This window comes from Panicum virgatum, chromosome 5N (assembly GCF_016808335.1).
Source record: "Panicum virgatum strain AP13 chromosome 5N, P.virgatum_v5, whole genome shotgun sequence".
In the NCBI taxonomy this organism is placed as follows: Eukaryota; Viridiplantae; Streptophyta; class Magnoliopsida; order Poales; family Poaceae; genus Panicum; species Panicum virgatum.
The window spans coordinates 3,345,550-3,406,497 of NC_053149.1; the positions used below are offsets into that span (position 1 = coordinate 3,345,550).

General features: G+C 48.5%; 3 protein-coding genes and 1 pseudogene across 4 annotated transcripts; 1 reads left to right on the forward strand and 3 right to left on the reverse strand.

Annotated features, from left to right (window-relative positions):
- Nucleotides 1-11,964: 11,964 nt before the first annotated feature.
- LOC120672620 (serine/threonine/tyrosine-protein kinase HT1-like) lies at nucleotides 11,965-16,485 on the forward strand. The gene is made up of 4 exons (XM_039953121.1): nucleotides 11,965-12,522; nucleotides 13,547-14,892; nucleotides 15,338-15,793; nucleotides 15,885-16,485. The coding sequence occupies exons 2-4, from the start codon at nucleotides 13,870-13,872 to the stop codon at nucleotides 16,125-16,127; spliced, it is 1,722 nt and encodes a 573-aa protein (XP_039809055.1). The 5' UTR covers nucleotides 11,965-12,522; nucleotides 13,547-13,869; the 3' UTR covers nucleotides 16,128-16,485.
- A 734-nt stretch (nucleotides 16,486-17,219) lies between these two features.
- On the reverse strand, nucleotides 17,220-19,859 carry LOC120672621 (beta-glucuronosyltransferase GlcAT14B-like). Its single transcript, XM_039953122.1, has 4 exons — nucleotides 19,502-19,859; nucleotides 18,415-19,426; nucleotides 18,131-18,206; nucleotides 17,220-18,052 (listed from the first exon to the last, which is right to left on the reverse strand). The coding sequence occupies exons 2-4, from the start codon at nucleotides 19,169-19,171 to the stop codon at nucleotides 17,395-17,397; spliced, it is 1,491 nt and encodes a 496-aa protein (XP_039809056.1). The 5' UTR covers nucleotides 19,172-19,426; nucleotides 19,502-19,859; the 3' UTR covers nucleotides 17,220-17,394.
- Nucleotides 19,860-32,077: 12,218 nt separating this feature from the next.
- On the reverse strand, nucleotides 32,078-37,417 carry LOC120673129 (annotated as a pseudogene). The gene is made up of 8 exons (XR_005674512.1): nucleotides 36,824-37,417; nucleotides 35,642-35,926; nucleotides 35,118-35,435; nucleotides 34,806-35,033; nucleotides 34,305-34,405; nucleotides 33,473-33,584; nucleotides 32,895-33,332; nucleotides 32,078-32,663 (listed from the first exon to the last, which is right to left on the reverse strand). The product of XR_005674512.1 is annotated as a probable serine/threonine-protein kinase At1g54610 (transcript).
- A 3,866-nt stretch (nucleotides 37,418-41,283) lies between these two features.
- On the reverse strand, nucleotides 41,284-43,767 carry LOC120672951 (zinc finger MYM-type protein 1-like). The gene is made up of 2 exons (XM_039953590.1): nucleotides 43,206-43,767; nucleotides 41,284-43,079 (listed from the first exon to the last, which is right to left on the reverse strand). The coding sequence occupies exons 1-2, from the start codon at nucleotides 43,765-43,767 to the stop codon at nucleotides 41,284-41,286; spliced, it is 2,358 nt and encodes a 785-aa protein (XP_039809524.1).
- Between the last annotated feature and the right edge of the window lie 17,181 nt (nucleotides 43,768-60,948).

Here is a 60,948-nt window from a genome sequence, read left to right on the forward strand (position 1 = left end):
CCATGCATGGTACTCAGCCCCCCAAGACGGAGACGCCAAGGTTGGTGGCTCCAGTGCTACCGCTCAGGGCGGTGGCAAGAAGAAGAAGAACAAGAACCGGGGTCGCGGGGAACCGCATTCTGGCGGACCAGTCGTTGCAGCGACAGCGCCAGCGGCGGCGCCGGCTGCGGCGGCAGCAGCTGGGGGCCAGAATGCACATGGCAAACGTCCTCGCCCGCAAGGTGGAAGCGGAGGTTCATGCCCAGTGCATCCCACCGCTCGCCACAGCGCCGCTGACTGCCGCGAGATCCAGAAGCTCGCGAAGCGAGTCAGTGGGCGGCGTGAGCAGTCCTCCAAGGACGGTTCACCCCCTCCTCGCCAGCGGGCCGGCAAGGAGAAGGCCTCCGACAGCGGAGCCGCGGCCGGGGAGAAGGAGCTGGGGTACCAATCCCCCGCTCGAGAGCTGAAGGGCGTCTACCACGACGACGACTCCGATTCCGACAATGGCGACCGCCGCAAGAAGCTGTACGTAATGTATGGCGGAAGCTGGGAGCTTGTCTCCCGGCAGGACGTGAAGACCCTTCGCCGGGAGGTCCTTTCGGTGAAGTCGGGGGTTCCGAAGGCGGCGCCGCACCAGAGGTGGATGAACACCACCATCTCTTTCGGGCCATCCGACTGCCCGGAGAATATGGCCGGAGCTGGTGTACTACCTCTAGTCACCGCTCCTGTCATATCCAACGTGAGGCTCTATCACGTGCTAATTGACGGTGGGGCTGGCCTCAATGTCATCAGCTATGCAGCGTTCAAGCAGCTGCAGATCCCGGAGTCCAAGCTGACTCCCTCTCGCCCATTCTCCGGAGTGGGCCCACACCCGGTGTTCCCTCTGGGGAGCATCACATTGCCGGTCACGTTCGGGACCGAGGAGAACTTCCGCACAGAGAGCGTTCTGTTCGATGTTGCGGAGGTGAACCTTCCGTTCAACGCCATCATTGGCCGACCAGCTCTCTACCGCTTCATGGCCATTGCTCATTACGGGTATTTGGTCTTGAAGATGCCATCCCCTGCTGGAGTCCTCACCGTGCAGGGCGACCGCACCGCTGCCGTCGCTGTAGTTGAGAGACTGCATACTCTGGCGGCAGAGGCTGCACGTTCCGAGGAGGATCCGTCCACCTCGCAACCCAAGGCGCCTACAAAGGCTCCCAAGGTCCAACCGTCCGATCCGGACCATGTTCCCATGAAGACGGTGCAGATTGGAGCAGACTCCACCAGGACCAGCCGCATCGCGGGGAACCTGGAGGAGAAATAGGAAGACGCGCTCATCGCTTTCCTCCGGGCAAATGTCAACGTGTTCGCCTGGGAACCGTCACAGATGCCCGGGATCCCCAGGGAAGTGATCGAGCACAATTTGAGGATCTACCCCGATGCCATGCCGGTGCGCCAAAAGCCTCGGAAGCAGTCTGTGAAGTGGCAGAACTTCATCCGCGAAGAAGTCCACAAGCTCCTACACGCCGGCTTCATCGAGGAGGTCCACCACCCCGAGTGGTTGGCCAATCCGGTCGTCGTCCCAAAGGCCAACGGGAAGCTTCGGATGTGCATCGACTACACCAGCCTCAACAAGGCATGTCCAAGAGACCCCTATCCTCTTCCGCGTATCGATCAGATCGTGGACTCCACCTCCGGGTGTGACCTTTTGTCTTTCCTAGATGCATACTCTGGTTTCCACCAGATTCAGATGTCTACAGAGGATAGGAAGCATACTGCCTTTGTAACAGTAGATGGGCTTTATTGCTACATTGTCATGCCGTATGGTCTAAGGAATGCCCTACCCACGTTTGTACGAGCTATGAACAAAACCTTCTGTAATCTAATTAGAGATATTGTTGAGGTTTATGTCGATGAAATTGTGGTCAAGACTAAGGTAGGGTCAACACTAGTGGAGGACCTGTCCCTCGTCTTCGACCGGCTCCGCGCCACGCGCACGAAGCTGAACCCAGAGAAGTGCATCTTTGGCGTTTCAGCAGGGAAGCTGCTGGGTTTCCTGGTCTCACATCGAGGCATCGAGGCAAACCCAGCCAAGATCAAGGCGATCGAGGCAATGAGGCCTCCTGGCCGCATCAAGGACGTCCAGAAGCTTACTGGATCTCTCACTGCTCTTAGCCGCTTCATATCGAGGCTGGCCGAGAGGGCCCTTCCCTTCTTCAAGCTATTGAGGAGGTCCGGTCCATTTTCTTGGACCGAAGAGGCTGAACAGGCCTTCCAGGAGCTGAAGCAGCACCTCACCTCGCTGCCAGTATTGGTGGCTCCAGAATCCGGTGAGCCGTTGTTTCTGTATCTTGCTACGTCTGCGGAGGCAGTCAGCATGGTGTTGGTCGCTGAAAGGACGGAGCAAGCTCGCCAGGGGAACACCAAGGTCCTCCTGGCCAAGGATGGTGAGCCGGACCCCGGACACGGGGGCCCGTCAGCCTCACCCCAGCTTGAAGGTCCGGACCCCGCACAAGCGGGTCCGGAGAAGCCTCATCCCAGTGGGAACTCAGAACCGCTGGGGGCCCAAGGGCCTGATGTGGTGGACAAGGGCGAGCCGGACCCGGTAACTAGGGTCCGGACCGTCCAAAAGCCAGTCTACTACGTCAGCGAAGTCCTCCACGAGGCAAAGGCCAGGTATCTTGAGACGCATAAGCTTATCTATGCAATACTTATTGCGTCCAGAAAACTGCGCCACTACTTTCAAGCACACCGGGTTGTTGTAGTGACCTCATACCCGTTAAGAGCGATCCTGCACAACTCCAACACCACAGGCAATATCGCCAAGTGGGCAGCAGAGCTGGCAGAGTTCCAACTGGACTTCCAGCCACGCCTTGCAATCAAGAGCCAGATCCTGGCTGATTTCATAGCAGAATGGACTCCTTCCCCAAGCAATTCTGGGGGTCCGGTCGTCAACGCTGGACCCCCGGAGCCGGAAATCAGGACACCAGTTTTCATCGAGCCTCACTGGACACTCTTCTTTGACGGGTCCGCCCGCGAGAAGTGGGCCGGAGCTGGTGTGGTCCTCATCGACCCAAACGGAGATCAACTGAAATACATGGTGCACCTTGAGTTCAAGGCCACCAACAACATGGCAGAGTACGAAGCTCTGATCTTTGGCCTGACGCAAGCCCTCTCATTGGGGGTCCGGCAGCTTCTGGTGAAGGGGGACTCCCAGTTAATCATCAAGCAGGTCCGAGGGGATTGCAACTGCAACAATCCCCAGCTTGCGGCATACCTCATACACGTGAGGAAGCTCGAGAAGGACTTCGACGCCTTGGAACTGCAACACGTTCCCCACGAGCAAAACTCAGCAGCAGATGATCTCTCTACGAGAGCATCTACCTGGGCATACGTGCCTGAGGGTGTCTTTGAAAGACGGCTGTTGAGACCTACCGCCCAGACCGCCGAGCTGGGTGAAGGGGATCAAGCTAGCACCTCGAAGCCAGCGGTCCCGGCAGCATTGCACCTATGGTGCCCGACCTGGGCTGTGTGCTCTGTTGAGGATCCTGGTGACCTCACAGAGCCACCCCCACCTACTCTGGGAGCTCCCGATGCATGGATCTCCGAGATCCGGGACTACCTGAAAGATAACATCCTCCCTGATGATGATGTGTCCGCTGAGCGCATAGTTCGATTGGCTAAACGCTACGCGGTGGTAGAAGGGGATCTCTACCGCTGTGGTGCCAACGGTGTCCTCATGCGGTGCATTTCCCAGGGAGAGGGCCGTGAATTGCTCGCGGAGATCCATGGAGGCGAGTGCGGAAGTCATTCCTCCTCTCGCACGCTTGTTGGCAAGGCCTTTCGGCATGGCTTCTACTGGCCAACAGCACTCCAGGATGCGGCTGAGCTGGTAAGGTCCTGCAAAGCATGCCAATTCCATGCAAAGCAAATACACACCCTGGCTCAAGCTCTGCAGATGATTCCGCCCTCATGGCCATTCGTTGTGTGGGGTGTGGATATCCTGGGGCTATTCCCTCGGGCTGTCGGCGGGTGCCGGTTCCTCTATGTCGCCATTGACAAGTTTACCAAGTGGCCGGAGGTTACCCCCGTGATGAATATCACTAAGAAATCAGCAGTCGCATTCCTCAGGTCCATTGTGTGCAGATTTGGCGTCCCAAACCGCATCATCGCGGACAACGGGACCCAATTCAAAAGCAGACTCTTCCAAGAGTACTGTGAGGACATCGGCATCCAGCTATGCTTTGCGTCCGTTGCACATCCCCGCAGCAATGGACAGGTTGAGAGAGCGAATGCAGAGATCCTCAGGGGACTCAAGACCCGCACCTACAACTGTTTGAAGAAGCATGGTGCCAAATGGGTTGACGAGCTTCCGTGCGTACTATGGGGCAACCGGACCACACCCAGCTGAGCCACCGGGGAGACTCCGTTCTTCCTGATCTACGGGGCTGAAGCACGCCTTCCCCCGGAAATTCACCTGGGCTCACCATGGGTCCAGGCCTTTGATGAATCCATGCAGGAGCAGCTGCGGTGTGACGCCGTGGACTTCGTTGACGAGCGAAGGTGGCGAGCAGCAATCCGAAATGCACGCTACAACCAGGCGCTCCGGCGCTATCATCAACGGTTCGTGCACAGTAGGGAGCTCCGGGCTGGCGACCTCGTCCTCAGACGGATCCTGAGCCGAGCAGGGCTGCACAAACTTTCCCCCAACTGGGAGGGGCCCTTCAGGGTTACAGAGGTATGCCGGCCCGGATGCGTTCGCCTCGCCACAGAAGATGGAGTGCCGTTGCCCAACCTATGGAACATAGAGCATCTGCGTAAGTTTTACACCTAGGCAGAGCAGGGAAATAAACTTTTCCTTTGTAATAAGATAGAGTTAGCGTGCGGCCCAGAGCGGTTGGGGGCCACCCTCGTAAACCCGACCTCTGGCATCCATCGCACTGCCGGCTAACGCGCGGCCCAGAGCGGTAGAGGTCCGACCTCGTAAACCCGGCCTCTAGCATCCATCGCGCAAGCCATGTACATCAAGATTGCAAAGGAAAGATTTCCTCCTAGTTCTGTCTTTGTGTCAAGGTTAAATTACGCATTTCAATTCTCGGAGACTTCGTTTTTCTAACCCCCGCGGGGACCTCTACTTTTGTTGCTACAACTAAGATCTGCATTGAGCTGCTGGACTGCCGTACAGATCCGGACCCTCTTGTTGCTGGAGAGGAGTCCGGACCCCTAGGGACCTACTCTGGAGAGTGAGTGCTTGTTTCCCGGGGTGGTCCGGAGCCCTGTGTAGCCGCTTAGCTGGTTTCGTACCCAAAAGCCTACACACTCCACCACCCTGTAACGAGTGCTCTAGTACCTGGAGCCGGGTAATTAGGGGCCCGGACCTCGTTCCAGCTCAACAATTGGTTTCCTAAGTTCAACACGGCATGTCCAGCCCTATATCTCAAAGGATCGAGTACAACAAAGCGACCTCACCCACTGCTGCGAAAGGTTTGCGACGATGAAGCCAGGTCCGGAAAGATCGTGCTGTTTCCTGGAGTAGTCCGGAGCCCTGTGTAGTGCCTTAGCCTGGTTCCGTACCCTAAGCCTACTCACTCCACCACTCTGTAACAAGCACTGAACTACCTGGACCTGCGCATCTAGAGCCCTGGACCTGGTACCAGCCTGGGATTGGTCAGGAATGAGCCCCGCGGGTCTGCTACTAAGCTATTACTTTGAAGTGGTACACAGGTTAAAGCCTGGTTGATGGTAGTCAGTCTCAAACCATTGAGCCTACCTACCAGGGGGTCCGAGTATCCGCTTCAAAGCTTTCATGCAGGATAAGATCCAATCTCGATGGTAGACAGACTCATAACAACTGAGTCTCTCTCCCAGGGGGCCCGGGGCATCCGTTTTGTCAAATAGCTAAGTTGCAATATCATTGCTACTGAACAAACGAACTTGATTCTTCTCTCTGCAGTCCTGTATGCTACACAGTGAATAAGGCGCTTGCTCGTCTTACAGGCTATGCAGCCCAATGCCAAGGAGGTCCAGAGTATCTTCTACGGCTCACGTGGCAGACAGGTCCAATCAATTGAACCTATCCGCCAGGGGGCCAGGGCGCCGGGGTGCTGCATACCGCAAATCAACAACAGACAAACAGCTAAGTTGAAGTTTCCTCTATTTCAAAAATTTCAGCTAGTACAAAGTTTGTTACATAATGCAAAAAGGAAAAAGATACAATGCCCAGCTCAAGGGTCTGCAGGCTCTCGCTTGAAGTAGGCGGCGACGAAGTCAACGACCTCCTGCACGCTGTCCCGAGCGGCGGCCTCCGTCTCCGCTACAGGGCCATCGACCACGGGCGCCAACGAGATGGTCGGGTCGTGGCTTCGGAGGTAGGTCAGAATGTGCTCCGCCACTAGCCGGATCAGCTCGCGGCCCTCGGTTTCGAGCTGTCCAGCAAGGACTGGCCCCAGGCGCTGGAGCCTATCCGAAGCAGAATTCAGCACCGGGAGGGCGTCAGCTATCGAAGCTGGCGGCTCCACCACCTGGATCGGGCTCAGTCCAAGTGGCACCAGCGCCAGGCACGCTTCGGTCGCCCAGTCAGCGATCCGCTGGGCCTCCACGCGCTGGTCCTCCTGGTGCTTCCGGACCGCCTCCCGGACCGCCTCTTGCACCCGGGTGTCCAGGGCCGCCTTGGCCACCTCCACCTCGCGGGACCTCTCCTCGAGCTCGGCCTTCCTCTTCTCCGACCACTCTTTCAGCTTCTTGAGGGAGTCCCGCTGACGCCCAAGTTCCTTCTCTATGCCGGTGGCGTGGGCCTCCCGCTTGGCGAGGGATTTCCGGCCCTCCTCCAGATCCGCCTTGTCGACAGTCAGCTTGCTGGCTCTCTCCTGTAGTTGCTCGCGCCATCCCTGCAGAGTCGCAGAGAAGACGTCGAGCTCCTACCTCCGGACCCCGAGCTCCTGCCTCGCTGCGAGTCTCCAGCTCGGACTGTTGAGCCACGAGGTTAGCCTCGAGGTCGGACCGCTGAGCAGCGAAGCCAACAACCTCCAGGGTGAAATCTTGCTCCCGCTGCGCCAGGGATTTCTCTCGGTTCGACACTGCGAACTCCCGGTCAAACACCTTCCTAAGGTTGGCTCGGTAGGCCTCTTGGTCCGCGTTGAGCTTTGACCGAGTTTCTGCAGCGCGGGAGGCTTCAGCCTTCGTGTGCGCTTCCAAGCGGGTGTGCCAGTCGGAGAGGCACTGGCGCTCGCTCTCCAGAGCAGACCACTCCCGCCGGAAGGCCGCCTCGACGGAGGAGGTTGCCTCCTCGATCGACCGCCGAACCTGGAACAGCACCTGGGGAAAGGGAGTCGCATCCTCCTCCGGGAGTTGGAGCTGCAGGAGCCGCCTGCCAAAGACCACCTCCAACTCCTCCTCTGCAACAGGACCGGAGCTGGAGGTGGGGGCTTCCGCTGCAGCACTTGTCTCCGGCGCCTCCGCAGTCGACGTGTCGGGTGCGGCTGTGCCCAGTTCCGACGCCTCCGCAGCCGCCGCGTCGGGTGCGGCTGTGCCTAGCTCCGACGCCTCCGCTGCCGCCGCTTCGGGCGCGGCCGTGCCCAGCTCCGGCACCTCCGCCGCCGCCGCGTCGGGTGCGGCTGTGCCCAGTACCGGCGCCTCCGCTGCCGATACGTCAGGTGCGGTTGCGCCCAGCACCGGCGCCTCCGCCGCCGCGTCGGGTGCGGCTGCGCCCAGCACTGACGCCTCCGCCGCCGCAGCATCAGGGGTAGCGGCGCCCAAAGCCGGCATCTCGGCCGCTGCGGCGTCGGGTGCGGCAGCACCCAGCACCGGCGCTTTCACCGCCGCCTTGTCGAGTGCGGCTGCGTTCAGTGCCGACGCCTCCGCCATCGTCACGTCGGGCGCGGCTGCACCCAGCACCGGCGCCCCTGCCGCCGCAGCGCAGTACGCTGCTGAGTCTGAAAATGACACGCCTGTCAGCATCACGTCACACACCAATGGGCGGGCATAGGTCGCTGTACCTGAGGGTCCCGCACCCGCTGTCACCGTTGCTGTCAACGCCGAGGCCGCGGCCGCCTGGGCACCAGCCGACGAGCCGGCGATGGTAGAAGAACCGCTGGGGCGAGGAGCCCTGGTAACAAAGCGGAGAAGCCTTCAGGAAAAAAGCAGAGCACTGGCGCAAGGGAAGAGAGCAGGATAACACTAACCTAGAAGTACCGGGTACCCAGCGTCCTCGGAGCCCCGGCCTCTTCTCCCGCGGCTGCTGCTGTTGCTGCTGCTGCCCCTGCAGCTGCGATGTAGGCGCGACCTGGGCTTGCTCCTGCTGCTACTGTCCCTGTGGCTGCGGCACGGGCGCGACCCGGGGTTGCACTTGTTGCTGCTGTTGCCGCCCTCGTGCCTGCTGCCGCTGCTCTTGCGGCTGCTGCTGCTGTTGCTGCTGGCGGGAGGAATTCCTCGGCGGCGATGGTGGTGGTGCAGTCGCCCCAGAGGACGCGTGAGGGCCGGCAGCCCGGGAGCTACCCTGGCCCACGCCCTCAGAAGACCTCTGGCGCTTCGCGGCGGACTCCGAGACCAGGGTCCCGTCGCCCCTGAGTAGCCTGCGCCGGCCTGCGTCTCCCGACGATACACCGGAGCTGCTCTGTGCCCGGCTGGAACCGGATGCGGCCGCGCTGCTAGCCGCGGCCTGCTTTCCCTTCGTGGTGGCCCCGGATCCCGCAGCGCTCAGTGTAGCTTGATCCCCGGACACGCCAGGGATCCGGAGCCCACGGTCCGGGTCGCCTCCGGTCTGGCGTGGGGCCAGGCCCCCGTCGTCCAGAGTTGGCAGGGTAGCCATCACCGCCACCCTCGCTGGGTCCTCGCAGAGGGGGACTATGCTCTGCGGGAGGATCAGGTTCTCCGGGATGAAGGCGTCCCCCGTCACATTCCGCACCAGGACCTCCAAGGCCTCCTGAGTCAGGTCGCTCCCCTCTCCGCGGTGGGTCCTGCTGCAGTCATTGAGGCCAGTGAAGCTCCAAGCAGGGCGCGGCCGCTGCTTCAGGGGGGCGATCCGGCGCTTCACGAAGTCTCCGAGCACGTGCCACGAGGTGAGGCCGCTCTCCGCCAGCGACCTGATCTTGTCCAGCACGGAGTCGAACTCCGGCTGTAGTGATGGCTTGGCTCTCCAGGATGCTTTGTCGGAGGCGGGCCCCTCGGTCGGCAGGGCGAGGTGCTCGTTGGCTTCAGTGGTGGCGATCACCCAATCCCTGCGCCACTCCTCGCACCTTCCGCCAGCAAGACCGGGAATGTAAGGAGTCGGCAGGTCGCTCCTTATCTGGAAGTAGTACCCCCACTTCGTCCTTGCTCCTTCCGGACCTCACCAGAATGAGAAGTAGCGGAAGAGGATGACGCAGGGGCGCACTCCCACGAACATCTCGCATAAGTGCACGAAGATGGACGTCAGGAGGAGGGAGTGGGGCGTCAGATGCTGAAGTTGGAGGCCGAAGTCCTCCAGCAGCAGCAGCAGCAGCAGGAACGAAGAAATCGGCAGTCCCATGCCGGCGGAGATGTGCGAGGTGAATAGCACGAACTCCCCGGCACGGAGGTTGCCAAGGGGAACCGAGCCTGCTCGCACCCCCCAGCCGGTCTCCTGAGCACTCCACCCAAGCAGGCGGCGCACTGTGTTCAACTCTCCCTCGGTCAGGAAGCGGCGGGGATGAACAAGGGATGCCATCTCTTGGTGGAGTGAGGAGCAGCCTGCGTAGGGGAGAGAAGGGCAAGGAAAGCTCGAAGGCAAAGGGGCGCAAAGGCTGGAGGAAGAAGACGAATGCGGGAAAGTAACCGCGGAATGCGGTACGCCCCGTTATAAAGCCTGACTCAACCGGCGCGCCCCGGAACCGTCGCCGGAACTCAAGCGACGCCCGCGCCTGGTGTTAACCGCCCAGTCCATGACATGGGGGCCCAGGCCCACCTGGCGGGGTGAGCGGGTAACCAACAAGGGTGCGAAAAGACGGGATCTGAACCGTCGCCCGCGCGCGCGGGGAGCGAGGCGGAAGCTGAGCTGACGTGCGCGTATTAAGCGCTGGCGTGGCCGGGCTTTTCGGGAACTGCGCCGGTGGTAAATGATCCGTTTACTCCAGCCGCAACAATGCCGAACGTCGCGCGCGTGACTAGGTGAACCACTGTGCGTGGGCCCATAGTCAGTAAGCCGTTGCGATGTGATGAGGCAGCAACCAACCCGATGGGTGGTCAAGCCAGTCTAGACCCCTGCAGTAAGAAGCTTCAAACTGTATGGAGCCAAATCGCAAAAGTGGCCCCACCTGCGGGTTCGTACCTCCCCCAAGGCGGGCCCGGGGGCCACTGTCGGTACCCTGAAGCAGGGATACCCACTCTTACTGCGACAAGGCAGGACCCGCGTAGTTATCCGTAACTGCGTGGAAAGGACGGAGTAGCCAGGCCCCTCTGGCCAGGCTCTTTCCTCACCAGGCCAACGGCCCCGGACCCGTTCCCCGCCTGGGGATGGGTCCGGAGACACCACGTGCCTCTAAGCAAGGGAAGATCTGAGCTGACAGCCGAGACCCCGGACCCCATAGGGGTCCGGGACCTCCTGCGCCCGGCCGGACCCCCCTTTTACCGCGTAGGGGTCCGGAGCCGCCACGTAGCCCGGGGGAACGGGCTCGCGCGCGAGCCCTCCCGCTCGAAGACTCGCGCGTCTACCGCATTTAATGCAGATGTACAATGCGTGCTCTGCCGCTGCAGCACACGAGACAGCCTTTGTCAGGCCTCGCTGTACACCGCGTATTACCAAGGAGCACAGTGCAGCCACCTGTGCCGCGGCCGCGCAGAGCACGCCTGCAGCATTAAATGGATACGATAGCACGGTGCTTTTCCATCATGCCGCCTATGCCGCAAGCTACACCGCCCGCTTAACCAACGAGGCAGGCGATGTCACTAGCTACATCAGGCACCGTCCCGACAAGACAGCGCCAGGACATGATGGACGAAGAGCTCCGGGAGCAGGCAGGGGAATCCAGAGAGAGATCTCCTTTGTCTGCGACGCCGTAATATATGAATAGTATGTTATTTTATATTACAACGTTGGACCCACCTGTCGGGGACCCAACAGCTGTGTACGCGCCCCCTTGAGATATAAAAGGGAGGCGCTCGCTGTGCACAGGACATCTCCAGACAGACACAAACTCTAGCAACTCTCCCACTCTCGTGGGAAGGCAATACAATACACAGTGGATGTAGGGTATTACGCTCCGGCGGCCCGAACCACTCTAAATCTTGCGGTGTTCATCGTGTTCTTGAGAGAGATCAATCTAAGATTAGCTAACCCCCGAGTACACACCCTCAGGGCTAGGGCGGGTGCCTTCCTCCACCCGACTGTGGTTTGCAGCACCACGACAACTACCAATAACCTCCTCGGTATACATCATCGTATACAAGTTATCATCGTCATTGCTGATGTATTCTTTGGCTCACATTTTGGGGGTGCATATATATTCGGGAAAGTATTCGTAGAAGGGTCTGGTCATAATTCTTAGAGAATATTTGAACTAAAATTCGTATTTGCAATAAATTGTACCACCTTCCAAAAGTTGATCGCTAATTTAGAGTATTTGACCAATCCTATCGTGTCTCTGTCATGCCGTTCAAATCATGTTTAGCAAGAAAATGCTTTGATCAGCACAAAGAGATTACACAATATTGGTGCCCTTATGGAAAAGCTGTTAACTTCAATTAAAAACCCAAACAAAACAAGATGGTAGAAGAGACAACACCAAAGCGTGATGCACTAAATCCTTTTTTGCCATGTAGAATCCCCTACCTGGCACCAATAATAGACGCAAAGAATGTCGAAAAGGAGAGGTCACGAGGACTTAAAAAACCCTAACCACTTTTTATGCGAAAAAAAAGCTTGACATTCCCCAATCCTGCAGTCCCTCTCTCGCCACCCCCCTGCCCCACACTCCACCACAAACTGCCCCCCTCGCTTGGCTGCTGCCTCTGCAGTTTGCAGTGGGGCCATTGACTCCTCTTCAATCTCTTCCCATTGCACCCACAAAAAAACCTCGCATTTACATCAATAACCTCACCTCCAGTCTTTCCATATCTACAAACAGACCCAAAACTATCCATATTTGTATAGACAGGCCTATTAGGAGAAGAAGATCTGCGGCTCTCTGAATTTTTGCGGGAATTTTGCAGTGCGCGCCGCCCTCGCGTAATCTCTTCCTCGTCTCTTCCCCTTCTTCCTCTTCAGAGACGAGCCCCTGCGCCTCCCAGTATTGTCAACGAAGCCCTCCAAGGAAGGCGTCGCAGATCGGCAGAACAGAGGGAAGCTTGGCCCAGGAGGAGGAGCAGGGAAGTTGGGGAGGGAGACCGTACGGCGGCGCGGGGGGAGGGAGCGACGTATCCCACCGGCACGAGGCCGCGTTACAGGGTGTGCAGTACGCACGGGCCCTTTTGTGGTGCGCGCCCTCAATGCGCTCTTGATTGGCTTCTGTTTCGGTTGCTGGACGCCTACCTGGACCTGGAGCGGCAGAGGGGTGGGAGCTGGCATTTGATCCGGTTTTCCGAGGCTTTATCCGCCGCAATCCCTGGAAGGTTAGTTTGTTCCTGCTCCGATCTTTGTGGCCGCAAAGACTTTTATTTGTTTGTAGGGGGATCTTCTTCCAGAACTAATTTTTTTATGTATGTAGTCTGGAGGTTTCCCTTCTCCAGGTGTTCAAACTTCAGTGTTCTACATGCCGGTTTTATTGGGTTTTAGATCGATTTTCATCTGAGAAGGCAAGTTCTTTAGAGGCGGATTTGCTGTTCGTGTGGGAACTTTTTTTGTTGGCTATTGTTAAAGTTTCCACTTTTACGCTCTGGATTGGTTTCCTTGGGGCAATCGCGTTTACACGCCTCGGTTTTCGATGGCATTGATGCTTAGCTCCGTTCGATGTTTGCATTTGCTCCCCAAGGATTGTGCTTTCGATTAGTATATTTTCTTTCCCGGATTGAAACATTTTCGAGTTGCCTGTTGGATTTACTGTGAGACGTGTTTGCCTCATGGTTATGGTTTTAGAAAAGTCACAATCCTTTTCACTGTCTCTCTTTTTTTTTTGGGAAAGAAGACAAGTCGCGATCTCATAATTGAGTCTTTTTTGGATAAGAGGTTGTTCTTCGTTTGTGCATTTGTGTTTTACTCAAGGATTCCCGCAAGAATTGCTCACTGTTTGATGTGTCGTCCCATGGAAAGTCACTAACCTGACAATGATAGATCTGTACGCCGTCTGGCGAGTGGTCAATCGTAGACTAAACGAACTGTTGTTCAGATGTCTTGCTTGATCCGGTCAGCCTATGAATTATCCTATGATCTTGCAGCTTCTCATGGTTCAACGCATGCATTTGTCAAAAACCGTGCGTTTGCACCCCGTTTCATACCTTTTTTTTTCCAATGCCTTTAGACAGAGTCAAGTCCTTCGTTTTGAATTATACATGTGTATTATTTGAATCTAATATTGGATTCTTGCTTTGCCTCTGTTCATTGAACTGGACATTTTCTATTGCAATAATTGCCAATATAATAGTTGCTGTTGCTCAACCAATTCAGTTACAATTGTGCCTCCCTCTTGCTTTATTTTAGGATTCTTGAGAAGCCCTGTATATGACGTCCTGATTCTCCAACAAGCTCTGCAAGATCTAGGATCCATTTCTCTGTACTTGGCAAGCTCTGGGCCCTTTTAGATTGCCCGTCTGATACACAACTTGCTGCAAGAATTCGACTGCAAATGGGCCAAGGAACTGCGGCGGCGATTCCTGGTTTAAGGACTTCTGTTGGTGTTTCGGGCGACAGATTCCTTTTCTCCTCAAAGTTCCACTTCAACATGTGGTTTCTATGTTTCCAGACTGCCAAAGTTGGAATCTGATTTCTTGTGGCAGTGCTTCTTGTCTTCCTTATTTTCCGTTATGGAGGAGCAGAACTCATGGCTTAGGAGGACCAAGTTCTCGCACACTGTCTACACAAGAGTGGATCCTCGAAGGGTACCTATTGCCCCGGTTGGCAAGGATGTGGTGGTACCTTTCGCTCCGCTTGGCAAGGATGTTGAGCGGAAATTGCAGAAATTTGTGAGTATGGGGAAGTCCATGTCGATGCCTGTTGATCGGGATGCCGAAGATACAGGGACTGCACTCAAGCACTGTGCTAGCTTGCCTCTGGTCCGATCCTCGCTTCAGCTTGATAGGGACAAGGCCAATAAGCCGAAGAAGGCGAGTTTGGAGATTCCTTCAAGCCCTCCAATGAACTTAGAGAATTGCAGGGGTCCAAGAGCAAGGAGCCTGGTCAAGAGCCCAAGTTCGATGATGCTCCTCAGCTACTTGAACAAAGCTCCCTCAAACCAAGTCTCTAGTCCGCAAAAGGCTTATGGACCTCAGCACAAACAGAGATCAAAGTCCCCCCTTCCTTGTATTGCGCCTTCTGAAGTGTTCAGGGAAGCAAAGTCTAGCAGCCAGAGGTTTGCGAGCCCGCCTCCACAGCGAAGAGGATCTGAAAAGAGTATATATGGAAAATCATTTGCTAGGCAGGTGTCTGATATGGGTCAGAGTCCTGATTTGTGCTCAACTCCAATGGTATCTGGTAAGCACAAGTCTCAAAAGGATAATTCTTGGGCAAGGAAATACAGTGGTGGAAGGAGGGTTAGTGCAGTTAACCCTGCTATTGATCGGAGGGCCCAGATGGTTAGAATGAATCAGGCGGTGCAAACGACAGTTGATTGGACCCTCGATCCCTCCAAGCTGCTCGTTGGGCACAGGTTTGCTAGCGGGGCATATAGCCGGCTGTACAGGGGGTTCTATGATGATAAACCAGTTGCAATTAAATTTATCCGACAACCTGATGATGACGACAATGGGAAGATGGCTGCAAAACTTGAGAAGCAGTATAACAGTGAGATAAATTCACTATCTCACCTTTACCACAAGAATGTGATCAAGGTAACAATTAACATGATTATGTACAAGCAGCCTTTTGTCTTAAGTCTCGACTTAAATCTCCTAATACATATAGTGCAAGTGCATGTGTGTGTGTGTGTGTTGGTTGGTTGTACTTTTCATTCTTATATGACCATTTTAATTTGATCTGACCAGTTTAGATTAGTGCTGCTGATAATGACTTGTCAGTGTGTTCCCACTATTTCAGAAACAACTTAAACTGATTTTACTACTCTTAGGGACATTAGAACTGATCATATTTGGTGTATACTGTCATATTGTGCTAGTATACTTTAGTGCTCAGAATATTTGTTAGTAGGTTATCTTGTAAGTATGGTCGATTGTTTCCAATGAGTTGAGTGTACGAATTACACCTTTCACATGCATGCATTGTTGATTTGCTTTGTTATGCAACCTCCCTTATCTGATCAATTTTCTGCTAATGCAGCTTGTGGCAGCCTATAAATGCCCACCAGTTTTTTATATTATTACCGAGTTCCTTCCGGGAGGCTCCTTAAGGTCATACCTGAATAGCACAGAGAACCACCCCATCCCTGTGGAGAAAATCATATCCATTGCTCTTGATGTTGCCTGTGGTTTGGAGTACATACACTCTCAAGGGATTGTTCACCGCGACATTAAGCCTGAGAACATACTCTTTGATGAGAACTTTTGTGTGAAGATTGCTGATTTTGGTATCGCCTGTGAGGAGACTTTATGTGATGTGCTAGTGGAGGACGAGGGCACTTACAGGTGGATGGCTCCTGAGATGATCAAGCAAAAGGCATACAACGGAAAGGTTGATGTCTACAGCTTTGGGTTGCTCCTGTGGGAAATGGTGTCTGGAAGAATTCCTTACGAGAACCTGACCCCTTTCCAGGTGGCTTATGCCGTAGCCAATAGGGTAATGATTCTTTCCTGCTTTGAGTACAAAAACTAGAGAGGATTTCTTTGCACAATGACTATACATTTCTCACATAATTGTTTTTTTCCAGAACTTGAGGCCAACAATTCCTCCAGAATGCCCATCGGCTCTCAGATCCCTGATTGAGCAGTGCTGCGCATTGCAGCCTAACAAGAGGCCCGATTTCTGGCAGATTGTGAAAGTCTTGGAACAGTTCCATTCCATTCTCTCTCAGGGCGGCTCCCTTGACATACCGAAGAGCGGCACCTGCCAGGATCCCAAGAAGCGTCTCCTGCACTGGATTCAGAAACTGAGACCAGCGCAGAGCACCTGAGTACTCAAGCTCTTGTAGCATCTTTGCAGCCGTAGTTTTATCTGGTTGGGTATGCTCAGTAGCTTAGCATAAAGCTTTAGTACCTTTTGCGCTCTGGAAAGAAGGATCCTTGATTCAAGGAACCTGGGTTCTAGGATGCTTGCAGGTGTATCTCCAGTTATCCGTGAATATAGATTCTACAGTAGCTGTGGTTGTGCCTTGTGCACTCTGTCTCGCCCCGTTTTTAAATTTACCTGCAGGTTATGGTGATGATACTATAGCATCTTGTCTGAAAATAGTGTCAGTTTTAGTCTTTACAATCTGCTGCTCACTAACTGAGGTGAAGATAGCGAAAGGAAAGCATATGCAGAGTTGACTCTGAGGCTGTCTTTTCGGAAAGGGCATTGTTAACACCATTATTGTACCCTTCTATTATTAGCAGCTGCCGTTCGTCTCGTCATGATGCTGATGCACACAGCAACATCTGTCGCTGCTTTACTAAGGTATAATAATATAGTTCCATGCTTCCATTATCCTTGAGTCCGCAAATTATAGTATTAACCATGCTCACGGTGGTGTCGCCTTCGGTGAAACTTTGTTTTTTTAAAAAAATAAAACTTTGGGTTAATTCTGGGAGAGGTTTCAAATCATATACTTTTTTGGTGCTCTAGGTTTATGCATTCTTCCCTGGGGAGATTTTGCTCTGCATACTTGTGCCCCTGTTATAATGGCTTTAGCCCTCGGCTAGGAGCTGAAGCTTTTAGCTGGTCAAATCATACAAGAATCTTATCGAAAACAAAAGCAAATAGGCATTAATCGTCAATATGGGCCAGTAGCAGGAACATTCAGCTGATCAAATCAAATAGGCTTTACTCAACAGTATGACCCTGTAGCAGGAACATTCAGCATCAACCATGAATGCTTTTAGCCTGCTTGAGAAACAGAGCACAACCTATTTATTCAAAAAAAAAAGAAGCAGAGCACAACCTGAATCCAAAACCAGAGTTTCTTCATCTGCTGTCAAAACCTTCAGTCTGTTCAGCGCGCTCTTTGGGCATCACCGCGTTTCAGAGTTCAGTTGAAGACGGTATAAGGGGAATAAAAAAGGATAGCTGCAGCAGGTCAAGAAGAGGATTCACTAGATCGACTAGGGTTTATGTGTGTATAATATCGAAGCTTTGCTATGATCATCATCTCTATTACATGTTCCAATCTGTTGGTGTTTGTTTGTACACTGACGAGAGGATCCAGAAGGTAACAAAACGCACACGGTATGTATGATCTAGCACTACTTGCACTGCCTGTTGGGGAAGGCCTCGGACCTGACGATCCTTTCGATGAGCCTCTGGAACCTCTCGGCGCCGGGCCCGGGCCTGAGCACCCAGTCGTTGTCCACGCCGCCGCAGCTCGCGTCGCCGCCGCACCACCCGCCGGGCACGAACGTCGCCGCCGCCGCCGCGGGGGCGGTGCCGTTGCCGCCGCGCGGCGGCGGCGGGCGGCCGAGGAGCTCGGCGTCGATGGCGTCGAGCACGGGGTCGTCCCTGGGGAACTTCCTGGCGAAGGGCGCGCCGCTGCGCACCATGGCCGGCAGGTCGGCGAGCGCGAGCGCGTGCGGGTGCTGGCGCGGCGGCACGTCCCACTGGATGTGGTGGAGGTCGTGGTTGGCGACGGTCTGCACGAAGCGGGGCGCGTTGCAGACGAGCGTCTGGAAGTAGCCCTCCGGGGAGGAGACGAAGTTGGCGTAGTACATGAGCAGCGTCCGCGGCAGGTTGTCCCAGCCCCACACCGTGTACTCCACGAAGTCCCGCGACAGCGCCACCCACGCCGACCCCGTGAAGAGCTTGAACGCCGTGGGGAGCTCCCGCTTCGGCGACGCCCAGAAGATGTCCTGCTTCTTCGACCCGTACAGCCCGGGGTCCACGATCAGAGGACGCGCCCGCTGCCCCCTGCGATGCAATGCAACGACGACCTCAGCCATGGCCCATGGAGAAGAAAGCAAGAAAGAAAGCAGCTACAATACTCACTCCTTCCAGCCTAGGTAACCGGTGTGCTCGATGAAGTTGACGTTACTGGGCACCGTCGAGAAGACTTGCAGGATGTCTGCCAGTTCAATTTGGTCAGGTAAACAGTTTGATCAGAGCTAGAGAAATCGATCCATCGGTTGAATCTGTCAGCTAAAGAAAATCGTTTATTGTTATAGTGTAGTAGGTGAATCCGTTTGACTGTGCGTGTACGCAATATGCATGTGTGTACTCGAGCGCGTGCGACGATGGCGACGGCGGCGGCGGCGGCGGCGGCGGCGACGTACCGTCCTGGGTCATGAGCGGGTAGTCGGAGGCGGAGAGGTTGATGAACCAGTCCCAGGCGCCGCCGCGGCGGAGGAGGATGGCGCAGGCGTGCAGCGTGTTGGCCACCATGGTGGGGCCGCGGTAGGTCACCATGTTGGCGCGGTGGACGACGTGGACGTTGCCGGCGCGCCGGAACACGGTGCTGTTGGACACGCGGGCCGCCAGCGCCAGCCGCTCCGACACGGGGGCCTCGCGGTCCAGGTGCACCACGTACTGGTTCCGCGGGTGGTAGAGCGCGTGCAGCGCGCGCCACAGCCGCTCCAGGTCGCCCTTGGACCCGGAGATCAGGTACGCCAGCCGCGGCAGGTCGGCGCCGGGCGGCGGCGGCGGGGAGGCAAGGGACTCCGGCTGCTGCTGCTGCTGGCTCACGTGGACGCCCTCCTGCACCAAGTCGGCGGCGTGCACGTGATGGGCCTGGTCGGAGGAGGAGAAGAAGGCCGACGCGGAGATGTACGGCGGCGCCGACGACGAGGAGGAGAAGGACGTCACGGCGAGCCCGACGGCCAGGAACAGCAGCAGGCTGAGCGCGGCCGAGAGCGCCCACCGGCTGTCCACCAGCCACGCCGCGCTGGCCGGCAGCTTCGGCGACGCCGCGCCGCCGCGCGGGGTCTTGGACGGCGACGGGGAGTAATGCTCGCCCCCGCCGCCGCGCGGGGACGGCCAGCCGGCCGCCGCCGACCTCGGCGAGTGCTGCTCGCCGCGGCCGTTCGCCTGCATGCTGGCGTTCGATCTACCGCCGGCAACCAACCGCCACGCTCCGGCGCGATCGATCTGCTGCCTGCGGATCGATCGATACTCTCAGATGCTATAGCTCCTGCTGCATGGCTCCACGCGCGCGCAACCTTTTTGATGGAGCCGCGCGCCCTGACGCGCGACGGCCGGTGGCGATCGGTGAGCAAGGAAGTTGCAAGGAACGATCGAGCTCGTAGGGGCGAGGGAGACGACGACCAATTTCAAAAGGCAGATTGAATTCTGGGCAGCAGGAGGAGATTAGGATCAAATAAATGAAAACCGATGATGTAACGCTGGTGATGCAACCGAAAAGACCTTGCGATGGAGACGAAGATGATGACCCCCTACAGATAACCGCGATCGAATAACTATTTGCCTATTATTGACCAGTAGTAGCTGGGAGGGAGATATAAACGACCAAGAACCGGTACGGTTCAAAACATGGAGCAAATTTAATGAAGACTACTTCAAACGGCGATCAAAAGCCCAACAACCAGGAGAGGAGAGATTGGCAGAGAGACGATCGACGAACAGATCAACTCATCGATCAACTTGCATTATCTGGCTTATTTTTGGACTCGGATCTGGAGAGGATCGGCAGGAGACGAGAGCGGTTGTTTCGGAGAAACGGTTGTTGGTTGCAGGGATGGATAGATAGATGTCGCGATGGCACAGCAGATTTACATATATGTATATATATAGGTAGGCTGCTGGTGTGCGGGAGCGAATAAAAGAAACACATGGGATGGGAGTGGCAACGCCCCCGGCAACACGGCCGTAACCTCCCCGGCGATCCGCCTCCTCGCGCAGGCAGGCAGGCAGGTCTCTCTCGAGTCGAGCTCGATCGATCTCCGGCGCCCGTACGCAACCCGCCATGCCGATGCCAATTGCCATGCGCACACCACGCGTTTCTCTTTCAGCTCGGGCACACACGGTGTTCCTGCCGCGTCTGTCAGCGCAGCGTCGCTTCTATTCTATTGTTTGGGCCGGGACTGCAGGTTCAGTCGTCCCTTGCTTGTGAGAACAACGATAGTAAATGAAGGGAAACAGGCCGATGGAGTGCCTGCTGAGGCAAACTGGGGATTTGCTTTTGCTCTGTGGCTCTCGAGAAAGAAATCGTGCTTTCCCACTCGTTTAATCGTCATTGCCACATCATAAAAAGAAATGGTCGTCTAGTTACTTTTTTTTCTCCCTCTTAGTAATAAATCAGCACCAGCCACCACCGGTGATCATCTGGCATGACTCTAGTTTTGTTGCAGCATATATATTATATTGTAGCGCGGAGCTGATGAGGCATACCAAATTGGCTTCATCTTCCTCTTGATTTTAAAAGCTACTCCTTGCTGCAATATCATCATGGTTCTATTGTACGTGAAGCCTAAGCAGGCAGAAGCCATGCCAAACAAGCTTTGCTGCTTGTTGGGTGAGAGTGGCATAGACGTTGTAAGGAAAATGATCTCATTAAGCCATTATTTTGTGATTTTAATGATTGAGTAACAACACAATTAATGGGATTAATGTGTTTGTCAAGTGAACATTAATAGATCACAGGGATAAAGCAAAAAGACCAAGTAAAGCAAAACACGAAGAAAGGACTCAAAGAAACGCTGAATTGGATGAGTTCTGCAAGAATTAGTTGCACCGATTGAACCGGTGAGCCAGCACCGGTCTATCCGGTGGGGCTCGGATGCACCGGTGCCATTGCACCGGAGCAATATGCAGTGCTGGTGCCCACAATCAAGTGGCACCGGATGCACCGGTGGTGCCAAGAAGATGTACCCGTGCAAGCACCATGTCATGCATCAGAGAGCATGTCAAGTGGCCTAGACGAAGTTCTTCAGCACCGGTTGAACCGGTGGTACACCGGAAGAAGCACCGGTGCAATTCCGGGACAGTTGCAAGGAAGAGAAGCTGCATCGGATGAACCGGTGACTAGCCACCGATCTATCCGGTGACACCACATCAGCTGTCAGAGATCCAATGGCTACCCCATGGCGCAGAGTGACCAGATGCACCGGTGCTATACCTTCGGATACACCGGTGCATGTGCAGAAAGTTGGGTAACAGCTCTAAACGGCTACTGCGACTTGGAGGGCTATATATATGTCATCCCCCCGACCATTTGAAGTTTGCTGGAGTTCAAGAAAGTCACAAACACACCCAAGAACATCTCCAAGCCATCCAAGAGCTTAGCACTCATATCCTTAGCCCTTAGCACACTTTGAGAATGTTGTGTAAAAGTTAGCTCTTAGTGAGTGAGATTGCAAGGCCTTGTGCTTTTGTGCTGTGGTTCTTGAGTGAACCAAAAGAAGATTTTGGTGCGCCGGCACCTTGGAGCTTTGAAGGCTCGTCGGCACGTATTCGACCCTCCGACTTGGTGTGGAGCGGCGACGACAACTTTGTGCGGGGTACGTGGAGACAGCCATCTTTTGTGGAGAAGCTCCTTAGTGGAACCCGGGACCAAGATGACCGTGATAGTGTTCACGGAAGAGACTTGGTGGCCGAGTAGCAATACTCTTAGTGAGTGCTACAACAACGTGGATGTAGGTGTGCCTTTGTGGCTAACCAAACCACGGGATAAACACCCGCGTCAAGAGTTTGCTTTATCATATCCCTCTATTTAAGTTTTCGCATTTCATACTAGCAATTTATATGTCTTTACTTTCATAGAGTAGTTTCTTGATAGGAAAGTCTATAGATTGCTAAATTTTTTTGGGATAGGGGTTTCACACTATTACAACTATAGTTGCACATCTAATTTAATTTTATGCAAATAGTTGGAGCCATAGGTCTAAGGTTTTAATTTATCTAATTCACCCTCTTTATCTCTTAGGTTAGAGCGCGGTCCGATCATTTTCAGACGTGTCTGCCCCCGTCGGCATACAGGTTGCCATTCCATCCCAAGTCACTGCGTGCGTGTGTTTGAGCGTGACGGTGACGTGATCCATGCCCAACTCTTTCCGAATTCTACCTGCTACTAGCAGTAGCTTGTAATCTGTTGCAACAGTAGGTTTGGGAAAAGATTTCGCGGGGTGGTTTAGGAGCACGTCACTGATTTCGGCCTGCAAGGTTCACCAGTTTGTTTCTAGGGATTAAACTTTAGTACCTACCACATCAAACAGAATTTTACTATTTAAAGTTATCAAATAAAATTTATTTATAAAACTTTTTGCACATATGAGTGCTAATTTATGAGCGAATCTAATGAGCCTAATTAATTCATGATTTGCTAAAGTAATATTACAATAACTATCCGCTAGTTATGAATTAATATACATCATTAGATTCGTCTCGAATTTTAGCTTCGGGTTCCGCAATTAGTTTTGTAATATATTATCTTATTATTTGGCCAACAAACAGAGCCTCCACGTTCGCTCTCAAGGCCTAGAAATTCTCACATTAATCAGAGAAAAATAAAAAAAATTACCCATCACTGCCATTATAATAAAAATTAGCCTAAAATACCCCTGTCCTAATTAAAAATCACCCACCAATATCATTATAAAAAATAAATATAAAATATCATTTAACTATGTACAAACATATACTATTTATAAAAACTAAAGCTAACAACAATCAATCAAAATAAAATGAATATAAGAATAATTGTATGCATAATATTACTAAACTTAAGAAATCAAAATTTTATTATAGGTTAATAATATTTGAATTGTTTTAACCAACAATAAGACATATACAATAATGAACATGGTGATATATGGTAAAAAAAAGTGTAATCTTTAAGTAAGAATACAATGAAATGTAAATTTTGAATTTTCAATATTAGCCGCGCAAATATGTAGGTTATACACCTAGTTATACTAAATATCAAGATTTTTTTTATTTGATATGATCTAAAGTTTAGCCTCTAAATCCAAATAATCCGGTGGTAGAGCCCATGAGGCGAATATTTGCTTTGCCTTAGAGAGTTTTTCTGAGCTAATGCCTAACGAGCATATACTAATCGTTACCAGAAAATAATAATAATAAAATACTGTCCAACCTTTTCTTTCTTCCAGCTATTTTCCTGGGGAAAAACACTGGTGCCTTTTTGCTTTGTGCCTGTCGAGGAACGGTGGCCGTCCCTGTCGCCTCGCCCGGCCCTTAAGAACCCGTCGCAGATCGCCATGCCATCCAAACCACCTCACTGTTACTGCTAACAAGTACCACTCCTGTTAGCTGTTACAGTACTACTCTTAGCGACAAGTCAAAGTCAATCGCTTTACTTGTTAACACTGATCAAGCTCGAGGGAATTATTACAATCGCTTTACTTGTTAACGACTAGTCCTATCCTGTTACAATCGTGCCTCCCTACCTTCATGTAACTGTTACTGTTACGCCTTTTTTTTTTGACAAAGTTACTGTTACGCCTTAAGAAAGCTAGGTAGGTTTCAGCTTCCAAACGCCAATCCATGCCCACTTCCAAACGCTATATAGCTGCTAACAGCTTTACATGAAGGTTTTGTTTGCAACAACTGTAGGTTTGGAAAAAAGTATTTCGCGGGATGCTTTAGGCGCACGTGACTGAATTCGGCAGCCTGGTAATATTGGCTTCAGTGGAAAGCTCACGCTGCTGACCTCGGCATGGGCTCCTTCTAGTCCCACGCGTGTCTGCTGACCCTTGCGCGCTAAGCTTCTGCGAACATGGCGTCCTCGGACACGTACGCCGCCCGTGCCGGCCCGATCGCGTCGCCCCGGGGCGCCGGCGGTCGCCGTGCGTCGCCATCGCACGAGAAGGGGCGGCGGGCCCCCGCTTCTCCGCCGCGACGACACGGCGTTCCGTGCCCGGCCGCCGCTCGTTTGACGCGGCTCGTCGCGGTAAGTGGAGGCTCCGGCCCGGCGCTGACGGGCCGCTGGCCCCTAGGGCTCAGCAGCTACCTCCTGGAATATACAGACAATACAAGAACCGGCTCGTGTACGGCAGGACGCCGTGTCCTTGTCGGTCTCGGACGCCCGTGCTGATTGCTCAGTCGGCGATGCCGACAGACGCACGGACAGGCTGCGCTCACAGTCGACTCTAGACGCCCAGTGATGCAGCGGCAACAATTTCATTCTTCTGTGTAAGCACAAGGCGAAGAACCAATGACCAGAGAAAGCAAGACTCGCAACGCTACATAGGGTGTGTTTAGTTTGCAAAAAGTTTGCGAAAAAGTTGTAGCACGTTTCGATTTTATTTGACAACCATTGTCCAACCATGGAGTAAATAGTCTCAAAAGATTCGTCTCGTCATTTACAACCAAACTGTGCAATTAGTTATATTTTTTAACTACATTTAATACTCCATGCATGTATCGTAAAGTTCCATGTGATGTGCGTTAGAGAAAGGTTTTAGGAATTTTTCGCGAAACTAAACACAGCCATATAAGTTGCTCCTGGTCACGGAAAGTTCAGCTCACCTACCACAAAATCGCCAGGACTGAAGGTGATCGACGACTCTTTTTTTCCAGATTATTATCAACAGGTTCTTCCTTTCCAGTTTCTTCCGCCCCAAAAGAGGAACCAGCTCGTGCTTCCCGCGTCACGTACCCTGGCTGCTCCAACCGTGGCACGACACCGGTCCACGAATCCCAGCATGCCTTCAGATTTGATGACATCACGGTGAAAGACCTCAGGTGCCAAATTTCGTCCCTCATACATTGGGTTTGAGACTTGGTGAGCTGAAATACACCTGTCCATGGTGTTGGTGTATATGTGTTAGCCCCATTTGGAGGCCCATGTACAGACTTCTATATTGCCCATCCTTCTAGTGTTTGGAGGAATACACTAAGTCATTCTCTCCTACATGTTATCAGTCAAGTTTTTTTTTCTCTCTCTCTCCTTCCCACCTCTTCTTCTGCGCCGCCCCTACTCCAGCCCGCCGCCCCTGCGCCGAGCGCGTGGCCCGCGTCTGGATCTGCAGCGCCGCCGCCTCCTCTGCTGCGGGCTTCGGTGCTCCGGCCGCCGCCGCCCTGGCGCTCCACGGCCGCCGCGCTGGCCAACGCAGGGGCCGCTGCAGGGGCCGCCGCGGGAACCGCGCGCGCCGCGAGCGCCGCCGATGCCGCGGGCGCCGAGCGCGCAGTGGCTGACGCCGCCGGCGCCCCCTCCCCTCGACTCCTCCCTCCCGCCTGCCCCTGCCGCGCGTAGTCCCTGGCGGCCCCTCGGTGGATGGCGCATGGACGCCTAGGCGTCGCCTAGCCGACGCCTTGAGAACAGAGCTTTTCAATCCAATAAACATCATTAATTGAATTATTATGAGCAAGAGCGATCTTACCCAAACCGATCATTTCTCCTTTGCTATTGTCTCCAAAGACAATAGTTTCTTTGGGTATATCATCTGTTTCCAAAGAAGTGAACAAATCCTTCTCCCCAGTCATATGATTTGAACATCCACTATCAATCAACCATGCGCTTCCACCGGAAGAGTATGCCTACAAAACAAATTAATACTCAAAATTTAGATACTCAAACTTGTTTGGGTCCTTGAAGGTTAGCATAAGCCATCTTGGGCACCCACACACTCCTCAACTTTTTTGTGTGAGCACCAATGTACTTGACCACCATCTTCTCATTTTGAATCACCACGGTGTAGTCAATGGAGTAGTTGCGTGATATGGGAGATGGCACATTCTTGTTGCTTGTGTTGACCTTTGTTGTGTTTTCAACCTTGTTCTTATCTTGGTCAACACCCATTTTTGTGCCACGGTGAGCCATGTTCATCAAGTCACCAAGATTTGCTTCCTTCTTCCATAGAGGGATAGACTTGCCATTCACAATTCTAGAACCATTTGCATTGTTTCCTCTTGTGTAGCCAAGTCCATCATGAATGCTTGGAAATCTTTGAGCCATGCTATACGCCGGGTGTGACTCGAAATCACTCTTTGGCTTAAGGTTTCTCTTTCCAACTAGCATGTTTAACTTGTGGATTTGAGTATCTTTGGCCTTGATTGCTTCTTCTAGCTTTGCAAGGTTAGTAACACAAACATTTATATCATGATTATGACATTTAGAGCACCCTTTACTAGTGGAGGCATTAGAGTCAATAATAGCTTTGAAATTAGACTTGGTTTTCTCCCAAAGAGTGCTATAGTTCACTTCAAGATTTTTATATATATCTTCAAAGCGTGAATGCCTCTCTTGAAGTTTGCTATGAGCATTCTTTAGGCTAGCTAGTGAATCACTTGCCAAAGCATGATCCTTTGACATCCTCAATTTTGAGTCATTGGCAAGAGACAAGTCCTATTCTTCACCAACATTTGCCTTGCTATGCTTCTTTTTGTATTCTTGGCTCTTCTCTTTGTATCTCTTCTTCTTATCATAACTCTTATCTTTGCTTCTTGTGCTTCTTATCTTCACTTTCATCATTGTTATTTTAAGAATAATTCGCTATGAAGTGATCCTTTGCACCACACTTGTAGCATTTTTTTTGTTTTGTCCCTCTCTTGAAATTTCTTTTCTTCATAAACTTCTTGAAGTTTCTAACCATCATTACCGTTTCTTCATCGGTGCTATCTCCATCACTTGACTCAACTTTCTTCTTTTGCTTTGACGGCTTCTCACTTGTTTCAACAGTCTTGTTAGGTTCGGCCTTGAGAGCAATAGTCTTGACTTCATCTTGACCAATTGACTTGGCCACATCTAGATCATTCATCTCATGAAATTGCAACTCATTCAATAAGTTGATTGGCTTCATCTTTCTATATGATTCTTTGCCTCTAATGATGTTTGCCAACATTGGATTCTTGAAATCATCCCAATCTTTACTACCAAGGGTTCTAATCTCGGTAACTAGGAGAGTAAGCCTATCATGCATTTGTTGAAAGGTTTCATCCTTCTTCATGAAAAATGATGACAACTCTCCTTGAAGAAGATCCATCTTTCCTTCTTTGACTTCATCATTGCCTTCATGTGATATTTGGAGAGTTTCCTAAATCTCTTTAGCACTTATCATTCCTCTAATCTTATTGTACTACATTGTGCAAAGAGAACTCTTGATGACTCTAACGGCTTGGGCATTGCGAAATAAATCATGCTTATGTTCCGGAGTGACCTCTTCGCCTTCTCTTAGTTGAGGCACACCAACACACACAATGGTCCAAAGGTGTGGATTAAGTCCATACAAATGCACTTGCATGTCATCGCTCCAATGTGCATAATCGGTTCCATCAAAAGGAGGATGTTTGACCATTGGAACAGTAGAGAACGAGAGGTTGTTGGATTGGAAATTTGAGCTATCATATGTATGAGATGTAGTGTGATAACTTTGTTGATCCTTCTTTTCATTTTCCTTCCTCATCTTTTCATTGAAAAGAGCTAGTGCCCTCTTTTCAACCCTTTCACTCATCTTCTTCTTGATTTTTTCTTTTCGCTTGATTGCCTTTTCTTTCTCGGTCATGACACCTTCAACATCGCTGACTTCGAAGTCACTGTTATTGAGTTCATATGCGGATGAAGCACCACCATTTGCAGAAGTCTCTTCGGCCATAGTGTTTTTCGCTTAGCGGTTAAGCCTTAATCAAGAGATTAAACTCTGATACCAATTGAAAGGATCGATACTAGGCCTAGAGTGGGAGTGAATAGGCCTGTTTAAAAATTTCCTGAAAAACTTGGCAGAAAAATATCAGGTTCGGATGATCCGGCCTAGGGTCGGATGATCCGGTCCTTGTCAGGCCTGGATGATCCGGCCTAGGGTCGGATGATCCGATAGGGGGAAATAAACTTACTCGAGATTTGAAATATACTTAGCTTTTGACGATTTCCTTTGAATACAAAGTTGATAAATAATATAACCAAACCTGTGAGTCACTTTAATACAAAGAAAATGCAACTAACAAGTAGATCAAATCACGATTAGGTCAAGAACAATAAATACAACAAAAATGAAATTGACACAAGATTTATCCCGAAGTTCACTCCACAAATGAGCTACGTCTCCGTTGAGGTGCTCACAAAGAGCAGAGTTGCCCTTTAACCCTTTCCCTCACTCAATCAACCACTTAGGAGGATTGAGGTGCTCACTAACAAGAGTCCACAAAGGACGGGTAATACAAACCTACGAATGCTCAACCACAAAGGAAAGGGAGCTCACCGGCACCTCCAACCGTCTAGGAGCAAAGCTCTAAGAGTAACAAACGCGAATCGACGAATCGAGGTTGCTTCAAATGCTTCTTGAGATGAACAAGTGCTAGCTCACGGAGTGCTCTCGAATCACACCTCGAATCTCACTTCCTCTCAATCCCTAGGTGTTTCTTTGTAAGAATCAAGCTCTTGGATGGAGAGAAGTGGAGTATTTAGTGTTTTTGAGTCGAGGTTGGTCGGGAAAAGAGAGAAATGAAAGAAAGGGGTGAAGGGGTATATATAGTCCCACCCCTGAAAGTGACCGTTATGTGTTTTCTGGTGGTGCCCGGATCATCCGGGGTTACCTCGGATTGTCCGGGGTAGGAACAGAAAAGGCAAAACACAGATTGAAATTCCCAGGTCCAGATCATCCGGTACAGGGCCGGATCATCCGACATCCGGACTTGCTCCGAAAGTTCAGACACTATGCGGCCGGATCATCCGACCCAGTGCAGGAACTTGTGCTGTGGCTGATTTTTATGAGTGTTTTCTCTAAAGGATTGCATCTCATGTGAAGCATTTTAACAACAAAAAATTCATGCGAATGCGTCCCCCTTGATAGTACGGTGAATCCTATACTCAAATTCAAACCGAAAATTAAAATTAAATACCGATCGAATCCACCATACTCATTTTGAAATTGGGGACCTTCCTTTCTTCTTCTTTTTGAATTTCTCATTTTAATCATGCACACACTTTCTTCAAAGCATCATATCCCCAAATTGTGATTGTCAAAAATCACCAAAATCAATTAGAGACCTAGATGCACTTTTAGCAACACCGTCTTCCACCACCTGGCACCGCCGGCTTGGTCACCCAGGCCGCGACGTTTTAGCTCAGCTTAGTTGTAGTACTGATGTTTCTTGTACTAGGGCTCCTGCTGAGCATCTCTGTCATGCGTGCCAGCTTGGTCGTCATGTTAGACTTCCTTTTTCTTCTTCTTCGCATGCGACGCGTGTCTTTGATCTTGTTCACTGTGACCTGTGGACTTCTCCTATCCCCAGCATTTCTGGTTATAAATATTATCTGGTGGTGGTTGATGATTTTTCTCATTACTCTTGGACTTTTCCTTTGCGCGCCAAGTCTGAGACCTTTCCCACCCTCCTCCACTTTTTTGCCTGGGTGTCCACTTAGTTCGGCCTCACTATTAACGCCGTCCAATGTGACAACGGGCATGAGTTCGACAACTCCACCCCCCCGTTCTTTCTTCCTCTCTCAGGATGTTTAGCTGCGCTTATCTTGTTCGTATACCTATCCTCAGAACGGCAAAGTTGAGCGGATGATTCGCACGACGAACGACGTCATGCACACCCTTCTGATTTAGGCCTCTCTGCCTTCCCGTTTCTGGGCTGAGAGTCTCCACACTGCCACCTACTTGCTCAACCGCCTTCCGTCCACAGCTTCCCCTGCTCCCATTCCACACCACGCTCTTTTCGGTACCCCTCACAGCTACGACCACCTTCGTGTCTTCGGGTGTGCATGTTATCCTAACATCTCCGCCACTGTTCCTCACAAGTTGGCACCTTGCTCGACTTGTTGTGTGTTTCTTGGTTACTCCCCTGACCACAAGGGGTACCGATGCTTTGACCTCACCTCTCGCCGGGTCCTCATCTCCCGACACATTGTGTTTGAGGAGTCAGATTTCCCCTACTCCACCTCCTCTACACCTTCCCCTGACCCCGAGTTGGAGTCCTTGTTTTCGCCTGACCCGATGGTTCAGCCACCTTTGTCTGCCTGTCTTTTTCCTGCGGGTCTTCCTGATACACCGGCACCGCCTCCGGTGATCTCTGTTGCGCCTCGCGTGGCCCCGGTGCCTTCTGTCGCGCCACGCGCGGCTCTGGAGCCTTTTGTCGCGCCATGCGCGGCCCCGGTGTCTCCTCCTGCACCTACGTGCTACGCTCAGCCGGTGCAGGAGTACCGGCGTCGTTCGGTGCCGGCACCGGCGCCGACTTCGGCTCCAGAGGCTCCAGCGTCGCCGCCGCCACCTCCACCTCCACCGTCTCGCTCTCGTGATGAGCCGGTGGTGTACCACCCGCCCGTCCTCCATCGGGATCCTGGTCATATTCATCCCATGGTGACTCGGCGAATGACTTCTCAGCCCGCGACTCTCTCCGCCACCAAGGGAGAGCCGCGGATCTCTCCGGTACCCTCCTCTGTTCGCGACGCCCTGGCGGATCTTCACTGGCGTCGCGCGATGGAAGAGGAGTACGCGGCTCTAATTGCTAACCAGACGTGGGACCTCGTGCCGCGTCCGTCTGGTTGCAATGTGGTCACTGGCAAGTGGATCTGGACGCATAAGCGTCGGGCTGATGGCACACTGGATTGCTACAAGACTCGCTGGGTTCTCCGTGGTTTCACCCAGCGGCCTGGTGTGGACTATGATAAGACCTTCAATCCAGTGGTGAAGACTGCTATAGTGCGCACGGTCCTCTCGCTCGCTCTCTCTCGCTCTTGGCCTGTGCACCAGCTGGATGTGAAGAATACGTTTCTCCATGGCACTTTATCAGAGACAGTCTACTATACTCAGTCAGCGGGATTTGTGGACTCCAATCATCCGGACATGGTCTGCCGGCTCAACAAGTCTCTCTATGGCCTGAAGCAGACTCCTCAGGCTTGGTATTCTCGGTTCGCCACGTTCTTGCTGCAATTGGGGTTCACCAAAGCCAAGTCTGACACTTCTCTGTTCATCTACCGCCATAGGGATGAGACTGCATACCTGCTACTCTATGTTGATGACACTGTACTCACAGTCTCCAGTCAGCAGTTGCTTTAGCGCATTATCTCCTCTCTACAGCAGGAGTTTGCTATGAAGGACCTTGATCAGCTCCATCACTTCTTGGGTGTTACTGTTGAGCCTCGCCCGTCTGGCCTTCTCCTTCACCAGCGGCAGTATACACTTGATATTCTGGAGCGGACTGAGATGACTGATTGCAAGCCATGCTCCACTCCTGTCGACACTCAGGCGAAGCTATCTGCTGCTCTGGGTGATCCCGTGGCTGATCCTACTGCCTACCGGAGTCTTGCTGGAGCTTTGCAGTACCTCACTTTCACCAGGCCGGACCTCACATATACCGTTCAGCAGGTCTATCTTCATATGCATGATCCCCGGAAGTCACATCTTGTTGTGCTGAAGCGTCTCCTCCGCTACGTCCGTGGCACTGTTGACTTCGGCCTGGTTCTTCACCGATCTCCCTCTGCTGAGCTGGTTGTCTACACCGATGCTGACTGGGCTGGCTGTCCGGACACTCACCGCTCCACTTCCGGCTATGCGGTCTTTCTGGGTGGCAACCTTATCTCCTGGTCGTCCGTCCAAACGGCAGTCGATTGTCTCCCGCTCCAATGCCGAGGCGGAGTACCGTACTGTCGCTAACAGCATGGCAGATGCGTCTTGGCTTCGACAGCTCTTGGCGACGTGTATCTCTCCACCAACCCCGTTCAGCATCAGCGGACGAAGTATGTGAAGATCGACTTGTACTTCGTTCGCGACCGGGTTGCTATTGGCGATGTTCGGGTCCTCCATGTCCCGACCACCTCCCAGTTTGCCGACATCTTCACCAAGAGTCTCCCCTCCTCAACTTTCTCAGAGTTTCGCTCTAGCCTCAACATAGCAAGTGACTAGTTGTGACTGCGGAGGTGTTGTCCATGTGTGTGCTTTCTTTGTTCTCCAGTCTGCAGGGGGTGTGATTTCTTTGTTCTCCTGTCTTGAACTCCGCTGCGCCGGTAGTTCAGACTGTAGGAGGTGTTGGTGTATATGTGTTAGGCCCATCTAGAGGCCCATGTACATATTTCTATATTGTCCACTCTTCTAGGATTTGGATGAATACACTAAGTCATTCTCTCCTACAAATAGCAATCTACCATTCCAGCAACATTTCAAAAAGGAGACACCCCCACAATCTGATGATACACCGATGACCGATTTTCGTCATTGACACTCGAATTGCCGCGATAAACAAATCACCTCCCCCATTCTCTCCTTCAAAGTTCCTCCAATAGGCAGGCACTACACAGCTAATCCTTCCTCCCTGTACATAGCATAGCGCTTGCTATATATCACCCCCTGAAACAGCAGGGGAATGGAGCGGATCCAACATCTCCTATGACCGGATCTTCCACTTTACCTGCTCAAGCGGTGTCTTACTGCTGCACAGCCTGGTAGCTGGAGCGGCTGGAAGGGAATACCGGGATGGCACCAAAATCAGCAGGTCTTAAGCCACCTTGGTGATGTCCATGATCCCTTCTTGCTCTAGACTTCTCCACCCGGGTTCGCCGAAAGACTTCTTGTATTTGCCGGTCGTTCTCCTTCAGCATCTCATCGACGTTGCCTGAAGGGCAGATCAGGGGCCCAGAATGGTGGATCTTGTTGCCCTTCGATCCATAGCCCTGTTGTCAAACCATAAAATGGTCAGTTTTCCACAAGTTAGTAACAAACTAGAGTGGAACAGTACGGTTGATTGACATTTATCCCCTTTGTATTTCATTGACCTAAAACCTGGGTTTGTTGCGCAACATTTTGAGTTCGACGATGCATGCTAAAATACAGTTTAAATAACAATGCAGTAATGGCTGAAACAGGATAGATCCCTTTTCGTTCAGGTAGGGTATTTTACTTACAATAGCTCCATCAGCCCTGCTACTCCGGTCATCCTTCTTTGGGAACACTTGATCGTACTTCCCACTATTACTGAAATGCTCGTTAATGGACTCAGACAGCCTCCGCCCATGAGCAAATGCTTCAGCTTGAACAACTATTGTCCGGCCACTACCATCCGTTCGGAGACTTGATCTTGTTGACACAACCACAGGTTGATTCGCAGCACCAGGTACCTGAAGTTCGCCATTTTTGACACCTCCACCCGTTGATGGGTGATTCTGATTAACTAAAGGCCCTGAATGGAAGATTCTGGTCGGGTAGGCACGTTGTGAATCTTCAGAAGACTCAGTAACAGGAGTTGGCCTGGGTGGTTCAATTCGAAATCCAGACGCGGAGTCTTCTTTGCCGGGATTAAACATCTCACTCCTGCTCCTGGTATTAGCTTGGGCTTGCCTTTTCTGAAATTGAACACATTAGTGCCGCAAGGTCAGCAATACAGGTTACTTGTGGTTTGGAATGAAAGGACAAATACGTATGCATCTCCAAGCTAAAGATGAAACAGACAATTCATGGAAGTTCCAACTAGTGGCAGTATTACCTGCAACGATGACACTAATTCTGCATTTGCATCAGGGGCAGGAACTGCTCTTGATTCTCTAGTTCGCCTCTCAGGCTCATATTTATGTTGCTTTCCTCCAGCAGCACCTTGCCTGGAAAGTGCAAGACTATGGTTAGTAAAAGAAAAAATAGAGGCAGCGCGGTATGATGACAAGGCACTTGAATATTAAAATTGTTAATGACATAAATGACCAGGCAAACGAAATAGAAAATATGAAACAAACCACGTAGGTCTGGAAAGCAGCACAATACATGGAAAAAAAGGGAACAAATTTCTTAACAAAAACATTACATGCTAATACATGAGAGAAAAAGGGAAATGGATTTTAACCTTTTCATGTGCAGGGTAAGGGAAGAAGGAAGATTAATGTATGGAATGTTGGGTAATGAATAAAAGAATGAGAGAATGGGCAGGTTCATCTATTCACTCTGCTTCATATCAGTCTAAATACCTTAGGAACGGAGAGAAAAATAACAACAAAAAGGAACAATAGCTATCCCTGTTACATGACTCACTCTAGTAACTCAACTTTGCAACAACCATCACAACATTGGTCATGGGTACACATGGCAAGAGGTGCAGATACATGGAAGGATCATGTAGTATATGATCATATGCTTGTGAAAAAACTATAATGTCCACCTATGTTTGATCGACCATGACAAGGTATATTTCATGGAAAATATGTGACAAGGTGTGACCTAGTGAAACGCTTTAAGCAATTTGCCGACATGAACAATATAGAACATTGCCTCATTAAGAATGGTTTTGGTTGATAGATAGAATGGAACATCAAGTTGGCTGAGCTTACCTTCGAGCTTCCTCCTCACGACGTTTTGCATCAAACTCTTTGCTTGGGGGATACCTTGGCAAGCTTGAAGGATTGCAAGCATATGGTTTTGTTGTAAAAAACTACAGACACAACAGTAAACTCATTGTTAATTATTTAAGACAGGAAGAACGAAATAGAAGAACAAAACTATCAGTGCCACTTTTGGGCATATAGAAGGATGACTCGCTAGAGAAATCTTCAAATAAGTGGGCCTCTACACATCATATTCTAATAAAATTAAACAAGAACAAAGGGAAATGCATGACAATTGAGCATCCATGCTTCCTGATTGCGATAGACTAGGTAGGCACAAGTTCATTTTGCAATGTTCAAATTTCGTATTCTAGACTATTTCAAGCGAGGCAAATAAAATGAGAATTGAAATAGCGTGCCTGATAAAAAAAAGGGATAACCTGTTCTAAAAGATAAGTCAAAATGTCTTGTGCGGCTGGAGAAAAGTTTATGAGGGAAATTTAATACCTCACTTTGCAATGCAGAAGATGCAGTTCCACGATCTGCTGGGTCTACAGAAAGAAGAACATCTACTAATGCCAGAGCAGGAGTAGGAAACTCTTTAAATGTTTCTGATACACGCCTAGCATATGGGTGTTGCGGTTTGAAAATGGTGGCATGCGGAAGTTTAGATTTCCTCCAATAGTCCTCTGACGGCGAACCACAGAGTTTGAATATTTTATGCAACTGCTCAACCTAGAAACAGTGGACAAGTTTTAATAACTTTGTTTTGTAAACAAGAATAGCTACTGAACAATGAGTGGAAGCTTGTTGCCATACCTCTGTTCTACCAGGCATTATAGGCTTGCCAGCATATAGCTCAGCAAGAATGCAGCCAGCACTCCAGATATCTACAGCAACACCATAATTAGTAGCACCAAGCAAAAGTTCTGGTGGCCTATACCATAACGTGACAACACGGCTAGTTAAAGGGTGCCGTTGTTCTGGATCAAAGAAACTTGCTAATCCAAAATCTGCTATCTTCAATATGCCTCGGTTGTCAATCAAAAGATTGGAACCCTTGATGTCACGGTGCAGAATGTGACGACTGTGGCAATGCTCAAGACCACGAAGGAGCTGTTGCATGTAACACTTCACCTGCACAATAATGATCCTTATTGTCTGGATGCTCTGAAAATAGTTTAAACAAATAGCTAATTTTCACTACATTTCGAAAATGCTACTGACTACCATGCAATGTTGTAGACTCTTATTTCTCTGAGACGCATGAACATATAGACATATAGTATGACAGAAAAGTAGCAGGAATATATACCAGTGCACCACAACAATATAATACATACCTGGGACTCAGTAAACTTTACTCCAGGGAAAGAAGCCAGTCCAGCTAGGTCATGCTCCATGTACTCAAAAACAAGATATAAGCTGCAGGACATCCTTGATGTTACTAGACCTTCTAGCTTGATAACATTTGGATGATCAAGCCGACGCAAAATGAGGATTTCCCTCGCCATAAATTTCACGCTCTCAGGTTCCAAATTATCAAATCGTACTTTCTTCAAAGCAACAATCTTCTCTTTTTCGAGATCACGAGCTCTGTAAACATTACTGTATGTACCCTGACCAATCTGAATAAACAAAAGAACAATTATTAAAAACAATTCCTAACAGTAAAACAAAGGTAATAGAATATACAGATGCCAGTCTTCACAATGATTCTATTAGAACTACACCTGGCAACACTCATGAAGCACATCTGAGTACATGATCTCAACAATTCACCTGGACTTTTAAACAAAGTCCAAGTATTTCAATCAAATGTCAGTTCCTACCATCCGACTCCAAAGTGAAAACCTAAAGTATAAAGCCAGAACAGGTACAACAGAATACCACACTTTGTTATACTGCAGAATATTTTATAATTTGCTAATTGAACTACCTTTGCCAGCAAAAAAAGGCGCAGAAGAAAAATGAAGGGTACAAATCTTACATTTAAAATTTCGTCTGGAAATAGAGCAAAGTTTACCACATCTTACGAATAGCTGGCAAGCACTGGCTACTATTTCCAGGTTCCAAGGTCCACCAAAACTTAAAAGAAATCCAAAAGTAACAAAATGCCACTGCATTCTCCCAGCCAATATAAAAGGCATCTCCCACTAATAACGGAATGTTACTATTTCCTGTCGTCCCAGCTGCCATTGCCAAGCATTGACAAAAAAAAATCCAAAGAATGAAAGTATCCCACGATATTGGATTGTTTCCTCGTCGCTAGAAATACCATGTAAAACATAGCATTTCCCCATTTACCGCAAAATTTTATTGCTCCCCATCTGTTCACAGAGAACAACGCCTCAGCCTATCTTCTCATCTAGTAATAGAAATCCCCCAAAACTAAAAAATTACAGCATAACTTTACTACTCATTACTGACTTATTACTGTTCCGAGATTCCAACACAGGCGAATGTCGAGAGCAAAATGAGGAAAGAACAAACTAACGGGGGCGAAGCAACGAACAAGGTCCTACCTTGTCGAGCTTCTCGAACGATTCGGCGCGGCGCGGCACCCATCCGCGCACGGCCTCCGGGGCGACGGCGACGAGCCACGGCGGCCACCCCGCGGCCACCTGCTCTCCCTCAACTACCCTGGGCACCGGGCTCCTGACCTGGCACGCCGCCGCCATCGCCATCATCGCCCGCCTCCTCTCCAGCGCCTCCTCCCTCCCGCTACCCGCCCTGGCATGCTGCTGCTGCTTCCGCGCCTCCTCCTCCCTCCTCACCGCCGCCGAGAGCTTCGCGGCCGGCGGAGGCGTTGTGCGGCACTGGCCGTCGTCGAAGGCTGAGGAGGGGCGGCCGCAGACGCAGCCCATGGCGGCGGCTGCAACTGCAACGGCGGCCGCGGCGGCGAGTGGGGACCGGCTGTCTGGCTTAGCTCGGCCGGTGCAGCCACCGGAGGAAGCGCGGCATGCGTAGGAAGTGGGTGGATCTCGGAGCTAGGGTTTGTTGCGCGTGGATTAGGGTTGGGATTGGTGGCGGTGGAGGGGAGGATGAAGGAGTGGAGACCGCGGCGCGGTGGAAGTGGAAGGGGAGCAGCAACGGCACTCGCAGGAGAAGACAGCGGGAGGGTATGGGCTCGTTTGTAAATTTGATCTCTGCATAGGGTGTGCTTGGTGTTTGGGGTCTTATTTGCACATGAGGACTTGCAAGATTTATAATTACTGGAGTCGGGACTTTATGAAATCCAAAATAGATATTACTACCTCCGATTTAGATTATGAGATTTATTACTTTGTTCCATTAGAAAAAAAATAATCATACAAATTTTATGGCACAAACAGTGTCTTGTATTCGGAAATATTACCCTTATGCATACTTTTTGTATCTCATAAATAAAATATCTTAGTAAAATAATTGTTGATCGAAACCTTATCCTAAAGAAATGAGCAACGAGCAGTGCTATGTAGAGGTAGTATTCTATGGGCTCAGAAAATCTAAAGTGCCGCGTTTACTAGGTCATATCTTCACAAATACACACAAGGAATACTAAGGCTAGATTTGGTTCCCATGGAGCTTATTTTAAACCCTATCACATTAGATGTTTGGATGCTAAATAGAAGTATTAAATGTAAACTGATGACAGACAAATTCTATAACTCCTAGGCTTATTCACGAGATGAAACTATTAAGCTTATTTAGTGCATAATTAGCCTATATGATATGAGCTAATTATGGACTAATTGAGCTTAATAGAGTCTCTTGAATAAGCTCTAGGCTTATGCAATTCGTTTTATAGTTAGTTCATATTTGGTCTTTCTAATTAGTATCAAAATATTCTATGACAGGACTTAATTATTTAAGCCCTTGAAATTCAAACAGCTCGTAAGTTAGTAGCATATACTTCTGAAATCATTCCCTCTTCCTTAACCGATGGCAGTGTTCGCAAAGAGAGGGGGCTCATGCCCCTCATCGGTCAAAATGTAACATTTAATTGGCTCTTTTTATTTTTTGTCCAATGTAATTAATAGAGCCAATCACCCAATGAGAGTTGGGTTTTTATTATTCCAACGAGAAAAAGGAATTGTGCTAAGTCCTGGATTGGTTCCAACACTTATTATTTTTAAGTCATCATCACACTTGGCAGATCTAGCGGTGGGGCGGAAGGGGCTGGAGCCCACCTCTACCACCACAATTCACATGGAGCCCCGCTAACCTCCCCATCCGCCCAAACACACACAAATTTGAGGAGCCAGAAAAAGAGAGGAGGGGTGGGACCAGGCATGAAGAGGAAGCAGCCCCTCATGCCGGTCTTTCCTGCCTCTGCCACTGCATCGGATATTTAGACACCAATTAGTAATATTAAATATAGGATAATTATAAAATCAATTGTATAAATGGGGGCTAATTCGCAAGATAAATATATTAAGCCAAATTAGTCTATAATTTGACAATGTTATGCTACAGTAAATATATACTAATGATGGATTAATTAGGCTTAATAGATTCGTCTCATGAATTAGTCTCTATTTATGCAATTAGTTTTGTAGTTAGCTCATGTTTAGCCCCTCTATTTGGCATCCAAACATCGATATGACACGGTTTAAAATAAGCACCAGATCCAAACACCTGGGCTCAATCTTCAAGATAGATAAAGCCTAGAAGAGTACCTTGGCCAGCAGCAACAAGCCACGGATTCAAAGAAAGGCAGTGTCATTTTACTAAGCATTATAATCCTTTTGTAAACTTTTCCACCAAAAGAACTTCACTTTTTTTCTTGATCAAAGAAAAAAGAACTTCAATTTTCATATTATTTACTGCCCTAGACTATCATCACTAGTGGAGCAAAAACATGTGACAAATCAAACTGGATAATCCGGAACCTTTAAATATCCATTCGTATGTTATTTGGCACAACTTAACTATAAAAAACAAAAGGTGACCAACTAAATTAAAACAAGATATCGGTTCATATAGTGTTATTTGGCACTACTAAAAAACGCGAAGTAACATTCTGTGAGCGAAATTGGCAAAAGAAAGAAGTACCGTGTATGTCTGATCTATGCGCAGATATACAAAAAAAGGGAATGCGCCATTTTTTGCAGACATTTTTTGTCCATGAACACGGCTAAGCTGCTCTCTGAGGGAAAAAAACTAACAGTGGGCTCGCTCTAGAGGAAGAGGAAGTGCAAAAGCCCAATAAACCAACTTGTGGAGGGCTTAAACGCAGACCTGTCAGAATTAAAGACGGAAGCAGTGCTTCGCTGCGATGTCTCTGCACCCGCAGCAATTCCTCTACATACCGGCTTCCCCGCGTACCCTCCCCCAAGCACGCCAAGGCAAGCGCGTCATTCCGCTGCGACCCACCTGTCAGCGGGTACCACGCCGCGGGGCGGGTAGCCCCTCGGGTGCGGCTGTTCGACACCGGCGCCGGCCGTTAAGACTGTGGCTGCCAATTGGATTGCGCAGGAGGCGTGTCCGCGCCGCAGCTGCTACGCCCCCACCGGCCGCGTACACAGGATCTCCGCCCGGGTCAGGCTGACACCGTGGGCCCGCCAGCCTCCGCAAGGGTAAATTTTGGCGGAACACCAGGCTCCTTCCCGCCACCCGCCACCCGCCCCAGCAGTCCTCACCTCGAACTCGAAGACACGGTTTCCTTTTCTTTTTTTTTCATAACTTCTGATGGCGAACTGCTACTAGTAGTATGATAGGAGTAATGACTACAGTTTGAACTTTGAAGCTTGGAGCGTTGAGCTGACAGTTTTTTTTTTCTTTCGAAAGATCAACAGAAAATTCAGTTGGGTTTCAGTACGTCACCTTCATTCGGTGCATTTAGCCAGGTGATGCGATGCATCTAATCTAAGCAGCCGTTATATATTCATATATACAATAAGTTGACAGAGTCGACACATTCGACTGCTGCTGCTGCGAGCAGGGACGGAGCTGCAGATGAAGTCAGATCTCTCCCACAGGCACCGTGTTCGGCAGGCTGAAGCTGGAGACTAGAGCTGGAGTGGTGTGAGAGAAAAATACTGTTACCTGACTGGAGCTGGAGTGATGTGAGAGAGAAGAACTGTAGCGCTGGAGGCTCCAGCCACCAGCCAAACACGGTGAGCATTATCAGTTCCATGTATGAACAGTACAAAACAGTAATTGCTTACTGATTTTGTACAAAATCATTGATATCTGCTGATATCAGTCATTACACTAGCTCTGCCCCTGCCTGCGAGGTATCAGCGTCGTCGTTAACGGAGAGTCATCACTCGTATAAGCAATTATTTTGTGACCACGAGACCCTGCTGCTGGGCGCAGGATCGTCCCTGCTTCCAGCAAATTAAAGCTTCAATTCCTCGGTCAAGCGCGTTGTGAAGCGTGTGTTTTGTGACGTCGTGTGCTAGCTTCGAACCATTGACCGAGCTAGACACAGTAGGCTGCTAGCAGCCCATTGCGACCAAAGTAGTTATTAACAGCATAGACAGAGACGGATAGAGAGACGAATTGGGGGGGGGGGGGGGGGGGAGAGAGAGAGAGAGAGAGAGAGCCAGCGCGGACGAGCAAGCAAAACAAGAAGAATAGGATGGGATCGGGAGACAGGTCATGCATATGAAACAAGAGCTGGCATATTAGGGCCCCGCCGATCATAGCTTAAAATGTGTCCGAAGACTCGTCTGCAGTCTGTAGAAGACAGGGCCGTCTCCAGGATTTGGAGGCCCGTGTGCGAAACACAAATGGGGGCCCTAAAATATATGAAGTCATATCTAGTAGAAACAAGTCATGTACGTTCATTAAATAAATATATATGATTCATATAGTATTTAGCAGTCTATTGAATAATTATTGATAAACAAGCCAACATAGTACTGACCTGTCCTCACATTCCATGAAAAAGCATCATCCGTCTAGTGTTTGTTGAAATAAAAGCCTCAATTATATCTTCATAATTAATCTTCTCCAAGACATCAATTTCAAGTGCAATCGTCGCTAGCCCATTGAGTCATTCTTGTGTCATAGTTGAACGCAAGTAAGACTTCAACAACTTCAGTTTAGAAAAACTTCTTTCCGCAGATGCAACAGTCACAGGAATGGTTAACAAAATTCTATATGCAATAATAGCATTAGGATAAAAGGGACGCTCTTTAAGAAACTTCAAAACATCAAGAGGACCCATTGATTCCTTTAGTAAATTCCGGATGAAATTTAACTCCTCAAACAATTCATTTGCATCAATATCTTTCTGTTCTCCACTCTTCAGTGCATTCTCAAGATTAACACAAGCAGCCATCAAACTTGTGTCATCCAAGGACCGTAGTCTATCTGAGGTAAACAAGAAACCAAATTTTCTCTCATACCCTTGATACTGTTCAAATCTTCTGATAAGTGAAGATATAGCTTGATCAACAATAGGTATAAAATAATCAGTCCTGAATAACTCATCCGCAGACCGTGACTCAGATGCATCATCATTTGCGCCCTCATCAAATTGTCTTTTTCTTTTGATGTTTCGCCTTTTGCGGAACTCTGGATTAATATCCATCTCTAGTGCAATTTCTTTTGCAGCTTCTAATGCTTTTGAATAGCCAGTTTCTCTGTACTTTTTGAAAAAGGAAATCAGCCCTTGTACAGATTCAATTGCAATATCAATAAGCATATCTTTTGATTGTAGTTGCTTGCTAACCAGAGTAATTTTAGATAATATCTCATACCATATAATAATTGACACTAAAAATTCAAAGCCACCAAGCTCATTTTCTGCCAATGATTTAGCTTCACTACTTGCCAATGGATCATTATCACTTTCAGCCACTTGCAATAAGGCCTCTCTTATTTCTGGGATCTGAAACCTTATAGCCTTGACACTATCGATACGACTCTCCCAACGAGTAGATGACAATGACTTAAGAGTAAGTCCTGAAATGTTATCTTTAAGAATTTGCCACCTCTTGGTAGAATTAGCAAATGTTGTATAGATACGTTGGATAACTCCAAAAAATTCTGTTGCTTTACGACAAGACTTTGCCATATCACATAGTGTCAAATTTAGACTATGACAACCACAAGCAGAATAAAATGCTCTTGGGTTTATATCCAAAAGCTTCTTTTGTACCCCTTGATGTTTTCCTTTCATATTGGATCCATTATCATATCCCTGTCCTCTAACATTGTCTACATCAAGGTCAAGATCCTTTAATTCCTCTAGTAGAACATCAAACAATCCCTGACCAGTGGTATCACTCACTTCCAAAAAGCCTAAGAATGATTCTTGAACGGAACCAGAAGTTGTATCAACATACCTTATTATCAAAGACATCTGTTCTTGGTGGCTTGCATCAGGAGTACAGTCAAGTAAAACTGAGAAATACTTTGCTTCTTTTACCTTTGCAATGATTGCAGACCTGATTGCAGTAGCTAGCAAATTTATCAACTCATTTTGGATGGAAGGACCAAGATAATGATCACGGATTTTATCATTGGTGATGCGATCAACATGCTCTTTGATCACTGGGTCAAATTCAGCCAACATTTGAACAAGTCCTAAGAAATTGCCATTGTGATCTTGGTACAACCTGCTATTACTGCCCCGAAATGCTATATTATGCTCTGCAAGATATTTAACAATCAAAATAATCCTCTGCAAAACTTTTCTCCAATGCTCTCTTTCTTTTTGTAGTTCTCGCTGAGCAACATTATCAATTGTTTGATCATTCTGGAACATAAGACGCAAGTCATACCATGCAGTCATATTTGTGACATGTTCCCTACTAGTCTCATGCTCTTTAAGTCTATGGCCAAGATGAGTCCAGTCATTAAAGCCCTCATTTGCTAACTGACCTCTCACAAGCCCTTTTTTTATCAATTTACAGCAAAAACAGAATACTTTGTCAAGGTCTTTGCTATACACAAGCCATTCTCTATCACATGTTTCTCTATTTGGTAGAATTCTATTGTATGATGATGCAGAGAACCTTCTTCCAAATCTATCTCTAGGTCCATACTTAATAGACAAGTCTCTTTTAGGACCCTTTTGTAGCAAAATGTATATCATTTTAGAATCAAGTGCATTCCAAGTTCTTGGATCAAATATATCAGGCTGGAAAGAATTATTTATGTGATTGGAAATATTACCATCATCACCGCCATTTGCAGTACCATTATCATGGTCTTGATCTCCATCGTCACCCCCATTTATAGTACCATTATCATGGTCTTGATCTCCATCGTCACCCCCATTTGCAGTACCATCATCATGGCCTCCTTCAGGGATTTCTGCAGCAGGAGCCTCGATATCAAACTCTAATGTATTATCTCCTTGAAGAACTTGTGCGGCAGGAGTGTCAGCCTCTATCACATTAGCATGTGCAGTTTCTCTAACAATAAATCTTTCAAGAGCACCCTTCTGGGATTGAGCTGCGGCTTCTAGTCTTTGTTTTTTCTTACGCTTTTCAGCACCACTATCATATTTCCTGTTTCTTGTAGACATGATGATGATTGACTGATTGAGTAACAAGCATTAAACAGATGCCTCCTATTTTACAATAAAGAAAGAAAATAGTCACAATCAATTCTTGTTGACTGATGTACCACATTGCAGATTATACACTTGCAAACATCATAATTTTTAACAGAATAATCAATTAATCAAGCAAACTAGGATACGTACTGGATAGGAAATTGGAAATTAGGAAGCAAACTAGGTTAAAAGTTTAAAGCTTGGTGCCAGGTGCTCACCTCAAATGCAGGCCTGCTCAAATGTCAAATGCGGCGCAGCGGCGAGGAGCGGGCGCGCGGCGATGGCGTGCAGCGCCAGCGGACAGCGGTGCAGGTGCAGGCGTGGCGACCGGCGACGGTGCGGCGCGGCGACGGCGCTGCGCGGCAAGCCGGCGACGGTGCGGCCGGCAGCGCGGCGTCCAGCGACGGTGCGGCGCGGCGACGGCGCTGCGCGGCGAGCCGGTGGCGGTGCGGCCGGAGGGACGAGCGCTGCGGGCCTGCGGTCACGTCGATCGGTCGAAGGAAAGCAAGCATCGACGATGGCGACGGTTCGTGTTCCCGTGGAAGCAGGCCTGCGTGGCTGTAACCCTGCGACCTGTGTGGAAGGAAGTCAGGATGGGCCGTGGGCGAGTCAATGGGCCACTCTGCTTCATTGCCTCATTGGCCGACGGTTCGTATGCTGCTAGTGCTATAGGCCTTGACACTATCGATTTGGGGGCCCTCAGTTTTTGGAGGCCCTGTGCAGCTGCTCACCCTGCACATGGCCTTCGACGGGCCTGGTAGAAGATGATGACCATGCTGATTATTATTAGAGACAACTACTGTAGCCCACGTACGCAGTAGAAAGCTGCCTGCCACGGCGGAATCAAGTATATATCCCCCCCCCCTCCAGGTATGTAGCTAGTCGTCGTCGTCAGTATTCAGCTCGTGCAAGGCTGAGCTGATCTATTTGGCTCTTGATGATGACACGTGTGAATCGAACGTCGTACGTGTGTCGGTATCCAGACAAACCTAACGACACTGCCCATGCCCAGTGGCGGATCTAAGGGGGGGCTAGGGGGCTCTAGCCCCCCTACCGCCCGGGACACCATAGAGCCCTCCCAGAATTTTTTGCGTCATCAATGGAGGAAGGGGGTGCTCAGGACTTCGGGAGCTCGAGGAAGAAGAAGCTTTAGCCCTCCTATATTTTATTCCTCGATCCGCCCCTGCCCATGCGTAACTGTTTTTTTAAGGAAGCCATGCGTAATTGTGTAGATGATCGAGATGGTGGCACCGGCATGCAATAGCAATAACAATAGCAATAGATTTATTTCCTTGGGATTTATACGAGGCCTGGGGTCGATACGATGGTGTATGGGAGTAGTAGCAGATGAAGAGAGAAGAGAAGAGGAAGAGCACATGCATGGTGGAGATCTCGATCAGCCGGAGCCCGGACGGAGTATTGGATCTGGAACCGGCCGCGTGTGCAGGTGACGTCCAATTCCAACCACCTACCGGGCGTCTCGTCCAACCAGGCAGCACGTGTGATTGATGGCGGCTAGCTACCAGGCAGCACGTGTGATTGATGGCGGCTAGCTACTAGGCTTTGTTTAGTTGCCTTTAAAATTTCAAAATTTTATAAGATTTTTCATCAAATCGAATCTTTGAACGCATACAAAGAGTATTAAATATAATTAAATAAAATAACTAATTACACAGTTTGTTTGTAATTTGCGAGACGAATTTTTTAAATCTAGTTAACCCATGATCGGATAATAATTACCAAATACAAACGAAAGTATTACAATACTTTACACCTAAAGTTTAGGCAACTAAACAAGGTTAGTACTGGTAGTACATGATGCATGGCCTCGCTCGTCATCAGTTAATTGTTTAACCGGCCTCGTGCTCATGTCCTTCGATCAGCGGAGGATCAGATCAGCCTCAGGTCGCTCCCGTTCCCGTCCCGGCGGCCAGGCTTCCCTGCCTGCCGAGCGCCGGCCGGGGACTCTGACCGAGCAAGATCGCACGCACTGCACAACAGCCAACGCGCCTCTGCGGCTCCTGATCGGCCTGCGCGGCTTCAATCAAATTAGAAGAAGACAAGGAGAAGAGCAGACAAAAGCGGCTCGGTCGAGACACCGTGCCACAGTCACTCTAAAGTCGTGTGTGTAGGGATGCAAGCGGGGCGGGCTGCGGCTGCCCGCCCCCGTCCGCACGCGCCGCGATGGATTATGCGGAGCAACGCGGCAGCCCGCATGCGGCCGCATCATTTTTGCGGTGCATTGCGGCAGCCCGCATGCTTCCCGCCATATCAGTTTGGCAGAGGTGCAGTTCGAAGTCGGTCGGCCTGCCTGCCTGCTTGCCTAAAGGTCGTCGGTTGTCTCTGGTCTCCCGACTCCTTCCGGAGCTCTGGCGACTCGGAGTTTGTCCGAACCCTTGCATCTTGCGGGGATTTCGGATTGGTTTTCTCTCTCAAATCCTCTGATTTCTTTCCACAAATCTTAGTCTTAGCTTGTGCGTGGTCCCTCTGCTAGGAGAGCGAGGGGCATTTGGAGTGGTGGAGGCAGAGTTGGGGGAAGAGCTGCGGCGCTGGTGTGTGGTGCTTCACGAAGTGGTGGTTCCTGCTGCGGAAGCCGAGTGCTGGGAGTTGTGGTGGTGCGGACGTCGCCTGGCTGGGTGGGTGGAGGCGCGGAAGCCCGGAGGTGTTGGGATCTGTAGGGTGGAAGTGGGGTGGAGGTCTACAGTTCAGCATTGATGGATAGGGGCAGGAAGAAAGGGTTGAGGACCTGGAGGGGCTCCTGGGTGGTTTGAAGCTCTCCGAGGAAGAACGGAAGGCTGTCAAGGGTGCAAGGCAGGCAGAGCGAAGGGAGGCTGGCCGGCCCCTGCAGGCGGTGGGCAAGCTGTTCTCTTCGAAATCGGGTTATGCTGATGGTTTGGTTCAAACAGTGGGGAAGATATGGTGTCCCAGGGAGGGGATCCAGTGCAAGGAACTGGGCAACAATTTGTTCCTTTTCACATTTCTGCAGCCAGGTGGGAAGCGCAGGGCCATTATGGAAGGACCATGGGAGTTTGGAGGGGATCTGTTGATAGTGGTGGATTTTGATGGCTCTAAAAGGTTAAAAGAATTGGAATTTGTCTCTGTTCCGATTTGGATCGGGGTTTTTGATCTGCCACTTGGTTTGATGAATGAGGAAACAGCACGAAGGATTGGTAATAAGGTGGGACGTTTCTTGGAGGTGGATATGGATGAGGATGGACTGGCTGTAGGGGAGTTCCTTCGCATTAAGGTGTTGCTTGATATTCGAAAACCTCTTTTCAGGGGAGTCACCATGGAAGGGGAGGGATGGTGCAATTTTAAATACGAGTTCTTGCCTAATTTCTGCTATGTGTGTGGTCACCTGGGTCATGTGGAAAAGGAGTGTGATGAAGGGGTGTGGCAGGAAGAAAGAAGGCAGTTTGGGGAATGGCTAAGGGTGAACCCAATACGTAAGAAGGAGGGAAGGGGGAAGTGGTCAGAAGGGGGAGGCTCGGGTGGAAGTATCCAACAGCGAAAAGATGGAAGTGGGGGGAGGAGTGTAGGACAGAAGGGATCCGAGAGTGCGGAGGCTTCAGGTAAATTTTCAGAGTACAGAGAGGATAACCTGAGAGATGATGGTACTAGTCCTTTGAAGTTGCAGTCTAGCGGAGACAGAGAGGGGGTCCCAAAAAAGCTGGTTTTTGAGAATGAGAAAATCCAAGAAGGGGAGCAATCTGATCTGAAGGTTCTAAATTATGCAGAAAATACAGAGGTGGCAATTGGGTCTCCGGGATTGGAGGAGAATGTGGTTCTCAATGTTGAAAAGCAATCTATTGGGGAGGGAAGGGCTGGTGAATTTCTTTCACAATCTGAAGTAGAGACGGAGGCTGTTTTCAATATGGATGTCAATGAGAATGTGCAGGAGGCATCGGGGGGTGGAGTAGTAGTGGTGCCCACTAATTCTAATTCCAATACAGCAGGAAAACAGTTAGGAGATGTCAGTAAAGGGGGAGGGGCTAAAGGGGTGTTGCATCTATCCTCAAAGAGACTGATTTTCAAGCGAAGGCCAAGATCTGATTCTACCAAGACAAGTGGGGTTCCAACAGTGGGTTTAAACAAGAAAAGACAAGGGCCTGATTCAGATGAAGAGTCTACAGCAGTAGGGAAGAAGCTGAAGGGTGGTGAGGGTGTTGGGGAGAGGTGTCTTTTGGAGGAAAATTTTGATGAAATGGCGGGGTTGCCTGAGCAATCCCGCCAGGCAAAATGAGGCTTATCGCTTGGAACTGCCGGGGATTGGGGAACGGCCTGGCAGTTCGTGGTCTTCTGGATATCCAGAAGAGGGAGGCCCCGGATATTTTGTTTTTGTCGGAGACGAAACATGATGCAAAATGGATGGAAAGGTTTCGGTGGTATCTCCATATGCCAAATCTTTTTGTGAAGGACTGTGTTGGTTTGGGTGGGGGTTTGACATTATTTTGGAGGAAAGGGATTGATCTCACTGTAAATAGTATGTCAAAGTACCATATTGATGCTACAATAAAAGAAGAGGATGGTTTGCTATGGCGTTTCACTGGGATTTATGGTGAACCACGCAGCGAGGAGAAGGAAAAAACCTGGAGGCTTTTGAGAATTTTGAGAGATAGAAGTAATTTACCGTGGCTCTGTTGTGGGGATTTTAATGAGATACTGTTTAATTGTGAAAAGGCTGGAGGGCAACCCAGATCTGAGAAAAGCATGGATAATTTTCATCAAGCCCTGGTGGACTGTGGCCTGCATGATATTAGGTATGAGGGTGATATATTTACTTGGAGAAACCACCATCATAGGGCAGATGGGTATGTGAAGGAGCGTTTAGACAGAGCAGTGGCAAATAGTGAATGGAGAAATCATTTTCCCTTGGTTCGTGTTATAAATGGAGATCCGAGGCATTCTGATCATAGACCAATCATTGTGGAGCTGGGGGGAAGGGAGAAGGAGTGGAAAAGGCCAATGGAAATTTTGAAGAAATTTGAGGCACGGTGGCTAGAGGAAGAAGAGGGCCCAGCTAGAGTAGAAGAAGCGTGGTATAAGGCTTTGGAGTTGGGTGGCACTAGCTTAATGGAGATACAGAAGCAATTGTTGATTGATCTCTGGGAATGGGACAAGCATGTTTTAGGGGAGTTGGAGCAGAGAATAAAAGGGGTAAGGAGAGAGCTGGAGATTTGCAGATGTAGAAGCACCAGCCAAGAACAAGTTAACAAGGAACATGTATTACGCTACAAGTTGGAGAGGTTGTTGGACCAACAGCATATATATTGGAAGCAGCGAGCCCACTCTACTTGGCTGACCCAGGGTGATCGAAATACTAATTTTTTTCATGCCCAAGCTTCTGAAAGGAGAAAGAAGAATCATATTGACAAGCTGTTAAAGGATGGGGGAGATGTGGTGGCGGGGAATTCTCTGAAAACTTTTATAGCTAACCAATATCAAGATCTTTTTATGTCTAATGCAGGTGTTCAGATGGAGGAGGTGCTTGGGTGTGTCCATACCCGGGTGTCACATGAAATGAATGAGTGTTTGGAGGCTCCTTTCTCGGATGATGAAGTCTGGAAAGCTTTGCAAGAAATGGGCGATCTGAAGGCCCCAGGGGCTAATGGAATCCCGTCAATCTTTTACAAGAGGTTCTGGTCGCTGGTTGGGGACAAATTGAAGGAAGAGGTGCTCAGTGTGTTGAATGGAGGTCGTATGCCACGGGGTTGGAATGATACTATAATAGTGCTGATTCCAAAAGTAAATAAACCAGAAAAACTGAAGGACCTGCGCCCCATCAGTCTATGTAATGTTGCCTACAAGTTGATCTCAAAGGCCATAGCAAATAGAATGAAAACAATCTTACCAGAAATTATTTCCCAATTCCAGAGTGCCTTTGTCCCAGGTCGTCTAATTACGGATAATGTACTGGTGGCATATGAACTGACTCACTATTTAAAACAAAGAAGGAGAGGGAAAGAAGGGGTAGCAGCAATAAAATTGGACATGAGTAAAGCCTATGATCGAGTGGAGTGGATATTTTTGAAGAAAATGATGGAGAAGCTAGGTTTTTGTGAAAAGTGGATTAATTTGATTATGATGTGTGTCACGACGGTTTCCTATCGCATTAAGGTTAATGATGAATACACAACAAATGTGACTCCACAAAGAGGGCTTCGGCAAGGAGATCCCCTCAGCCCATATTTATTCATTATTTGTGCGGAAGCTTTGTCAGCTTTGCTGCAAAATGCTGAATCAGAAGGTAAAATTCAAGGAATCAAAATATGTGAGGCAGCACCGAGGATAAATCATTTGTTCTTTGCGGATGACTCTCTAATCCTTATGAGAGCGCGAAAGGAGGATGCCAGTGAATTACAAAGAATCTTGCATGTTTATGAGAGGGCGTCGGGACAGCTGATAAATAGAGATAAGTCTTCAGTTTTATTCAGCCCAAATACAGATGTGATTTGCAAAGCCCATGTAAGGGAAGAATTACATATTGGTTCAAAGGCAAAAAGTGAGCGATATCTGGGTCTCCCTGTATCTATTGGCAAATCACGAAAGAAAGCGTTTGAATATATTAAAAGGAGAATCTGGGGAAGAATTGAAGGATGGCAAGAGAAGTTGCTTTCTAAAGCAGGCAAAGAGGTACTGATTAAAGCTGTGGCACAAGCTATTCCAACCTATGCAATGTCGTGTTTTGATCTAACCAAGGGATTGTGTGATGAACTGAATTCGCTTATTGGAAAATGGTGGTGGAATCAAAATGATAAGGAGAATAAGATCCATTGGCTGAGCTGGGACAAACTTACTCTCCCAAAAAAGGATGGGGGTTTGGGCTTTAGGGACTTGTATTTATTCAATCTGGCTATGTTGGCAAGGCAGGCATGGAGGATTTTGACCAATCCGGATTCTCTGTGCAGCCGGGTCCTGAAGGCAAAATACTTTGCTGACAGTACCATTTTAAAGTGTACAGCAAGGGATGGAATTTCATACACTTGGAGGAGTATTTTACATGGGGTTGAAATTTTAAAAGGAGTGATCTGGCGGGTGGGCAAAGGAACTTCTTTAGATATTTGGTCGGATCCATGGATTCCACTGGGGGTTACTCGTCGACTAGCCACCCCAAGGGGTTCTTCTTTACTCACAAAAGTGTCAGAATTGATTGATCCCTTAACTGATTCTTGGGATGAACAGCTGGTGAATGACACTTTCTGGGAGAGAGATGCTGAAATTATTTTGTCAATGGCTACAGATGACAACAGTGAAGACCGGCCAGCATGGCACTTTAATCCTAAAAGGGACTTCTCTGTAAAATCTGCGTACAAGCTGGCTGTTAGCAAAAGAGAGCAAGATAAGGCAAGGGATGCATCAGGATCAAATGCTAATGACTCAGGTGTTGACAGATTCGATTGGAAAAGGATTTGGAAACTGCCTCTCCCAAACAAAGTGAAAATGTTTATATGGAGACTAGCACACAATAGCTTGGCAGTTCGAAGAAATATTGCTAGAAGAGGAATGAAAAATGAAACAATCTGTCCTATGTGCAGGAGATTGGCGAGGATTGTGGCCATCTTTTTTTCAAATGCCAGGGCGTTAAGGGAGTTTGGCGATTATTGGAAATGGAACATATTGGAACTCTCCTGGTGGAATGTAAATCAGCAAAGGAGACAATTAAAGAAATTTGGAAAATGGATGAAGATACACAACAGAAGGTATGGGTTCTGTTATGGAGGTGGTGGTTGGCTAGAAATAAGGTTAATGCTGGAGACAAAAGGCTGTCAGCTCAGGAAATAAGCTCGCTTGTTACCTTTTTTGTGGCTGATTTTGAAAAACTAAGGAAGAAGGAAATAGAAAAAGGACAAAAAAGGAACACAAATGGGAACCTCCACAACATGGATGGTATAAGATTAACATTGATGCAGCTTTTCGGGCCAAATCAAACACTGGTGGATGGGGTTTTGTAGCAAGAGATAATACTGGAGAGTTTTTAGAAGGAGGTTGTGGATCTCTAGAGCATGTCACAAGTCCAATACACGCGGAAGCCTTGGCTGCTTTGAATAGTCTACAAAGAGTGGCTCAACTGGGAATGACGAGAATAGTGCTTGAGACTGATGCATCAAATCTCCATAAAGGACTGACTTCTGATGATCTGGACAGAAGCACAGAAGGGGGGCTATTTCGCCAAATTAGGAATTTTATGAATCAAGTGTTTGATCGATGTGTGGTTCGAGTTTGTCCAAGATCATGCAACAAAGTGGCTGATAGCCTTGCTGCTCATGGGGCGAACATTGTACGTTCTGGTTCAGTGGTGTTCATGAACCAAGTCCCCGAATTTGTAGCCAATTTGGTCTCTGGGGATCTCCCTGGAGCCTCTGGTTAAGTGGAAGCTTTGTTTTCCTGCTCAAAAAAAAAAAGTTTGGCAGAGGTGCAGAGCGACGTGGCAGCCCACACAGAGCGACGCGGCAGACCACAACTCAAGCTGGCATTTAGCTATTCTTTGGCTTCTGAATATGACAAAACTACATTTCCAGTAGCAAGTTCAGGTAATAAGAAATGTTGTAAATTATTCTTTGGTTCAGAACTTGTTCAGAATATGACAAAATTACAGAAAAATGTACATGATCAATCACTAGAGCAGTTGCATAAATATCAGCTCTTGTTTTCAGTGGTTTCTGCTGAAGTAGAAGATGCAGTGGACGCTGTGAGGCCCCTGGCGCATTGTGATACATATGGCTTGAGCTGCAATCACTCGCATAAGACATTTATTATAAACCATAATTGATAAGAATATGCAAGAAAAGATTGTGCCTCAATTCATATTTGCCACATGGGACGATTCATGTGAATGTTGTCCAATTTCAGGTGGTTTCCTTCCTAGTACTGAACTAGTACTGAACTCAACTTTGCTAAATATTATGCCAAATTGAGTATTGAACTCAATTTGTCCAGTCAACTAAATTGTGTAGTGATGATCATTTTTATGCTTCATGTTTAAAACATGCTAGCTAAGTTGGTCTGGGTAAAAAGAGAAGAGGCAATTATTTCAGTTTTTGCAGGGGTGCTCACATATATCAAGCAAATCTAGAATTAAGAGCCGAAGTCTGCCATCTGGCAACCAATAAAAAAAAACTCTTAGCTGCAAAAGTAGTTGCAAAAGTATCATATCAACTATTAGCTGTGGCAACAAAGACGAAAATGGATAGATGCAAGCAAGCTCTGCTCTACAGTTTGTTCAAAGTCTCTGAACTCTAATTACAAGGTTCAGCAGCGTTCCTTAAAAGCTATTATTCAGCCGCGTACATGACAAAATTTGATATGGGAACTAGACACATCATGCAATTAGCATCAACTAGACAGATTTAAGGTTAACACAGCAGAATATGCAAAACTGAAACTTCTACTTAGAATTTAATGGTATAATGAATATGCAATACTGAAACTTCTACCTAGAATTTGCAATGTGCTATGTTCAACCACAACTTGCAACGTTTGCCGCATCTAACACATTAAGCTCATTCCTTAGCCTTACAAAAGTACTCTCGTCTAAAGGTTTTGTGAATATATCCGCCAATTGCTCCTCGGATCTCACACCTTGAAGGGAAATGTCCCCCTTGGCTTCGTGATCACGCAAGAAGTGATGGCGAATATCAATGTGCTTTGTGCGAGAGTGTTGAACCGGATTCTTGGCAATTTTTACGGCACTTTCATTGTCACAAAGGAGTGGTATCCTATCTAGTTTCACACCAAAGTCCAAAAGGGTTTGCTTCATATATAGGATTTGGGCACAACATGCACCGGCCGCTATATATTCCGCTTCCGCGGTGGACAAAGCCACGGAATTTTGCTTCTTACTTGACCAAGAAACTAGAGAACGCCCAAGCAAGTGGCAACCCCCGGAGGTACTCTTGCGATCCACACGGCTTCCGGCAAAATCCGAATCCGAGTATCCCAAGAGATCTAAGCTAGCGCCTTTGGGGTACCACAAGCCTATGCTAGGGGTGTGCTTGAGATACCGAAGGATCCTATTCACAGCCGAAAGGTGTGATTCCTTTGGGTTAGCTTGAAAGCAGGCACACAAGCACACACTAAACATTATATCGGGCCTAGATGCGGTAAGGTAAAGCAAAGACCCTATCATAGAACGATAGAGTGATTGATCAATCGGTTTACCGTCCACATCCAAGTCGAGATGCCCATTGGTAGCCATGGGTGTCTTGATTGGCTTGCACTCATCCATCTTGAACTTCTTCAAGATATCTTTAGTATACTTTTCTTTATGGATGAATGTCCCTTCCTTCATTTGTTTGACTTGAAAACCAAGGAAGAAGGTCAATTCGCCAATCATGGACATCTCGAATTCCCTAGACATCATGGTAGCAAACACATGGCTTAGTAAATCATTAGTTGAGCCAAAGATAATATCGTCAACATAAATTTGACAAATGAAAAGATCTCCGTTGACGTCTTTTGTGAACAAAGTGGTGTCCACCCTCCCGATCTTGAAGCCTTGCATGATTAAGAAGTCACGAAGCCTCTCATACCAAGCCCTTGGAGCTTGTTTGAGTCCATAGAGTGCCTTGTGCAACCTATAAACATGATTAGGATTCCTCGGATCTTCAAACCCGGGAGGTTGCTCAACATAAACAAGTTCGTTAATAACGCCATTTAAGAATGCACTTTTCACATCCATTTGATACAACTTAATATTATGATGTGAAGAGTAAGCAAGAAGGATGCGGATAGCTTCAAGTCTTGCGACCGGAGCAAAAGTTTCACCAAAATCCAAACCTTCGACTTGAGAAAACCCTTTTGCCACAAGTCTTGCTTTGTTGCGTATCACCACCCCATGTTCATCTTGCTTGTTTCGAAAGACCCACTTAGTGCCAATGATATTCTTGTCTTTCGGAGGAGCTTCGAGGACCCAAACTTCATTGCGGGTGAAGTTGTTCAATTCTTCTTGCATGACCATCACCCAATCCGAGTCCTCAAGCGCTTCCTCTATGCTAGTGGGTTCAATACAAGAAACAAACGAGTGATATTCGCAAAACGAAGCATGCTTAGAGCGAGTTCTTACTCCCTTTAAAAGACTACCAATGATTTGACCAATTGGATGATCCTTGGAGATGCGACCATACTTCACTAGCGGTACTTGCGTGGATGCTTGTTGGGGTGGATCATGGGTGACTTGTGCTTGTGGTGGAACACTTTGCTCTTCTTGTTCTTGGACTTGGGGTGTTGGCGTTGGCACATCTTCTTGAGGTTGTGTATCATCTTTGTCTTGATCTTCATCCACTTGGGGTGCCATGGAGGTGCTTGGTGTAGATGAGGAAGGTCCTCCCCCTTGACCATTGCCTTCATGCACCTCTTCCGGCTTGATATCCCCAATGGATATTTTCTTTAAAGCTTCGTCAATCTCCTCATCACCTATATTTTCATAGCCAACAACCTCCTCTTGGGAGCCATTAGATTCATCAAACTCCACATCACATGTTTCTTCAACTAACCCGGAGGTTTGATTGAATACTCTATATGCTTTGGAGTTTGATGCATAACCAAGAAAGAAACCTTCATCACATCTACTCTCAAACTTACCGAGCCTTTTCTTCTTATAGATGAAGCATTTGCAACCAAAGACTCGAAAGTAGGATATATTTGGTTTCCTCCCAGTGATGAGCTCATATGGAGTTTTCTTGAGGAGTCGGTGAGGATACACTCGGTTGGATGCATGACACGCCGTGTTGATTGCTTCCGCCCAAAACTTCTCGGACGTGCCATAATCATCCAACATTGCTCTTGCTAGGGTGATGAGTGTCTTGTTCTTTCTTTCCACCACTCCATTTTGTTGAGGCGTGTAGGTGGCGGAAAACTCATGCTTAATGCCCTCTTCATCGCACCATTCTTCAATCTTCATATTTTTGAACTCGGTGCCATTGTCACTCCGGATCTTCACAATTGGGGAGTTGTACTCCCTTTGAGCTCTTCTTGCAAAAGTCTTGAAGAGTTCCGGAGTTTCACCCTTATCGCCTAGAAACATAACCCAAGTGTAACGTGAAAAATGATCAACAATTACTAGGCAATAGAGGTTACCACCAATGCTCTTGTATGTAGTTAGACCAAAGAGATCCATGTGTAGTAGCTCGAGCGGCTTGGAGGTAGACAACATCGTCTTGATGGGATGATGTGTTGCAACTTGCTTCCCGGCTTGACATGCTTTGCATAATTTGTTCTTGTCAAAGGTAACGTCCTTCAAGCCGGTGATCATCCCTCTCTTGTGGGCTTTCTTGAGGTTGCTCATGCCGATATGAGCAATTCTTATAAGCCAAAGCCACCCAAGAGAAGACTTGGTGAAGAGGCATGTCATGGTGCTTGTTTGCTTTGAAGAGAAATCCACCAAGTAAATGTTGCCATGCCTAAACCCCGTGAATACCAATGACTTGTCTTTTTCATGAGTTACTACAACACCATTCTTGTCAAAGGCACACGTTAGTCCAAGATCACACAATTGAGCAATTGAAATAAGATTAAAACTAAGTGCTTCTACAAACAAAACATTAGAAATAGATAAATCTTTAGAAATTGCTATTCTACCCAAACCTAAAACTTTTCCCCTTGAATTATCACCATAGGTGACATGTTCATGATCTTCGGGGTCTTCAAGAGTGGTGAACATACTATCATTGCCGGTCATGTGTTGAGAGCAACCGCTATCAAGTACCCAATGTTTTCCACCGGCTTTGTAGTTCACCTACACACATGAGAATCACTTTTGAGTTTTAGGAACCCAAACAAGCTTTGGGCCTTGCACATGTGTGACAAGAGATTTTGGGACCCAAAGTTGCTTGGGGAGCTTCTTCTTTGACTCCTAAGTGAGTTTGCCAATGAATTTGGCATTCACCTTGCCCTTCACTTTACTCAAGAGAAAATGATTATTTTGAAACATTGATGAGTAATTCTTGGGTAAATTAGGAAGAGGACGTGATGGTAAAGTGCACTCCCTAGTGTGGTGCCCGGTGACTTGGCAATGTTGGCAATATGAACCAACTTCCTTGATGAAGCTAATCTTGATCTCCGGAGAAGGAGTAGTAGCTATGTTTGGCTCCGGAAATGAACCAAGACCTCTCTTGCCATAGTCACGGGCATTGTTGAAGAGAATCTCCTTGTGGATGTATTCTCCTCTTGAGAGCTTCTCCACACTACTCTTGAGGCTTGCCACTTGATCCATCAATTCCTTTTCCCTAGAAGGTGCAAGCTCGGGCAAAGCATTAGTAGCATTTGCATTAATGAGTAGGTCATCACATGAAGTAGAAGCATTGACCTTCTCAATAGTTTCATGAGCAAAGTTCTCAAGACTTGGGTCAATTGCTTCATAGGCAAATTCAAGTTCTTGATACTTGTGAGCCAACTCCCTATGCTCTTGTTTAAGCTTTTTGTGGCTCTCTTCAACTTGCTTAGCAAGTACAAGTGACTCATTGTGCTTTTTGAGCAAGTCATTGTACTTGCCAAGCAAATCGGAGTGGGCAAGCTCTAACTTGGCACGAGTGCTCTCAAGAACTTTGACTTTGCCCTTTTCCCTCTTGATGACGGATGTATACTCATTAATGAGGTTAGCAAACTCATTAGGGTCAAGCTCATCATCACTATCATCTTCACTCTCACATAGCTTAGAGTTACCTTTGGCCATGAGGCACATTGGAGGTGGAGGTAGTGATGGTTCTTCATTTGTGAGGGCGATGGTGACGATATCTTCTTCCTCATCGCTTGACTCTTCACTTGATGAGACATCGGTCACCCATTCTTGTTTTTCCACCAAGAAGCTTCTCTTGGTGTGCCCTTTCTTCTTTGGGAAGAGCTTGGTCTTCTTGTCATGGCTCTTCTTCTTCCCAAGTCTCTTGTTTTTGTTCTTCCTTTCTTCTTCTTCATCATCGCTTGAATCATGGCGATGCTTGCTCTTGTTATCCTTGTTTCTTTTGTCCGGCTTGGGGCAATTTGGATGGATGTGGCCTTTTTCTCCACAATTGTAGCAAATTTTGTTCTTGACATCCATTGGCCGGAACATTCCCTTTTTAGAGTCAAAGTTGAAACCCTTCTTGTTGATCTTGTCATTCAAGCGTGTGAACTTTCTCATCATGAGAGCAAGTTCTCCATCATCTTCAACATCAGATGAGCTTTCATGATGATCATCTTCTTCATTGCTTGAGCTTGAATCTTGCTTGATCATCTTGAGCTCGCGGGATTTGTTTGCCTTGGTCTTTAGAGCAATTGATTTGTTTGAAGTTGGCTCTTCGGACATACCAAGGATACTCATTTCATGAGCGCGAATTTCGCCCACAAGTTCTCCCACTTCCATTGTGTCAAGATTCACCTTTTGAAGCATAGCATTGATGATGTTATACTTGGGCTTCGGGAGGAGCATGAGAATCTTGCGATTGATAGAGGCACTGTCAATTTTGGATATTTCAAGTGCATTAATGTCCTTGACAATGACATTCAAGCGAGAATACATATCATTGCAATTTTCATGAGTTAACATTTTAAAGGAATCATACTTAGCTCTAAACAAGTGATATTTTTGTTCGCGGACTTTTGTGGAACCTTCATGGATTTCAATTAGTTCTTTCCATATATCACTTGCTAAGTCCATGCCATTTACTCTAGCAAAGACTTCCTCACTAATGGCTTCGAAAATTGCATTTCTAGCTTTTGCATTCCATTTTAATTGTTCGGTGGTGGGAGTTCCGGTGAACCCGGTCTTAGTTGCCAACCACACTTCGGGGGCAATCGCATCAAGGTATGCAGCCATGCGAACTTTCCAATAGGCAAAGTTCTTGCCCTCGAAGTGAGGCGGCGAACCACCCATCTTGGCCATAGCTCTAGGCGTTGAAGCCTAATGATCCAAATGAGCAACCTGGCTCTGATACCAATTGTAAGGATCGATGGACCAAGAGGGGGGGGGTGAATTGGGCCTTTTTCAAATTCTAAAACACAATAAAGCAACCTTAACCTATGCAATGCTAGTAAGGCACCAATTCACCAACCGGATAACTAAACTACCAACACAAGCTAAGAAAGAGGTAACGAGAAGTAAAGTCTAGCAAGGTAGAGCTAAGTTATGATCTCTAAGTCAAGCACATGAATAAATTGCATGAAAGAAAATGCTTGAATAAAGAGAGTGAACAAGAGACGACTGGATTTTTTCCCGTGGTATCGATGTGTTGGCACACACCCATAATCCACGTTGTGACACTCACAAAGAGTCTTGTCACCTCCCAAGTCACCGAGACGAGGGCGCTCACTAAGAGTCTCCGTTCACCATCCCGGCGTGGTGGAGATCAAGCCACGTACAATCTTCTTCTGCGGGCTCCCACAATCCTTGGCAAGCTCCGCGAGAAACACCTCGATCACCAAGATCGCCTAGGTGATGCCAATCACCAAGAGTAACAAGCTAAGGCCTTCACTTGAGCAAGAACCGATCACCAAGAACGGATGCACACAAGCTTCTCTCTACTCAATTCCTTAATCTTGCTTCTTGATTGATTGAATGAACAAGTATGTGAAAGATGAAGCTCAAGGTGGCTCTTCACTATAGTATGAGTGTTTGGATGTTGCCTGGTGTCAAGAGTAGCAAAATGACCCATTGGAGGGGTATATATAGGCAGCTCACACGAATAGAGCCGTTGGAGAAAAGCTGCCAGAAAACTGCGTAGCGCCGGTTAATCCGACGTACCTCCAATAGTCATCGTCGGTTTAACCGATGAATGTAAACTGCCCCTTCTGAAAACTAGCCGTTACAACTTGGGCAGATTAACCGACGTATCATCGGTTTAACCGGTGAGTGTAGTTGTCCACTGATCAACTGAAAAACCAAGTCTCTGGACAACTGCACCGACGTTAACTCAAACCTATCGTCGGTTTAACCGGTGAGTACAACTTCTGAAGTCCTTGGGAAAACCATCTCACTGGTCAATTGCACCGACGTCCCATTTCAAGCATCGTCGGTTTAACCGGTGTATAGAACTTGAAATACCCTGGAAAAACCAACTCTGAACTAATGCACCGACGTTAAATTCAAACACGTCGGTTTAACCGGTGTATTGACTTGTCCAGACTCTGCTGACTTCGTTTAACCGACGTATAGAAAATTGAGGTCGTCGGTTAAACCGGTGTTAAAGACTTTTTCTGATTTTGCCTTTTCTGATTTGAGTCTTGAATGAAATCCAAATATTCTTGAGATATAAGTTGAGAACCACTTATTTGAACTTCTAGAAACCTGAGTGACCATAGTGTGCATCCATTTTCAAATGACCATGTCCATGCTCAAGTTACTTAGCCTTAACCCCTCTTAATAGTGCGATCACTATAAAACCAAAAAAACCTATACTAACCTAAGTGTCCTTCTCAACCTTATGACACTTAGGACTAGAAAGATCCTTAGTCTTGACATAATCTTGAGTTGAATACCGAGATCGCCTTTTTGAATAACCGAAATTGAGGGGCCTCTTTTGACATATGACCAAATGAGCGATAATGATCTATTAAGCTGCACAAACTCATTAGTCACAATAATGGTTGTCATTAATCACCGAAACATACCTTGAGGGCCTAGATGCTTACAGCCTTCGGCTTTTCGCACGACAGGACTTTCCTCCTTCGGCTTTTCGCCGCAGTGCAAATACAATGCAAAGTGATGCAAAAAGTTGCAATACGAGCTTTAATGAATGCTATTGTAATGAGCGAAGAGAAAAGGGTTGGCCTAATAATCAAAGGGCAACCTTCAGGTGAGCCCCCTTTTTTATCTGATGGAAATCCCACAAGTTAACTCCAATCAAACAGTACCGAAGGCCAAATAGAATTCTGTAAAACCCTGACATAGCCATTGCCATTTTGACGAAGATATCTTCGATGAAGACCATTTCAACGACAATAAGTTCGACGAAGACCCTTTCAACGAAGAGAATTCCGACGAAGACCATTTCAACGACAATAAGTTCGACGAAGAGAATTCCGACGAAGACCATTTCATTGAAGAGAATTCCGACGAAGATAAGTTTGACGAAGAGAATTCTGATGTAGACCACTTCGACGAAGATTGCTTTGATGAAGAGCACTTCAAACTTCGACGAAGATCATTTCGTCGAAGACAAACTTCGACGAGCCAATTTGGTC

Excerpts from the sequence above, each read along its gene's own strand:
- LOC120672951 (XM_039953590.1), bottom strand. The coding sequence starts at position 43,767 with ATGTCTACAAGAAACAGGAAATATGATAGTGGTGCTGAAAAGCGTAAG. Across the intron at positions 43,080-43,205 it reads TCTACCAAATAGAGAAACAT|TTGGCCATAGACTTAAAGAG; the intron begins GTGATAGAGAAT and ends ACTGGACTCATC.
- LOC120672620 (XM_039953121.1), top strand. The coding sequence starts at position 13,870 with ATGGAGGAGCAGAACTCATGGCTTAGGAGGACCAAGTTCTCGCACACT. Across the intron at positions 14,893-15,337 it reads ACCACAAGAATGTGATCAAG|CTTGTGGCAGCCTATAAATG; the intron begins GTAACAATTAAC and ends CTGCTAATGCAG. Across the intron at positions 15,794-15,884 it reads CTTATGCCGTAGCCAATAGG|AACTTGAGGCCAACAATTCC; the intron begins GTAATGATTCTT and ends GTTTTTTTCCAG.
- LOC120672621 (XM_039953122.1), bottom strand. The coding sequence starts at position 19,171 with ATGCAGGCGAACGGCCGCGGCGAGCAGCACTCGCCGAGGTCGGCGGCG. Across the intron at positions 18,207-18,414 it reads CCCGCTCATGACCCAGGACG|ACATCCTGCAAGTCTTCTCG; the intron begins GTACGTCGCCGC and ends TTGAACTGGCAG. Across the intron at positions 18,053-18,130 it reads GGTTACCTAGGCTGGAAGGA|GGGGCAGCGGGCGCGTCCTC; the intron begins GTGAGTATTGTA and ends ATTGCATCGCAG.